At 44.4% G+C, this 71203-nt stretch overlaps 2 protein-coding genes and 1 long non-coding RNA gene across 3 annotated transcripts; 1 reads left to right on the top strand and 2 right to left on the bottom strand.

The window, feature by feature from the left end:
* Nucleotides 1-15908: 15908 nt before the first annotated feature.
* LOC103826126 (homeobox protein HMX1-like) lies at nucleotides 15909-18279 on the bottom strand. Its single transcript, XM_050973717.1, has 2 exons — nucleotides 18075-18279; nucleotides 15909-17426 (listed from the first exon to the last, which is right to left on the bottom strand). Exons 1-2 carry the CDS (start codon nucleotides 18277-18279, stop codon nucleotides 16843-16845), a joined length of 789 nt encoding a protein of 262 aa, XP_050829674.1. The 3' UTR covers nucleotides 15909-16842.
* Nucleotides 18280-27542: 9263 nt separating this feature from the next.
* Nucleotides 27543-30296, bottom strand: LOC115485325 (homeobox protein HMX1). The gene is made up of 2 exons (XM_030239284.2): nucleotides 29864-30296; nucleotides 27543-28228 (listed from the first exon to the last, which is right to left on the bottom strand). The coding sequence occupies exons 1-2, from the start codon at nucleotides 30123-30125 to the stop codon at nucleotides 27654-27656; spliced, it is 837 nt and encodes a 278-aa protein (XP_030095144.2). The 5' UTR covers nucleotides 30126-30296; the 3' UTR covers nucleotides 27543-27653.
* A 1157-nt stretch (nucleotides 30297-31453) lies between these two features.
* On the top strand, nucleotides 31454-58769 carry LOC127059535 (uncharacterized). The gene is made up of 3 exons (XR_007777463.1): nucleotides 31454-31618; nucleotides 33854-34029; nucleotides 58008-58769. It is a non-coding gene; the product is annotated as an uncharacterized LOC127059535 (long non-coding RNA).
* Nucleotides 58770-71203: the final 12434 nt, after the last annotated feature.

Below are 71203 nucleotides of genomic sequence, written 5' to 3' on the forward strand. Positions count from 1 at the left end.
CAGCTTGGCACATGGTTCATGGGCCCTCACAGCCTCTCAGCTTTCTGGTGAATAATAAATCACAGAAAAAGGGCAGTAAGTCCAGATGGGAATCCAAATTAAGAGCCTATTCCTGCAGTCATGAAAAGTGAAAAGTTTCCTCCAAGCGACAATCATAAGGATGAGGGTGGGCTGGGGATTAAGACACAACTTTTTATTCACTGGGCTTATTTTAGCTCTTAGTTTTGGCAGAAATTTTCTTTGTTTCCCATCCCTTTACAGATTAGGGAAAACACACTCTTTTTCTCACTTGTTTAAATCAACAGTGATGAACAGTAAAATCTGTTTTAGACTGCCACCAAGCTATCACTTCATTGATATCGTCACAGATGACAAATTAGCCAAACAAAACACACTTGATTGTGGCAGGTTGAGTTTTGAATCAATTTTCCAGTTGAAACACTTGCATGGAAGCAACTACTGGCCTGTCTCAGAGCTCACAGTCCGGTTCACACAGAGGGAGAGTGAGCTCACGACAGGGCTAACAAGGCTGCAGTGAATAGTCTGAGAGCAAAATCAGGGAATCCTGCAAACTGCTCTGCTCACTGTTCTATTGTATTCCCAGCAGAGGAATACAATAGAACTGCTTCTAGAAAACTTGATTGATTGAGAGCATCCAATGGGTTAAGACTTAAGAATGAGTAGAACAATACTAAACCAAAGACTTGGTGGATAAATGTGTGAAGCAGATCAGATAGAAAGAAAAAGAAGGGGAAATAAATATTTAAGTCACAGAAAGATCTCTAGGGAGTCTGCACAACCTCTGGACCATCATGGGTTTTCTAGACTGCATACAGACTGAGATTTTCAGGATTTGTCTAATTAACTATCACCAAGTTATGACCATTAAAATAAGGCCAGAAATTATTCCAAGACTGATTATGGAGGAGTATGGCAAAATGGCACAAAAGGGTCTCGATGCCAGGCAAAGATAAAAATTATCTGAATGGAAGCTTTTTAGTATTTTGTCCCAACCTTTATGTTTTAATATAGAAAGGAAAACTTTTGCATACAGTATTGCTGATATCTGTTATGAGGCAACAGGGCTTTAAGTCCTGAATGGACAACACTGATGTGGCATCACGTTTCTTATTCAGCTTTAACCTAAGACACATGGAAGTTATTTTTGTTTGTATTAGGCTGGCAGATGCATCCTTTTGAAAAAACCTGCAATGGGAAGCTTGCTAGACAGTGATGCAACACAGTGTGCAGTGCCAAAGCAAATTTTGTGTCTGTTTCTTTTCACAATGACATTAAATGAATTGGAAATAAATCCACTGAAGTGACTGGAATTATGCTCATCTAGAAACCAAGCTCAAGTGAGACTCCCACATTGTTTCCTTGCATAAGCAAGGGAGCCAAGATGTCCTTGGTCTGCAGATCTCCTTTTCCCCTGCTCCATTAGGGTGTTTGGGCAGTGCTGTGACACTAAGAACAGCCAAAGCTTCAAATGGAATTTCATCCCTTCTCCTGCCTTTAAACACTCTGAATTTCATTGGAAGGAAAGGATAGGATTCATTATTGTCTCAGAGTGATTTTACTCAAAGCCATGTACAATAAAACAATATAGAACACAATCTGCAAATTTTCCAAGTTGTATGCAAAAACCCAAGGAATTAAAGCACATTTAGACCCCTTGATTTCAAACTTTCTCTCTTTAGCTATTCCCATGTAGCAACTACCAATATCAACCTCCAGCTGAAAGATGGGAAGACCTCGTACTGTAAGGGACCCTAAGAAAGAATCTCCATCAGCAACCTCCCCATCATCCAGGACTTTGTGTGCTTACCTTCAAACACAAGGAGGCTGAGCAGTCCTGTGCTTCCAACCTAGGAAGTTTCTCTACAGATATGCCCTTGTCAGCAAATGCTGTTATATGTTCTTAAAAAGCACACAACAGCCTTTTCCTCTCCCTAAATCTTGTAACAGGTGTTTTTATCTGTGCCTGACACAAAGAAAACTCAGTTCCTGCACAGGTACTTCATGTAAGTGGATAACCCAGCTGAGGAGCTTTGCCTTTCTAGCTGGCATTCAGTCATTATGGGTGCTGCTCCTTTTGGGCAGCATGCCTACAAACCCATATGGAGCTTTACCTTGTCCAGTTTGGGCTTTTTTTGCTCAAAAAAATTTGTCAGTCAGAACACTGATCCAGAGCTAGAGAAACATGGTGAGAGCTGAGCTTTTTCATAGGGCAGTGGTTGGATCTATTCATGCACTCTATGAATCTCTTGGATGAATTTTGTTTATAAAATATGTAAAAATGTTCTTGTAGACTTTTCCGAGCCAATTTCAGGCTTTAAATCTAAACCCACTTATTCATATATTGAACTTGTTACACATGACCAGTTCTATTGATTTCTCTTTATATTGAGTTCAGTGGAGCTACTCACGTGTGTCAGGGTAAGCAAAAGCGTAAGTGTTTGTGGGACAGTGATTTAATTGCTCTCATCTCCTTTTTTTTTAGTTATTCTCCATGAAGGATTGACTGTTAGAGGGAAACACCAAAGGGGACAGTAAAGGTTCAGTCTCTGGTATTTTCAACTTAAGTTTGCAAACATCTCCTGGAAATATGCATCACCAGTCCAAGGCAACTTAAATGGGAGTTCACTGGGTGAAATTTAACAGCCTGAAACAGGCAGAAAATCAGGATTAAGTTTACTTTTTCATCTTAAATGTAGTGATCCTCTGCAAAAGTCTTCAACACTAAATATTTGACTCTAGCATCTTTTTTAATCTTTCTAATATTTTCATGTTTTTATATTTACATGTGTACACATATGCAGTATATTGTGAAACATATGATGTGAACATATTTCTACATATTTAAATTGAATTCATGCATACAACATATTTCTATGTTGCATACCTACTAAATTTATTTTGTTTGGACTCAAGGCAGGAGACAGAATATTATGCATACTATAGAATAACCTGGCAAATACTCATTCCTTTGATTTTATTTCCTGTTTCAAAGCAATCACATATTTGTTGTCCCAAAATACTGATAATCCTGCACAAAGTCCTACCTTGTTCTCATTCCTTTTCAAAGCTTAAGACCACTGTTGGCTTTTCCTGCCCCATCAGTAGCTGGAAGATTAAGAGAAAAGACTGCACACTGAACCTATTTCTCAGTGCACACCAGCCTACCCTCGTGCTGACCATGTTCAAGAAACTGCACTAGGAATTTTCTTTTTCCTGCTGAGGAGAGGATGAAGGACGAAAGAATGACCAATTATAAACTCTGTTGTCTTTAGATGAAAGAACCTTTTTGTGGTGTTCTTCAATCTCTTGTTTGGGCTGTCAACAGCAATTTGATAAAGAATGTTCCTATGTCTGACCTGTTTTTTCAAGATAGTAACCTATATTGTGTATCATCTAAAGCCAGGGGATAAGCATCCATTATACTCTGTACCACTGTTCCTGCAAGCTGAGCACAGCCTTTAAAACCCAGAGAAGTTGATTGATAGTTGTGTTGAGAAAGCTGCTACTAACGATATTTTAGTTAAAGGGGGAAAAATTAAAGTTTCTTTAATCTGATTCACCCCCACCCCCAACACCACACTTCAGAGGCCAAAGCTCATGATAACTGTTTTGTGGTGAATGGTCAATTGTTACAAAATTCTAATTGGTTCTGGGTCAGTCCCTTTGAAATGGCTGCTGTGCTCTAGTAATTTTTTCAATTAATTCTTAACAACTGACAAAACTTTGGATCTTGTCAAAAATCGTTCAGATTTTTATAGTAGGCAAGAACATGGAACAAGATTAGCCTGGATTAAGAAAGATTCCTACATACATTATCATCAAGGTTATAATTATAGTTTAGCTCTCCCTTTTTCTTTGCTCTCAAAATAATGATTAACTAGCTCAGCAGGGTTTTCTTCCCTGCAAGTACTTACTGAATACTTTTATAAGGATAGATTGTAAAAACACATATGTGGATTCTTTGGTTGACTTATGAATAAATTGGGCAGTTGCTATGTTCAGCCAGGAATCTTATTAGATATATTTTCACAGAACTAGATTTTTGGACATGTCCAGTACAGAACAGAACCTGTGTTAGTCAATCTTATGTCCTCACTAAGTCAAGATGTGACCAAGCACCAATTCTCCAGCACTGTTACTTAGAGAAACCTCAGGATTGTTTTTTCTATTGAGTTCAGACTTCAAACAGGTAGAGCATGTTGAAGGGCAAAGCCAGACCACATCTTCTTTCACCAGAAACTCTTCAGACAGATAATGAAAGTACCTTTAATGTCTCTTCTCCACAGAAAAAAAATCTGAGTCTAGTGGCTGATTATATTAATTGTTTGTCTGTAAAATAAGCACATAAGTATGAACAACAGTGTGAATTTTTATTGGTCCCTCCTTCAGCAGAATTCTTTTAAATACTCAGCCAGGCGTGTCAGATAACAAGAGATGTTAAATCAAGAGTTCATTAGTAAATCAGATTAGATTATAGACACTAAATTATCTATAACTAATCTCACAAATGTTCTAATCACTTAATTATTTACATAGGATCTAGTTCATAGCTCTGCCATTTGCTCATGAAGCCTGAAGAAATGAAGTTTGAATCCTCTGCAACTCCAGACTGTGGTATGAATCCTCCTGTCATACATAACTCAGGAACAGAAACATTGCTAACCTAAAGTTACCACAGCTTTAAATCCTGGCACCTGATCAGAAGAGGCCATCCACTACACTGAGATCAACTTTAATCCACATCACACATTTTCAGTTTGACCTTTCTACATTTGCTACACAAACATCTATTTTGATGGTGGTTTAAGGAACTCAGTTTGATCATATTAATTTGAAACCAGAATATCACCATTGCTAATACCTAACATAGAAGTTGTAATATAAATTAAACACATTTTAATCTAACAGGAAAGAAATGTCACTAGTGCTTATACAGACTGGTATTTTTCACTGAATATTTCTCCAAATGTTGTAAAAATGTGCTGTTCCCTTCCCTCCTTTTGAGCTCTCTTTCCATCCAAACAAAGCCAATTAAAACTGTGAATTTCTGACTTCTCTTTCAGGACTCGTTTATTTGGTTCCTGGCATAGCAACTACTTTGCTAATGGTAGTTGATTTCCGTGCCATTGGTACTTATTTTGCTTTACAGGCAAGTGGGGTCCCAATTCTGGAATATTTTTCTCAGAATTACTCCAACAGGAGTTTTTTCCATCTGGGGAGCTTGCAGAATTGAGCCCTTAACTATTAAAGAAACATGATTTCCAATGACAAAATGTTTTCCTCCCAGGATCTACAATTTGAATTTTGATGACACTTAATCTGATATTTATAGATTTTCAAATATTTTGAGACAGGTTTCAGTCTCCTCCCCAGGAATGTGAAAACTTCTGTTTAGCTTCTGCATTCCAAGTTCTCTAGAGTTTACATTATTTCAGCTGTTCATAAATAATGTGAGTGTGTGCTACTACTTCAGCAGGGTTGCCTGAGTCATGGAGAAAGAGCCTGACTCTCACTCCCTTCAGGCAACAATAACCAAAGAATGGTGAAACATGTGCACTCTTAACAGATTTGCAGTCACACTTAAGACCTTTATTTCATGCTCCAGAGAGTGGTGAAGAAGCTCTTTCAAAGTGCACAAAGCTGGGCAAGCAGAGCCATTTCTTGCTGCTTGTGTCAGACTCCATTTCTTACACTTGTACATGTAATGTTGAATTCCCCAATTTATTTCTTGTGAGCTAATCCATGGAGTACTTCCAAAGCATAATTAAAATCAACATGGATTTCACCATACTGCCATTGGAAGTACTGTTTGAACAATCTTCGTGCCTTTACCTGTGCAGTAAAATGTGCCTGTGGGGTCTGGATTTTGTGGGTATTCAGACAACTTGAGAACCCAAAGCATAGCTTTGGGTTGGGTTGGCCCCTAACCTGACAAGAAGACAGCCTTAAATACAAGAACCAAACACAGTTTTGAATGGTGAAATTAGAGATAAATGCTTAGAAGGATCTGAATTTTGCTCCTCTTTAATCCTTGTTGATTTTTTAAAATCTGTTAATGAAATCCTTTTACATGTCCATATTTTTTAAATTTTTCTTCCAAATAAGTCTGTCAGAAATGGAAAAATAATCACAAATATTTGAAAATTAGTTTCTCTAATTGGTCAACATTTTGTTTTGACTTCAAACATTTGAAATTTCATTCAGTTGACCTGTAATTCTCTCTCCTCTTTCAGAAAACAAGCATTGTTTCAAATCCCAAAGTTAATACTTGTCATTTTGAAAACCTTGCATCTAAAAACTTTGATCATTTTGTCTTGTTTCCAGAATGACAAAGAGCCAATAATTTTAGCCAAATACTTCCTTTCCCATGACAGATTTAAGATGAATCAGCATTTACATTTAAAGAAATATTTTGGTGAAAGAATTCTCACCAGATCTTAGCCAATATTCCTTGTCTGAGGGGAAATAATAATAAAAAGGAAACATGAACTTTGATATTCTAGACATTAAGATTGTCTTCCACCTGTCAGGATATGAAATTTCTGTAAGCCTGGGATCTCATCTTCACCCTGTCACAGATTTCCCAAAGAACCCTGAGCAGCTTGGTAAGTTATCCCTCTTTAATTCTCCCCTCCATTTTTTCATCCCTGGTTATATATTGCCTACTAAATGCATGACAAGGCAATATGTATTATATAAGGCCAAATTAACCCCTGAAGTGCCCTGACATCCTGACAGAATGAGATCACCTGGTCAGAAGCAGTGGGAGGGCACCAGCACCAGCCCTGAGTGGTGAACACGTTGTGCACTTCACATTTAACAGCCCTGTTCTCCCACAGCAGGGATAGAAGGAAACTGGCCCAATTCTGAGCCCAGAGTGCCCCTCTCCTAGAGATCAGCCAGCCCTTCTGGTGTGTGCCCTCCCCTGACACCTCTCTTCCACCTTCTGCCCTAAGGAATCATGCTGCTCTTCACACATTCCCATCTGTCCCCAGGTATCCACAGCAAATCACTCAGGAGCGTTTTACATGCAGATGGCATAGAGACTATTGCATGTATGTAACCATGGAAATCTTGGAAATCTTCAGGGATAGAAGGTTCTGGTTTGCATATCTGTCTGTGGTGACATCCAGGCCTCCCTAACTGGGCTTTGTTCTCCAGCACACATGGTGAGAAATCTGCAGTAGATTCCAAGTTACTTGTTGCTTTCTCAGAAGAGGATCCCTCACACCATCAGCATCCTTGCTGATGTGTGATACATTTGTGTTTGTCAGCATTAAATCATAGCCAAGATGGGTCCCATTTTGTTATGCTAAATACATAACAAACCATATTTCTTCTCTAGCATTTTCCCTTGGACATAATATTTGGGGCAGTGGCGTCACTGGCAGATGCTCTTGAGAGAAGTGCTGCTCACTTGAAACTGAGGGTAGGAGCCATAGATCTGCTTCTGTGAGCAAAATCTGTGGTGATGTTGATACACTGTGGAGGGATTGCACAGCAGGAGTGAGAGTGAGATAGATATATTGATAGCCAGACAAGAGGTGGGTAGGTGTACAGGTAGCTGAATAGGTGGCTTGATAAAAATAAATCTCTACAAATAAATCTAACCAACATATTAAAACACAGACCTTGAACAAAAACAATGGAATTTTCATCGTGTTGCAGCATATTGTGTCACTGAAATATGAAGAAAAGGGGATATAGGAATTTTTTTAAACTAGTACATCACCAACTTAGGTACTACTTCCCTGCAGTATGAGCATTTCTCTCTGTGCATTTGGGAAGACAATAAGGCAGAACACATAGAGTAAATACTTCAGGAAAGGTAAAGAAAATCCACATCAATGGTAGAAGGATTGGCTTGAGGGTGGAAGAAACTACACAAGTCCTGATGACACTGTAAACCTTTTCAAAGGGGAGGTTCTAAGAATGTGAAAGCAATCAAACCAAGAAATAGAGCCTAAAACCACACGTGACACAATGGGAGCCATTCAGTGTGGGGCAGGAGGGAATCGTGTCAGACAGAGCGTCAAGCCTGGGGAGAGAGGTAATGGAGGTAATTGAGGCACCAGCACCAGAACTACTCAATAATAGATTAGATAAGTAGTAGAAATAATGCAGGGGAATATCCTGCATGGCACAGGGAGTTGAGCTAAATCACCCAGGAGGAGAATAATTGCAATTATAGATCTGTTCCACCGCCACTAGAAAAGAGTGGTACCAGGTGCAAGTATTAATTTTATTAAAAACTAAGCTGGAATGTACACATTCACAAATATAGCCAAAACCCATATATACTCTATTTAGGAATGAAACTCAACCCTGTTTCACAGATCTGTATATTATTGTGTTAATTTTAATTTTTTGCAAAGCTGATGCTGCATGACACTGGAAAAGGATTTGATCTGCAAAGTCTGTTGAAGATAATCTCTGCTCCTTCATTTCATTCATGTTGGAAGTTTGTGGTGTTTGATTTGTGAATGTGACATTTTGTTGTAGTTTTTTTTGTTCATAAAAGATGGTTTGGAATAGTTTGAATATATAAAACCATCCGAAAATACAAACTGTGTATACCTCTGATCCTTGTAGCAGAAAGCAGGAACAGCCCTGGAAAATTAGCACACACAACCTTTCACATGATGCAATAGCTTCTCCTTTAACCATTTCTAAGAGCCTGGTGTATCACACATCTCAGGTCCTGCACCCAGCAAATTAAACCATGCATTTCTCAGCATTTTTATTGAGAGAAGGACTCATTTTATTTTTAGGGAAAAAAAAAATCAAAAGAAGCTCATTCCAAGCCACTTGACTTACTTTGGTATCAATACCCCAGTGAGTTTGCTAGATCTGTTACTCAGCCTCCAAGCAGATCTGTGAGGATCAGAATAATCTAGCCCAGCCTGACAATAGCACTTCTTCAAAATGCAGCTGTGGAGTGAAAAGCCACATGTTTTCATATGCATTCCTTTCAGAAGCTGCCAGAGTCTCTCCCCAAATTGCTTTCACTTCCATGTTTCTGGGTTTGCTTACAGCAATCTCCAGCCAGTTCTACTGTGCAAGGTGCTTTCAGTTCAAGTGCTGTCCCCTGCCACTGCTGTCACCACCCTAAGTAACCCCTTCCACACTCAACTCAGAGAATTCAACAGAAAACATGAGGATTTATTGATCCTGGCATCTGACCCAGGGCAAAAGGGTTTTTTTTAAAGGGACAAGTAGGCATATGAGGGGACATTTCCCCATTGATTTGGATCAGAGTCCAGTGACATGACAAAGGGCACTGATGTCTTACCTGGATCAGTCATCTGCTGTTTCTGATTGCAATGCTTATGGACTCTGTCTCCCTTGAGACATACAAGTGACTGAGAGACTGAGTTCAGTAAAGGTGGCATTTGTCTTAATAAGTGAGCTGCTAGTTTTAATACCTATTTGCAAAATATTTTGCATTTTTAAATCATATTTTTTAAAAATCATTATTTTGTTACAATATTCTACTAACAAAATAGCATCATGTAAATGCTAAGAAACAGTCTGAAAACAGCCTGTTGCTTGCTACGTTTTCAATCCTGTGAGCTTCTTATATGAAAATATAAGTGAATTTTCCAGGTATTTTTTTTCACAGGTTTTATGATGCAATCTATAAGATTACAATGCTAAGCATACTTATTTTTTAATTGAGCTGTTATGTTTTCGGCTATTTTGCCTGCATCCCAATTTTACAACTTTACCACATGGTCATTAAAAGCTTGTTAACACAAGGATATATAAACCAGTGCCACTCTCCTTACCCACTTAAATGTCAGGTTTGGTAGTCTAGGGAAGCAAGTACATATGTGAAGTAATTATTTAATAATGGAAATTGAATACAGATATTTAGTTACAAATCCACAAATTGCAGTGTGTTTTAAAAACACATGCACATCCTACCACATAACATTTCCTACCAAGTAATTAGGGTTCTTTGCATCTATAATTTCACACTGATGACTCTCTAAACAAACACTGAAATTACACAGTAATATACCATAACAGTTCCAGACTGCTTCCCTTGTGCTGCACAAAAAGGCAGAGTTATGTCACTGTATGAGACACAGAAGTCATCAAACAATCCTACATGTACAAAACATGGGAGACAGCTAAAACCAAAACTTTTTCAACCATGCAGTTTTTTCTGTGCTTTATTATATGCTAAAGTACATATAAGCATACCTGAAAATACAGGAGCACCAGGTATTTACTCAGCTGATAACTGGGAATCAGTGTAAAGATATTATAAATCTGTTTTCATGAAAGAACGTGGGATGTTCAGATCTTTATTCACACAAAGGATTCACTAAAACTCAGTAAGACAGTGAAAGATTCTGTAGACACTGCTACCATTGCAAGGAAAGAGTGAAAGACATTTATCTATGGGTCCCAGATACTTATTTGCAAAACATATCTAAACTTGTCATTTATTTACAAAAAAAATGAGAAAAATGGAATAATTATATTGTCAGAAGTAACTTAAGGAAGTGTATATATCTCACAGTTAGTAGAGTCTATACATGTGTAGGCTGATCTGCATCTCCCAAAGGACTGGAATGCAGACAACATTCTGATTAACTGGCAGACAAATCTCCTTTCTGATTTGAGCATTGGTGTCAATTTTAGAAAGGTAAATAACTGCATACAGGGATTGTTTTTAGTAAAATATTTTTGTTCATGATGTTTAGAAAGAGCTAGGGGTTCACACCAATCTCACAGTCATGTTGGCTCTGTGTGTAACTTTGCTTTTCTCATTAGTGGTCACAAATAAAAGTTTGAGTGTTCCCAGATACAATCTACAGGCAGAACTGAGGTTCTTGTAGCTGCCCCATAGCTGGTTGTTAAAAGAAATGAGGAGCTGGATCTGGCAGATTTGGGGAGAACAGCCAGGATGAAAGCTAATCCAGATTCAATCAAGTGTTGATCTTCATCAATTATTGAATGACATCCCCACTTGATAAGAGCATGCTGGTTCAATAATTTAATTCAAAATAGAAGACAGCCATGAAAAAGAACTTCCCCAGATGATTTTTCATATGATGCATCCTCTATAAAGGTTATACTTCTAATCTCTAGATCTAAGTGTAAAAGTAATGAAAAAATCAAAGCTGTGGGAGAGGATGTGCTGTTTAATAAAGTGTCACTTCTTTCTGTGTAACAATTCACAAACTGATGAAAAACCTTTGAGCAGGCTAGGGTGGTCTCTGCTCCAACCAGAACAGCTCAGAAATCACTTTCCCAAAGGACACAGATGACTGCAGCAGACCAAGGAACCAAAATTCAAAGATGGGTCTGTACAATGAGGTTTTACACAGTGTTCACAATGAGCTTTTGCACAGTGATTTACACAGGCATCACTGCCACTACACTTGTCCTCAGAGTCCCCCATCATTTCTGGTCTGGCACAATACCCAATTGTCCTGGTAGACTCATGATTTGTGACTGGTTTATTGGGTTGCTGACTCCAGCTACACTCCTTGCTACTCTGACCACACAGCTGCTCTTAAAAGCTGCCTCCATTGCCCACCAGGGCCTAAACCTCTCACAGCTGAGCACAACAAAATTTTGCTTGAAAATCTCTTACCTGCTGCTGTGCTTCTGCCCACCTTAGAGCCACCTTCAGGCATGTCCATGCCTTCCTCTCCTTCTTCTTCTAATTAACTGCAGATTTTCAGATCTTGCAGACTTTCTCTGCTTGCATATTCTCAACTGCTTGCTATGCTATATAACTTGATTTTGATGATACAGCTGGGAATGCTGTGCTGTGTTCACAGTGCACAATCCTTTAAGGGTTTTTTTTTTTTTTTTTTTTTCTAGAATGTCTGGTAATGTTTTCTGGTCTCCATAGGATTTTACATAAAGGTCATCACCAATGTAAGTGATGTGTGGAGAGCAGAGAAGAGGCAGATATAATTATTCCTTCTGTGTACTGATTACATTGCAATCACCATTTCCCATTCCAGAACTCACTGTTTTCCTCTAGAGTAAAATTCTCTGAAATAAAAGGCTTTTTGCTTTTAGGAGCAGAGCACTTCCCAGGTACTGCAACACAGAATAGGACAAAAAATAAATATTCCTGAATTTATGCTCCTTGATAGACCCTACTTTTAGTAATAAACACTTCACAGGTTTTTATTTTAAGCTATTTATATGATCTCTGAAGTGACAGATGAGCTGGTTGACAGCCACATCTCAGGATGCAAGAGCATGTTCAACATCAATGTGGAGACAAATGTAAATGCACATTTAGGTTCAGGTTTTTCCAAGCTTCTCCAGTAAATCCATAAATTATTTTTTCAATATGGTTACTATTATACCTTGTAGCTATGAGGATATTATAACTTCAGATTCTTCAAAAAGGAAAAATCTTAAGGACTCAATCTGACAAATTCTGCTCTGAGTCAGACATATTCTAGAGGTCTCATCCTTGCCTTCTCACCATGTGTCTGTAAGGGAAAGCAGAACCAGCCCAAGCCCAAGTTTAACCTGAAAAAGGAGCCCACTACATATCTTCACATGAATAGGAAAGGGAAATAAGGTCATTTTTACTGTGTGCCTCTCCAAAATGATTTCTTCCTGTTCATAATGATTTTGGATCATCCATGTTGTTCTTCTTCTGGGATTCTGCAATGAATTTTTATCTTCCTAAAGTTTTATTAATCTGCCTAGATTCAAGTTAATCTCCCCTGGGAGATAAAGCTATGACTCCTGTTTCTTTGTCTAATCCTTCTATTGTCAATCGTTGGTGGCTTTCTTGTAGAACATGAAACATTACTACTTTGTGGGGTAACACTGCAAGCCTTCCTCTAGGCAGATGAAACTCTTCTTTAGCATACAAACATATAAAATGTGTAGTAAATTCAATTCTTTCCTTAAAAATGGAAGAAAAGTCAACTTAAGTTAGCAAAACAAAACAAAACAAACCACAAAACCAACAAATAAACCAAAAAAAAAAAAAAAAGCCCCAAATCCATGAAAAGGGGAGAAGAAACAGGAATGTTTTCATAGTCTAGATCAACACTTAGTAAAGCCACAGAGCTGTGCTGGGTAACTCTTCTCTCTCTGGTCTGTAGCACACCTTCCCCCACCTGGTGCAGGTGAGCCCCAGCCTGATCAGGAGCAGAAATCTGAGCAGCACAGGGAGGACAAGGCTGGCACAGTGTCCTTGTGCTGGCCCATCCAGGTGTTGGTGTATGTGATGATTAGAGCACAACAGAGCAAAACAAACCAAAATGATAACAAGTGTCTGGTCCAGCCTCCTGATCACGAGACTCCAGTGGGAAACCAGTCCCAGGGGAGCTTGCTAAAACCTTCCAACAGAGCAGAGAAGGGAGAAGGTTTGCTCTCCAGCAGAAAAAATTGAATTTTCTAATTCTCAGCATGATTTCATACAAGAAAAGTAATGTGATTGATCATCCTAAGCTTTGGGAATTTTACAGCATAACAGGTTTCCAGAAAACTTAGAATGAGCCCTGTGAGGCTTTTATGAATAGGTGGAGGAGAGAGAGATTGAGCAGATTTTTTCAGCCCTTTTATTGAGCTCTTTCAATGAGCAGTGCATTTGTGTATGTATCCAACACCTTTGTGTATGTATCCAACTGATTTTTAAATATATTTTCTTGTTGATAAATGTGGTTTGTTTTTTTTTTTTTGGAAGATTCAGATGCCTGGTCTTACCCATATCTCTCTTTCCTATTCAGTTTATAGAGAATTCCAAGTGAGCCTGCTGGTACATATGTGCCATGCCTAACACAGGGGATCTCCCAGCATAGGCAGGGCTTCTTGTTATTCTAATAATCATTTTAAAAAAATCAATTTATATGAGCTTTTGATAGATTATACCAAAAAAACACACTTCTCAAGCACTTGCACCACCTCTCTTCATTGCATCAAACCTTCTTTAAATCTCAGTTCCAGCAACTAATCAGCTCTAGCACTGTTTGGAGTTGGGATTGGTGGTTTGGTTTGGTTTGGTTTGGTTTGGTGGTTGTATTTTTTCTTTTTTTGCTCAAACTCCTTGCTAGTTCTGTTAGAGTTTTGGGGGGATTTGAGGGTTTAGAGTTTTGTTTTGGGTTTTGTTTGTTTGTTTGTTTGTTTGTTTTTAATGAGGTTTGGAGTTTTTTTGTTGATTGGCTGGTCTGGGAGTTGTTTGGGATTTGTTTGCCTGTTTTCTTGTTTAGTTCTGCTATGGTCTGTTTCATTCCTCGAAGTCTCTCATCAACAGGTTAGCCATACAGTGGCTTGTAGCAATCTCCTGTTGTAGTAAGGAGCAATTAATAATTGCAAACACAATTGTTTCGAGCTGTAAAAGAAATGTCAGCAATATTCAGTGTGATCAGCATTGACTGCTCGGCTGGGAATCCCGATGCATCCTGGACTTGGTTTTCTTCAGAGAAAGCCCCCTTGCCTCTGGCCGTGTTACCCTGAGTAGCAACAGTTTGGGTAATGCTTCTGGCCAGAACTCTCAGAACCAGCAATTTTACCTTGATGGAAAACGAATATTTTGGGGGAATTATTTACTTCCCCTGGCTCCACGGCTGTTTGGGGCGTTCGTTGCTCATTAACTCCTGACGAGCGGGTCCGAGAGCGACAAGCTGCGAAACCTGACCCGTGCTAACTCCTCTTGCCTGCAGAATTACCCTGCCAGTTGTTTCTGTTGAAAAAAACTCAAACCTCCCCCCCTTTCTGTGGGTTCGTATTTTCCTTCATTTTGCTTCTGTAACTCCAGCAACAATTTGAAAGGGAAAATGACGAAGCAGGGAGAAGACTGAAAATGGTTCGATAAATGTAGTGAAAAGTAGATTAATTACAGAATAACGATTTCTTATATGGTTATTTTTCACCACTGAGAGGTAGGAGGCTGCAGTCATGTGGAAGGACAGTGTCTTTAAATGAAGTTTAGTTTCATGTTAAAGAACTAAAGGAAGGGACCCTAGTGTATAGCTGTTGCATCTGATTAAATTTCCATTGGCAGGGATTTAGAAATAGGTGGATTTGCTTCATTTAGTGTTAATTAATCTGGTAACAGTAGTCAAGTAATGAGGTATAGACATGGAAAACACTAGAACAACCAACCAAAGGAAAGTTCCGAAACAGATCACCAGTTATGAAATATAGACAAACAGGAACCATAGATCATCACTCTGGGAAATGTGTTATTTAGCCACGGAGCAACTCGCAGACTCAGACGATTTGAATTTCTTTGACTATCACTATAAATTCAGACGAGAAGAGAAGCGTGAGTCCTGCGGTCCAGACCGTCAGTTCGTCGCCTGCACCTTCCCAGGAGCCGCAGTTTGGGGAAACCTGAGCTACGAAGTGCCCCCGGCAGGTCCCCTTAAGCTTCTCCACTTGCTGACACCACCCTCACCACAGCCTCGACCTTTTTATTCTTTTTTTTCTTCCCAGAGCAAGGGGACCCTGTGAGACACCTCTTGCTGCTTGACACTGATTCAAAACGGATTTAAAAACGAGAGGAGAGGTCAAACAACACTTCTAGATCACCGCAGCGGCCAGAAAACTTCAGAGAGCGGAGGAAAGCGTTTCCCCGAGCTCGGCTGGAGCCAGGCTTGGCTCCGGCTGCGGCACCTCCCCGGCTGGGAGCGGACCCCGGCAGCCGCCCCGAGCCGCGGGGATTCGCCTGCGCCGGGGTCCCCTCTCGGGGCTGCGGCATCCTTGTGCATCTGCATCAATTGCCCACTGAAAGACAAACGGAAGAGTGCGAAAATGAAAGAAAACCCCTTCTTATCTAGCCGAAGCAACTATCGTGCTTTTTTCCCCACTAGGAAAAATCGCCATTCGCGCATGCAAGGGTGAATTTCGTAATGTCACGATTGTGTTTTTATTTTTAAATTATGCTCTTTATTTGTAGAATAAAAACCATCTATGCACTCTAGGAAATATCTTTCATTTGATACTACCTAGTAGTGACTATTGAAAAGGCAGAAGTTTCAACTTTCTGAAAAGGTTTATTTCCAACCTTGGGATATAAAGCGCGTTAACTTAGAAACCAAAGGACGACAAAAGCGTTTGCAAATTTATATGTAGATAGATATAAAAAACTTCAAAAGCCCACTTCTTTACCCTAGGATAGCAGGTAAAACCGTCCCACGAGATTTCGGGGCGGGATTAGCACAAGAGACAGCTTGTTTTGCTCTGTAAAAACATCACACGACTCCCAGTCTGAGAACCAGTTAGCTCAAAACATGTGAGAGAGATCTTGGGGTGTTTCTTCCGAAGGGGAAAAAAAGCAGGAAAGTCACAGTTTAAGAACCAAATCTGAGGAAAGGTGTCTACATTTTGATAATGTAAAAGATGGGGAGAAGCTACTCGGAGGGATATTAGAGGAGAAGAGTTTGAGAGATAGAGAAGGACAGAGCGGCCCTCGCCATTACCAATCTGTATGAAACGTGACTCGGTTCACGGTAAAGCGACCGCCACGGCGCTTGGGACAGACACGGGGACACGGTCCCCACGGACTGAGGCAGAGCACGGGCCCTGCTGCAATACCAGAACGGGATAATTTGGAAGGGAGGCAGGCAGAGCACGTCCCCGTTTCTTTGGTGGTTCCGTGTTATCTCCTCCTTCCTGACCTCCGAAAAAGCGCTGCAGGAGGGAGAGCGGCTTGGCAGTGCCCTTCCGAGCTTTGGCAGCGTCGGACACGCGCGGGGGCAGCCCGGGCGGCCCCTCCGTGGGCCGGGTGGTGGCTGCGGCGAAGAAGGACTCTCCACCTGCACAGCGGGGTCATAAATAAAATCGGGGCAGCCTCCGGCAAGGGAAGGTCGGAGGCCAGGGCTATACATCCCCATCCACCAGGCTGAAGTGTTTGCCCGGCCCGGGGAGGCAGAGGTAGGGGATGGCGCTGCCCGGGCAGAGCAGAGGGAAAGGCAGCGGCAGCAGGCAGCGACTGAGCAGGGGGCTGTCCTTGTAGAGGGCCGGGAAGGAGAGAGCCGAGGCGGCAGTGGGGGGCTGCAGCTCCCCGAGGGGCTCGGCCGGCCCCGGCCCCTGGCCCTCGGGCTCGGATGACATTTGTCTCTTGAGCTTGTTGCGGCGGTTCTGGAACCAGATCTTCACCTGGGTCTCGGTGAGGTGCAGCGCGGCGGCCAGTCCGGCCCTCTCGGAGCTACTCAGATAGCGTTTCACATCGAAGGTGGACTCCAACTGGAACACCTGGCTCTTGGAGAAGATGGTCCGTGTCTTCTTCCTGCCGCCCGCCGCCGGTGATCTGCCATTCTCCGCGCCGCAGACCCCGGCCTCTCGCGGCGGCGGCTGCCGGGGACCGCGTAGCTCCTCCGTGGGGAGCGGGGACCCCGCATCGCCGCCCTCGGGGCGGAGGCCGCGGCTCGTCCCTTCTGACCGGAGCCGGCGGGGCTCGCTGCCTGCAAGGGCAAAGCACAGCATCAGTCCCGGCCGCAGCCCGCGCCCCCGCCCAGCATGCGCGCACGGCCCGGCGGAGCGCAGGGAGAGGCTGGGGGACAGGATGCGGAGAGGGCTGCCGAGGGCTGGCCGCGGTCCCACACCCTCCAGAAGGGAGAAGAAGGGTGAGGCTCTTCCAGAAGGATCCAAGGAAATCCCTCTGCCTGCTGTATGATAGGAAAGTGAGGGGCTCCTGGACACGGGAGAGACAGCCGCAGGAGGCCGGGAGGGGGGCCCAAGACCCTGGAAGCAGGTGGGTGCGTGTACGGCATCTCCCCGCGTCTGCCAGTGGAGCCTCCCCTCCTCCTGCGTGTGCGTGTCTGTCGGTGTCTGCGTGTGCGTGTCCGCGTCTGTATCTGTGTGTGTGACTGGGTTCGTGTGTGTCGGTGTCTGTGTCTGTGTCTGTGTCTGTGTCTGTGTCTGTGGCTGTGGCTGTGGCTGTGGCTGTGTCGGTGTCTGTGTCGGTGTCGGTGTCTGTGTCTGTGTGTGCGTGTGCGCTGGCCCGGCCCGGCCCGGCCCGGCGGCACTGGGGGTGCCCAGGTACCGCCTGGGTGGGGGCCGGACTGTGACCCGACGTGCGGGTCATCATGAGGCGGCTGCGAGCTCCGTACCCGAGTCGCTGGAGCCTTTATTGGGGTCTTGCTCAGGCCCCTCTCCCTCCTCTTCCTCCTCCTCTTCCTCCGGCAGCGCGCAGTGGGCTCTGCCCTGCTCCCTGGCCGGGCGGCGGGGGCCGCGCTGCAGGATGCTGTCGATGCTGAAGGCCGGCGGCGCGGCCGGGGCCGGAGGAGCTCGGCGGTCGCCCCCGAGCTGCACCATGGCGCGGCGAGCCGGGGGGGTCCGGGCCGAGGGTGTCCGGGCCGGGCGTGTTCGGGCCGAGCGTCTTCGGGCCGAGGGTGTCCGAGCCGGGCGTGTCCGGGCCGAACCGCGCGGAGCCGAGCCCAGCCGAGCCGCGGCACTGGCGGCGGCGGCGGGAGAGCGGCAGCGGCAACGGGGGCGGAGGGAAGGATGGGTCCGCAGGAGGAGGGGTCGGGGTGACGGAGGGAGGGGATGGAGCTAGAGGGAGCCAAAGGACTGAGGACGGGGGGAGCGGTGCAGGGGAGGGAAGACTGCAGAGAGGAGAGGGAGAAGGAAAAGGAGCAGGGACTAGAGGGAAGAGGGGAGGAAGGGAGGGGCGGGGAGCAAGCCGAGGTGTCCGAAAGGTGCCCTGGGCAGCCGAGCTGGGCAGAGCTGCCTGCCCTCCCGCCTAGGCCTTTCACTGTAAGGGGGCGGAGGGAAGGCAGAGTCAGAGCCCACGGCAAAGGCGAAGAGGAGATGGGATGGCAGAAGGGAGATCTCTGGATTGAAGCAGAAAAATGGAGGGAGAAAACTGGGAAGAGGGAAATGACGAGGAGTCCGGCGAGGCACAATTACGTTGATAAGAAAATAACGAGGAGGGAAGGAAGGGAAGGAAGGAAGGAAGGAAAGGAAGGACGGAGGAATGGAAGGAAGGACAGGAAGGAAGGAAGGAAGGAAGCAAGGAAGGAAAAGGAAGGAAGGAAGGACAGGAAGGAAGGGAAGGAAGGAAGGAAGGACAGGCAAAGGAAGTGAAAGGAGAACGGAAGGAAGGAAGCGAAGGAAGGAACGGAAGGAAGGAGAGGAAGGGAAGGAAGGAGGAAGGGAGGCAAGGAAGGGAAGGAAGGAAAGGACAGGAAGGAAGGAAGGAAGGAAGGAAGAGGAAGGAAGGGAAGGACGGAAGGACGAAGGAAGGAAGGAGAAGGAAGGAAGGAAGGAAGGACAAGGAAGGAAGAAGGAAGGGAAGGGAAGGAAGGAAAGGACAGCCACGGAGGAAAAGGAAGGAAGGAAGGAAGGAAGGACGGAAGGAAGGAAGGCAAGGAAGCGATGAAGGAAAAGGAAGGAAGGAAGGAAGGAAGGAAGGAAGGAAGGAAGGAAGGAAGGAAGGAAGGAAGGAGGAAGGAAGGAAGGAAGGAAGGAAGGAAGGAAGACGGGACAGGAAGGAAGGAAGGAAGGAAGGGAAGGAAGGAAGGAAGGAAGGAAGGAAGGAAGGAAGGAAGGAAGGAAGGAAGGAAGGAAAGGAAGGAAGAAGGAAGGAGGAAGGAGAAGGAAGGAAGGAAGGAAGGAAGGAAGGAAGGGAAGGAAGGAAGGAAGGAAGGAAGGAAGGAAGGGGAAGGAAGGAAGGAAGGAAGGAAGGAAGGAAGGAAGGAAGGAAGGAAGGAAGGAAGGAAGGAAGGAAGGAAGGAAGGAAGGAAGGAGGGACCTGACACGACCCCAAGCAGTGTGCCGAGGGCATTTGCTGCAGACTGTCCGTGCTGCTGCTCGGCAGTGGTGGAGACTGTGGGAGAATAGTTCATACAGCCAGAGTCTCTTCTCTGTGGTCCTTTCACCTGCAGACTCTCAGACTGAATACACATGGTTACCCTGGGGAAAAAGGGACCCTTTTTTCCTTCCAAGGAGCCTCGTGGTGTCAGGCCACCCCAATATCCACACATAACTTCCACATATTCCCCCCTCACCTCACCATCCCCTCTACATCCCCTGCTCTCCCCACGGGTCAGCAGAGCTTTTCTGTGTCTTTCAAATGAGAAAGTGCCGGCCGGCTGCATGGGTGGGTAAGTTCCCCAGGGTGTGCCTTTGGGAGATGGAGAAGCCTTTCCCTGCACTGTGCAACTTGGGGAAGGAGCGATGTGTTTCTGTACTATCTTGAGAACTTTTGCTTCCCACCCCTCCCTGCAGCACTGCAGGGTTTAAAACCCGTTTGCACTGCTCAAGGCAGGACGTACAGCGATTTTAGAGCCGCCAACCGTTGTGCATCCCAGGGAAACCTCTCCCTCTCTGCTTCCCCCTGTAAAGCCAGAAAAATGCTTCCAACGGCTTTTCGTGCGAGTCTCGAGGTTTCCACCACGAAAACTGCTGAGGGAAAGCGAGAAGTCCTTGAAAAAGAATTGACAATAGAAGTGCTGACAGGCTTTTAGAAATTGTGATGCTAGAGATTCCATGAGCTAAAATCAGGCGCATCTTAAGGCTTTGGACTGCGTTAATCTTTAACGGTACTTGAGAGAGTGGGTTTCAGCTCTTTTTCATGAACTTTTTTTTTTTCACTTTATGAATGCACTCAAATTTTAATGCAGCCTTCTGCTGGAGACCTGCACATTTTTCACCAGCCGAAAAAGAAATGTGTCCATCTTCATCAATACCATTACTGGCCAAGTACCCGAACTTATTGCATTTGTCTTGCAGTCTCCTATACCAACTGGGCGTTTTATCAGAGCAAAATATGCATTTGAGAGAGAGAGAGGGAAGGGCCAAGGGAATGACCCAGGAAAGAGAGTTACAAAATGTGAAGAAGCAGCTAAAAATATAATTTAAGAAATTTGGTCTGAGATGGTAAAACTAGGAGCATGGGAGCCTTGGATGCCAGGTCGGGTCGCTCTTTTCGTTCCTGTCTCGGCCTCCCTTCGTGCTGTCTGTGGGTGAGGCGCGTCCGAGGTGCTCAGATCTGTTCTTGCTGCAAATCATTTCTCTTCTAGTTCCAAAAAGAAAAAAAAAAAAAAAATCCGTCCTAAAAAAGCGAATGCCTTGACTCAGTGTATTTTCCTAGAAGACATTTTCTTGGAAGAAAAAAGAAAAGTTGAAAAAGACAGAAATAAGAAGGAAAGTGATGAAGGAGACATAAGTTTTACTACCCTATCTTTTTTTCACCTCAGCACCCTCAACTCCCCGCGCAGTCCAAGCCCAGCCCTGGGGGATGCAGTCCGATAACACCCTGCTGGGAAAGTTTGTTGTCAGTTCCCAGCTCCACTTTTCAAGCCCGGGGTTTTGTTTTTTGCATTTTTAGTTTCGTTTGGGTTCTTTTTGTGGTTTGTCTATTTTTCTGTTTGTTTGTTAATTGGTTTGGGGGTGGTTTTGGTTTGGGTTGGGTTTGGATTTGGTTTTGGTATTGTTTGATTTTTACCGGCAAACTTCGTGCAGAGGGAGAACGCTACAGAGCTGGATGTCTTCAGCCCCTGGGACAAATTGGAATCAATTCACTGGACACAAGAGGATGCGAGGGGGGGTCCAGGGTCCCTGGCAGCGAATTCTACAACCGACATCCATACCGGCCTCCTCATGTCCTCTGCAAGGTTCCTCTTACACTAGGGGGAAGCTAAAGACCAGCAGGTAGAGCGTATCCTGCACAACCCAAACAACCACCTGCGGAGAGTCCTCCCACGGAGGGAGAGGGGATGGGAAGGCTGCAGAAAACCCCGACGGGCCCACTGCGGACCGGGAGTCCGAGCCTCCCCCCTCGCACTTGACCCAGAATTAATGCGGGGACAGCGTCCGACCGGGCGGAGGGGAGAGAGTCTTTCCCAAAATTCAGGAGTTTTTTTCCAGTGAATGGTGTCAGGGACGCGTGGAGCAGCCGCGGGAAGAGATTCGTGTGGGCAGGAGCAACTTTGGCCGCACCTTCTCGTTCTGCGGGGATCCGAGCGAGCAAAGAGGGTCTGGGCTCAGAGAGGCCAGAGAGCGGATCCCTCACCGCCATCCCCCGCAGCACCGCTCCCCAGCCGTTCCCTCCCGGGCTCCGAAGGGCTGTCGGTCACAAGCAACAGCTTTTCCTGCAGTAGGTGGAGGTTTTCCGACGCTTTTACTCTTTCAGCCCACGTTTCATTTGCATTTTGTTTGTGAAGAACCTCGTTGTCTGGAAAGTGTGAGGACCCGGAGGCCGGTACCGCACAGCGGCAGGGCAGGAAGAGCCAACCTTTTCCTTTTAGTAATATATTCCTGTAGTAGAAGGACTTTCTAACATCGCACAGAGTGGAAACCTTTCACCTGGGAAAGCTTTTTACCAGAAAACACTCGTCATACATGTCTATATTTCCATTTTAGCTCAGAGCACAAAAAGTCTCTTGCTCTGAACCTGATGGAAATGAAATCTGATTAGACGGTACAGAAACGCCAAAGAGTCTGGTTTTGCTTGGTTTACAGATCGAGTTTGGTTTATCCCCCGAGGTACTCGAGGGTAAAAGTCCCTCCCTGGATTTCACATCCCCTTGCAAGTAAGACCCTGGCGATTGCGGACACAGCGGCACCTCGCAGCGCTCTTTAAACCATCTCCGATACTCTCCGGGGACACAGCCCGGGCGAACACGTCTTGAGCAGAAGCGCTGTCCGAAAAGCTCATTAAAAGCACTAGGCGGGTTCGGGCACTTTGGCTCTGCTGGTTCCTGAATAAAACTCTCTTTAGCGGTTCAGCAGTGTCTGGAATTGCGGGTTGCTCTTGTGGTCTCCCATCACCCCTGGAGCAGGCAGAGGTTCAGGCAGCGGAACATCCCATGCCTGCGCCGGGCATCCTGGGGAGGAAGCGGGGAAGGGAGGGCAGAAAACGGCATAAGCAGAGGAAAAGCAACTCTCCCAGGAGCTTCCCAGGAAGGCAGCTACAGGCGTTACACAGCCACAGGCTTTTCTGGGGAGCTGGGCTGGCTCAGAGGATGCTCCGGCCCAGGAGGTGTCGGGCACGGGCAGATCGAGCCATGTTGTGCCCCGGGACAGAGCATCCCTTTTGAAAATTTTGTTTCCCTCTGAGGTCAATTCAGAATCCTCTGCTAAATCGCCTTCCTCCAAGCACTGTGTTTGATACCTGCTGAAAAATCAGGAGGGGGATTCCGAATAAAACCACTAATATCCAACTGTTTAGGAGGCTGGAATTGCGCTTCAAGGACCGGGCCACCCGCGGCACAGGGGAAAACAGGGAGGACAGGGACAGGGACGAAACGGGACCACGGGGCAAGGAACAAAACCAACGGCCAGGGACCGCAAGGAACACCCCAACGGACATATGTGTATAGAAGCGAAAGGAATAAGTCAAATCCAGGACGAAGGAAGGAAGGAACACAGGAACAAGGAAACAGGAAACGGAAAGGGAAGGGGACAGGAAAGGAAAAAAGTGAAAGGAGGAAGGGATACAGGAAGAAAAAGGACCGGAAAAAAACAGTGCACGGCTAAGGATCGGCACGGCGGCAGGCACAGGCCCGGAAAGGCCGGAAACCAGGAAACCCGGGGCACGGGCAACGGCCCGGCCCCGGCCCGGCCCGGGGCCCGGCAAGGCCCGGCCCGAAAGAAACGCCTAAGAACCCTAGACCCCGGCCCCAGCCCGCACCAGCCCCTGCCCGACCCCGCCCCGAAACCGCTGCCCCGAAACCGAGAACGAGAAACAGAAAGCAACGGGGAAAAGAAAGAAAAGAAAAGAACAGCGAACGAAAAAGAACACGTCTAAAATTTAGGTGGGGCACCTAAATTTTCCTTCTATCTTTTTGAATATGCCTTCGTATATCTCACTACGTAGAAATTAAATGGTAAGCAGAGTTGAAAAACTCAGGATAGTTAAAGGAAGCATTAAAACATCCACCATAAAGTTACATCAATCTGGAATGGGAAGGGAAATGTAGGAATCATGCCTGGATCTAATTTGAGGCTGACAGCACTGGGCACTGCGGGTCTGCCGGAGTCTGGAGACTATTCCAAGATAATAGAGTGGAAAAGGGGAAAAAATAAAAAAGAATCGATCCAAATATATTGTTGAACAGTGGAGCCAGCATGCACCTATGAGATTTATCATGTATTGATTTGCATGAATATTTTAGACTCGTGCCTACGAGAAAAGTTATGGGCCATCTTAAAGCGGTGAGCAATGTACCATTTGCAAAGTAGCCATTTAACAAGGTGCTTTCCAGCATATTCATCATTTTCATTTGAAGTGTAATTAATAATAACATCTTACTGCAGCTAAGCTAGGAATTTATTTCAAAAGGGCAGTTCAGACTCTATTTTTATTGTCCTTTGCTTAGCTCAAAAAAAAAACCTTCTCACTGATTATTTTTATTAGTGTCCAATAAACACAAGTTGTCTTTGTGAGTAATCTGGCAAGGTTCTCCTTTGCCTCGCCTCTGGAGTGCCATCTAGCTAAGCTGTTGTAGCAACATTCATTAAATAAATGTCAACAGACAAGGATTTATGCTGCATAATAATATTAGAGCTGTAGTATAACTGGATTTATTTTAAAGCTATTCTGAGGTTGCTTTGATCTATAAAGCAGCAACGTATGTCTCTATATGTCATAAACAGCCTTTGCAAAGTACTTTGAGCTTTACAGTCCATCAACATTTTTCTTAGGGATTTCTGTTTGCAGGAACAGCACAAAGAGCATGACTCTTACCTTTTTATTTGTTTAATAAAAAAATACACATAAGGAAGAACACTGTGAGGAATTTGCTGTCCTGATTTAAGGGATGGGCTTGGGTGTTCGGGTGTGGGGGTTTTACCTATTTTGAAATAGTCAATGCACATACCTCAGAGACTGCATCTGGTGCGAGGTGTTTCTCTGCATCCAGCAGAAATTTCTTGCCATTACATACAGGAAAAAGTATGGTTACAAAAGCTACGAGGTAAAGAAACCTGAGGTGTAGATGTTCCTACTTTCAGCACATACTTTTAATAAGCCACTATAAGTCATTTTCTGCATGTACAGAATAAGGCATAAGTAATCACTTTTCCTTAGATGACTTCACGTCTTGCACCGTTTAATATTTTACCATGATCATAAGTTACAAATACAGTGTATGAAAAAAATCTGTTTATTGATATAATCAGCACATTTTTAAAAAACAAACATACTAATGTCAAAACACATTTTAAAAATCCGATTGATCATTTAGCCCTGCCAGTTCCTCAACTTCAAGGAAAGAATACTTAGTAGAATCAGAAGTATAATAATCTCATATGTTACTCCAAAGAAAAGGCATGTGGAGAGTGGCAGGCATGTTAAATTTCTCGTTGGATTACAATCTACTCTGATATGACTGTAGTGAGTCAGGATTTTACTCCAGTAGGTAACACTGGGAGATCTGGGGAGCTGGATATGATGGGGAAAAATGTTTAGCCGCTCTCTTCCAGGGGCAGCCAGGCTTTGAACGGCATCAAAATCAAGTGCTTGCGCCCTGAGGAAGAAACATCGTCCCAAGTCACTTCCTCTGGCACGAAAAGGCTGAAGTCCTGCCCAGCCGCCTTCCCCGCGGCCGGGGCACCGACGTCCCCAACTTCGCCTCTTCCCGGTCCTTCTTACACCGCTCGGCGACCAGGCTTTAGAAGTTTCCATCTCAAATTCGGGTGTTTGACGGATATGCCAAGAAAACGGCTGGCGAACATGTCCGGAGATTTCTGGGTGAGATCAGCATCAATTGAAAAAAAAAAAAAAAAAAAGAGATAAAAAAGATAAAAAATTAAAAAAAAAAAAAAGAAGAAGAAAAGAAAACTGGGGAGAAAAAAAAAAAACACTTCAAAAGAAAAGAGCTTCCAGAAACGGGGCTTATATCGAAACCATTATCCCAGCAATTTAGTACTTTTCGCAGGAACCTATAAATATATATATGTATGGATAAATGTATATGCAATTCTCGAGTGGTTTGGAGGCTTGCAACATCCTGACTTCAACTGCGCAGGCTGGTGCTCAGAGCTATATTTCAGGCCAAAGTAGAGGGGAAAAAAAAAAGGAAAATAAAAGAATAAAAAAGAAAGAAAAACAAAAAAGAGAAAAAAAAAAAAGGCGGGGAAAGGTCCAAAATTGTGTCGAGGTTATAATCCACCCCTGACCCTTCTTCTAGGTTATTGTATCAAAGCTGAAGCTCCACCACATCTTGTTGATCGATTTCATAACCAGAAAAAGATTGCTCCAATTAAAATGAAAAGCGTAGGAAAGAGTAAGAATTAAATCGCCCTTCCTCACAGGAGACAGGTCCACATGCACATTTCCCTGCAGATCCAGGACCTGGCCTTGCCTGCAGGGACACCGAGTGCTCCGAGCTGGTTGGTTCAATTGCAGCTGATTATGCCCTGGAACCTACGATCAAAGCTTGACTTTCCACCAAGGCCGAGTTTTATAAGGTCATTTCCCCCTCAATATTTGAAAAAAGAAATTCAAGCTTTTAGAAATAATGATAGTCTAGAAAATCATTTTAAAAGTAGGTAGGAGGGGGAAAAAAAAACAGTTATGAAAGAAAACAATAACTTGGCATGCATAATACTTCATATAATATCACGTTACAGGTTCGCTTGCATAATCAGAAATACGGCTCCCCAGTCTGTTCCCATCTAATTATTTTTCTTTCCTTCCTTCTTTTTTAATTGCCAGTGAATTATTAATCGATTACACAAACCAATCCTGCAAGAGACAGACAAGTCGAGGTGCGTTTTCCTCAACCTCTCTAGGAGACTAAAAAAAAGTGGCAAATCCACTTGTAAAATACAGTATGCAGAATTACATATATACGTATACATAAAACCTTGTATTTTAGCCGATAATTTGCCAGGGAAATAAAACGAAAACAAAGAAACCAAATCCTCACAGCTCGGATTTCAGCAGGGCGAATTCTTTCCAACACTTTGTCTTCAAGTTGTTTCAAATCAAAACTTCTGCATGGAGAAGGACCGGGGGCACCAACACACGCTTGGGTGTCGGAAGTATGGAAATGAGAATAACGACGGGTGGGGATATGTACGGATTAAGTGGATAAAACAAAGGGCCCTGGAGAAGCTGCTGGAGGCCGGGATCAGCAGGGTCCCCCGTTCTGCACGGAAAGCTGCTGGGGCAGCGGGGAGGCTTAAAGGTTTCCCCGGTAGGAGCGCTGGCCCGGGCCCCCGAGGTCCCGGGGAGGGTCTCTTGGCCGCGGCGGGGCCCCGAGGCTCGGCCGCCCGTGGGGCGGGGGCGGCGCGGCCGGAGAGCGCCGGTTGTTCCGTACATTCGTGTCACGCTCGGCAGCTCTGAGGGTTGCAGGAGGAAGGGTCGGGGGAGTCTGTTCCCCCCCGGAAAACGCCGGTCTGCGCCAGCCCAGGGCCGGGGCAGCCGTGAGGGTTTTGCCGCTGACGCAGGGCTGGGTTTTCTTTGGATGCGCGGCGGTGAGAGCCCCGCCGACCTGATCCCTGTGCATGGCTGGGGTCTGTCAAGTCCTTTCGGCTCCCTCCGGGCTGCCGCACGACGCTCCGAGTAAACCCCAAGAGTAAGTTTATTGCACGTTAAAAAAACAAAGAAAAAAAAAAGTCAAAAAGCAGAAAATCAAGAAACGTGTAAATTGAAAATAAAAAGTCCGTGGAGGAAGGGGGGTGGAGCTGGAAGCCGAGGGAGGGGGCGAGGGGGCCGCTGTCCCGGCAGAGGTGGGCGCTCAGACGAGTCCTGTCATCTGCGACCGTAGGAAAGGGAGGGAGGCGGCGGGGAAGGTGCCCAGGGGGTAGCTGACGCCGCTGGAGAAGCCCACCAAGGGGGGCGACATGTGCGGCAGGGTGAAGCCCAAGGCGCTCGCCGGCGAGTTCTCGTGGTACAAAATGGGGACCCGCACTATCCTTTGGGCGGCGTGGGACAGGTTGGCCGCTTCCAGGTCTGCGGCCAGCTGCCGCTTCCACTTGTTGCGGCGGTTCTGGAACCAGATCTTCACCTGGGTCTCGGTGAGGTGCAGCGAGGCGGCCAGCCCGGCCCGCTCGGAGCTGCTCAGGTAGCGCTTCACGTCGAAGGTGGACTCCAGCTGGAACACCTGGCTGCGGCTGAACACCGTGCGCGTCTTCTTCTTGCGGCCGGCGGCGCGCTGCTCCGGCTCTCCCGGCTCCTCGCCGCGCTCCTCCTCCTCCTCGCGGCCGCCCGGCCCCGGCCGCCCGCCCGCCGGGGCTCTCGCCGCCGCCCGCCCGCCGCCGCCCGCCCGCTCCGCCGGCTCCTCGGGCAGCTCGGGCGAGTCCCGGTCGCTGGCTGCAAAGAGAGGCAGAGGGCTGCTGCAGGGATCGAGGGGCATCGCACAGCCCGCCCGCCCCGCTCACCGGGAGGGGAAACCAGCGCGGCTAGGAGGAGAGCAAGGCCGGGCAGCGAGGGGCCCGAGCAAAGGCTCCTACCGCTTCTCTGCCTCCTCCGATAAACTCCCAAATATTTCCGAGTGCATATGCACACATGCACGCATGCTTATATGGAAACATAAGCCCTGTATTTTACGTATATAAATATACTGATTTACGGACATGCTCCTGGTTCTGCATATGCGTGCACACACATAAACGCACTCCTGTGTATGCACATAACACGCACATGGGCTGTTTTCAAATCATAAAACGCATTCGTGTGTGTAAACACACACGTGGATATGCACAGAAGTACGTATGTAATTTTTATATACGTATGTACATACCAAAATACGCGTGACCTCTTATTTATATGCACACGTCTGTATTTACACACGCATGCACGTATACACACTTAAAAGTACATTGTGAATAAGCATATTGTGTCAGAGGGGTAAGCATAATCGTGCGTCCGTGTGTATATAGAGAGGAGCAAAAAGAAATAATTCACATTATTCTGGACTTCAAAAAGCTAATGGATGGGGACAACTATTCTAGTATCGGGACATACCTCTATGGAGTCTCCAACGATGTGCATTTCAATTACAATTTTAAAGGGGAAAATATTCCCTACTCTTTATAAAACAGAGGGAACACAGAATTTAAAAAAAAAAAAAAAGGGAAAAAAAGCGCAATTGTTTCTGGTGTACTTTGCTGTCTCTATATGTACTTCTGAGACAAATTTAAAATATTAATAAGTCCATTAATCTAAAAAGAAACTATTTGGATTTACAAATCAAGCCTCTTTTCCTTATTGAGCAATCATGAGATTTCTGAAGGCTCGTATAGGGTCACAGAGATGCTCCGAGGCGCAATGTTTTTTCTATCAGAAGATAGAAAATAACCACTAATAGCAGCCCATTCACACTGTCGTATGTTAATTTATGCCCCGAACCCCGGCTTCTGCTCCAACACCGTCTCCATTGGGATGTCTGCAGCTAGAGGCCGCGCTGCAGGCGGAGGGCAGCGGGGCTCGCTCTGCAGGAAGGGGCAGCCGGGGCAGCCGGGACTGATCCCAGCTGCTCCGCCGGCTTCTCAAAGTCTCCATTGCGCTGCTGGGGAATGATGTTCCCAGTTTTCCGGTTTGATGGGGAGTCAAAAAAAAATTAAAAAAAAAAAAAAAAAGGTAAAAAAAAAAAAACCAAAAACAGACATGCCTCTTAATTTTTTTTTTTTAAAAAGAGATAGGGGGAGGGAAAGAGAAAGAACAAAAAAAAAAAAAAATCCCCAAGCAAGCCAAGAATCCCTGTTTACACTTTGGGCTGCGGGGCGGAGGCTCCAGGTGCCTGACACATAGGGAGCATTTCCGGAGATTTGCCCCGAGCGGCCGAAAACGGGGAGGCAGGGCGGGGGCTGCGGGGGCGCTCCGTGCATCCCCCTCCGGCCTGCTCCGGGACCCGGACCCCCCACCCCGGGGGGAGCAGAAACACCCCCAGCCCCATCCCCAGCCCCGGCCGGGCCCGGCAGTGAAGGGTGGGGAAAGGCGACTTACTGTCGGGGCTGGCGCAGCCCAGGAAGGCGGCGTGCGCCCGGCGGTACCAGCCCACGGCGGCGTCGCGGAGCGGGCAGCCCGGGGCGCCGATGCGCAGCGGGGAGTGCGGCCCGCAGCGCGGCCCCCCGCGCCCGCCGCCCGCCGCCGCCGCCCGCCGCGCCCCGCCGCCCGCCGTGCCCTCGGTGCCCAGCAGGTCCTCGATGAAGAAGGACGAGACGCGGGCGGAGGTGGAGCCGGCGTTTTCCGTGGCTTCGTCCGGCATCGTCGGAGAGAACTGCGGGAGGGGGTCCCGGCTCCGCCAGCGGCTGGCTCCTCGGCTCCCCGCTGCCCCGCGGCCGCCTCTCGCCTCTGCCTAGCCCCGTGGATGCTCTCCTGGTATAAAAGCGTTTTTTTCCGGAGTAATCATTTCAGATCGCGGTTTGCCATCATTTCCTGCAAGCTAGGAGGGGAGGGGGGAGGGGGAGGAGGGGAAGGGAACGGGGAAGGAAAAAAAAAAAAAGGCAGCCCGACAACCCATCGGAGGCGCCAGATTCTGCGCGAAAACGCTAATAACGAAATAAAAATGTCATGCGAGTTAAACGGCGGGCAGGAGCTGGGGATCCTGTGGTGGGCGGAGCGCCGCGCCGAATGGGATCTGCGCGGGGAAAGCGGCGGGCGCCGGGCGCTGCCGGGCGTGTGCGTGTGTCTGTGTGTGTGTCTGTGTGTCCGTCTGTGTGTCTGTGTGTCCCTGTGTGTGCGCGCCGCCCCGGGGCCGCCGTTCACGAGCTCCTTATTTAGGTCAATTAGGGAGCAAATCCCGGTGCGGGGGGGCGGCGGCCGCGGCGGCGGCCCCGGCACACGGGCCGCAGCCGGGGGGGCTTGGCGGCTCCACATCCCGGGCCTTCCATTGGCTGCAGCGGGCTCAGCGGGCAGCCCCGGCAGCCAATCGGCGCCGCCGACATCGCGCTTATATTAATATCATTAATATCATTAATAATAATAACACCCCGCCCACCCCCCGCCGAGCGCTTTCATGTGGCGGCGGCGGCGATGGACGGAGGAGATGCGCCCTCCGCCGCCCGGAGAGCCGGCTCCGGCCCCGCGGGCCCGGCCGCCGCCGCCGCGGGCTGTCGCCGGAGCGGTGAGGTTGTTCTCAGCCCGGAGCCCCCTGGATGAGGCGTTTGAATCGGTTTTGGGAGAGTTGGCGGAGGGGCGACTGCTCCCGTGAGCAGGCAGTGAGTGTCCTGCCGGTGGAGGGGACGGTGCGTGCTAGGGAGGGGAGAGGACTCTCCTCTAAGGGGTCTCCCGAGGTCCGTTTTGCTTACCTTATATATGTGTATATACCTACACAGATCTATTTTATGGATGTCCATACTGTGTCTGTGTAGTTTATTTAGAAAGACACCCAGCCCCGCTCATGGGAGAAGAGGCCGTCCGGGACTTCCTGGCGGGGAGGTAGAGGCGATGCGCTGCCCCCTCCAGGACCCGGCCCGGGGCTCCTGGAGTTACCCCTCCTCAGCCCGACTTTTTTATCATTATCTTACTGTAATACCATTTCGTGGGAAGCTCTAAAGTCGTCCTCCCCCCGCCTCTTTTTCCCAGCCTCTGGAGACAGCCTTGGGACATGGACCCCGGCAACCCCACCAAAGTCCCCTTGGCTGCGGGGAGTCGCAGCAGGAGGGTTACCCTCTGCCTTTTCCCTTGGGACCGGGCGAGCCAGATTAGTGGAGGGGCAGCTCGGTCCAGAGCGCACGTCGGAGATCCGTGGAGGTTTGGGTGAGTACAGAGACGCCCCTGCGATGCGCATCTGCTGGTCAAGCTTCTCCTCCTCTGCCGGAGGATCCCTCCTTGTTCCCCTCTGCGGTACTCCTGGACAAGTTCCCCTTCCCCAGGCCCCGCCTCCCCCTCCCGCTGCGGAACGGGGGCACCGGTGGCTGCCCAGCGGGAGTGTCCGGCGGGGCAGGGGCGCAGCCGGGAGCCGAGCGGGCCTCCCCTCCACGGAGCGGTCTCGCTCCCTTTCCCGGAGTGACAGTGGGGACCTTTGAGATTAGGGCCTATTTTTGAAAGAACACGTAAAAAAAAAAAAAAAAACCCAAACCAAAAAAAAAAAAACCCAAAATTAAGATAAGGGAATAATTCCCTTTCCAACGGCTCCAGAAAGATGCAAACAGTCCGAGCTCTAAAATGGACTCTGGAAAAGTGGGAATGCTCTCTTACTTGGGCAGAGACCAAGGGCAGTCTAGTGAATTGTAAGCCGGGCGACAGAGCATTTGTCACTTGTTGCACAGAAGGGACGTTAATAAATATTATGACTTTGATGCTTTGCACATTTTGCTTGTTCCTGCGTAGGAAATACAGGTTTGGCCGATCGTTCTTATGCATTCATAAACCGTGAAATCTATTTGACTGCCAGACTCAGAAAATGTGTGCTTTCTGGAATAAAGAAAAAATGTGGCCGGTGATTGCTTCTGCGCATAACATATGCAATCTGCATATTGATAAAAGATATGCTTGTGTCCCATACCCATATTTTATGAAGTGTCTCTACAGTGTGATCATGCAACTTGTGTAATATTTTCTGCTTTCTACTTATAAATAGTTTAATAAAATCACCATGATCAAATTTGCTCTTGCTTTCCCCACCCTCCATCCATATTTCTTTAGCATAATGTATAACTCTTTGGTGTGCAATAATGCTGAACTGTGCTTGTGAAAATCGTGTCTACTGACATGTATTCATGAAAGACCAAATCAGGATGAGTATAATTCTATACCTGCAAATGCAACACTTGTACATGCATGTCCGTGTTTATTGGGGATTTTTTTAAGCTTGTAATTATGTTTACACACTTTTAAAATTGCTACAGTGACATCACTAACATTTCAGGCTTCCTATCCTTGCTGCTTAATATGATGATGAGAATAAAAAGGGCGCGTGTCTCCTTCAGCCATCCATCAGGGTAGGAAGCAAAAGAAGCACGCAATGACGGCATTTTCTTAATTTAACGCTAGAAAGGCATCCTTGGCCTTAGAAAGGCATCCTTACGTCTCTCGGAGGCACCTACTGGGAGGTAGCGGTGGCGGAGAGGTCCCCTTGTGCCGAGGGCTTTGCCATCCCGGGCTGTCCCCGCTCCGGGCAGGGGCCGTGCCGCAGCTCCCGGGCCGTCCCCGCCGGGGTTCAGCGTGGCCACGCCGAAGCGAAACCTCTCCTTCCTTCCCCCGCTGCCTTCTCTTCCTCTGCCATCTCTTTGCGGCACAGTAAATATTTTTTGCAGGCGGGAGAATGGAGAGACTTTGCCTGGGCAGGTCCTGATACCTTCCGTGGGTCAGGAGGGAGTTAAAACCACGTGTTTTCTACAGAGTTGGCTTTGAGACCAGGTTTAGACTAGAGCTGTTGGGGTGTGTTATTTTTTCCCACCCTTGGCTCTGTTTCTTTCCCAGGTACGTGTTTTTCTCCGAGGCGTCGGAGACTTCCAGCTCCAGAGCAGCTCCGCTCCATGCGGGGCGGCCGCGGGCTGGGGCCCCCACCCCACTGCCGGTGGGGTCTCTTCGGCTGAACAATTCTGGATTCCAGTTCGTGCCCACCACTGGCCGGGGATGGCCCCATGGCGTGGGGTGCCCGTGGGGTGTCCCCGTCACCATCTCCGACGGCTCCTGAGCTCGACAGCGGCTGCCGCGCAGAGGGCGGACAGAAATGGGGATTTAGGGCCGGGTTCCGTGGAGAATTAGCAGACTGGCTATATTTGGGGCCGAAATCGCGTATGTGAGTGTGACAAGAGCCTCCAGTGAGTCACGGTGCTGGCGGGCCGGCCGCTGCCGCCGCTGCCCCGCAGCCTCCCGCGCGGAGCGGAGAGGAGCGGCTTCCTGCAATGTGAATGCAATTACCCTGCCGGTGTTTGATGTCTCCCCTCGCTCTCCCTTCGCTGCCTCGATGTGTCGTAAAATAGAAGCGAAATGAAAGGCAGGCTCTATCGCTCGCACCCCTAACCTCTGCTCCTCTTTGCTTTTAAGGGCGGCGGTTTTTGGAGCCCGGATCTTTGCAGGGCACTGTTGACCCCCAGCGCTGCGGGCAGAGGTGGCTTTGGGCAGGGGCATCGTGCTCCTTTCTACGCGTCAAAAAAAAGCCGTGCTGAACAGATCGCTCAGATCTTGACACCTTCCTGAGAGATCAGACGGCATCGCTGGGGGTAAGGGAAATCTTGGCCAATATCTGCTTTTGGTTTATATATATAGTATTACACATATTTATAACTATATACATAGACCCTCGTATACATATATACACATATATATACATATATGTGTGTGTGTACTTAAAAATAGTGTTTCAGCCGTATTCTGTTCAGGTATTTACGTATAAAAATAAAACAAATCAAAGCTATATTATCATCTTCAGTAACTAGTCGTGAGCCACCAAAAAGCAAAAACAGTTCCTAGAAAGCAGTGTTGCTTTTTTGTGTCCAAAACTCCTTCAGGGGAGGGATGGTTGGAGCTACTTAGAAGCAATAATAAAACAAGAAAACAACAAAATAACAAACAAACAAACACCCCCCAGAAAATAAAGGGAAGATGATTAGGCCCCCCTAAACCTCTGTGTATCACCTTCCTCTCCTGCTCCTTTTTAGGAGAGGTGGGGGCCCGCTCTCCTTCCTGAGCCACCCAAAGTCTCCCTCTCTGATACCTCTCGTCCCTCTAGAGTTTGCCGGGTCTCTGCACAGGCTCTGCCTCCCCCAAAAAGTGGCAGGTACGTGGCAGGATCCAGGAGTGGTGGGTTGTGTCCCGCTGAGGCTCTCAGGGAAAAGCAGAGGGGACTCTTCAGAGTGGTGTCCCTGCTAGCCCCCATGCCTGGGTGGAGGTCCCATGCACATCTCACGGGGATAACCTTTTTATGGGAGGCCTCTGTGGCAGGGAACACGAAAAGGACAAGGACACGGCAGTGAGAAAGTTTTCCTTGCATGTAGAAAACCCTAAAGCCCCTCAAATGTGAGTTAAATAGCACTTGAGTGCAGCAACACTTTGTGGAGTCCTTCCTGAACCTGCAGTAAATTTTAACGGGTCCCTGAAGATGGGGAAACAGAGCAAATTATTTTTCTATCCAGCGTATTATCTTTATAAACCCAGTCCATCTGAATTCTTCACCATCAGTGAGACTGGAAAAGAACTTTTCCCCTCTCAAGGGCACTATATAAGCCATGCTGCATCCCATGAATGTGTTCATTATTCACAGATAGTCACTAAGTGCTTTGGATGGAAACTTCCAGCCTGTGGCATGTCCTGACTGCCCGTGATGTCTGTGTATTGCTCGTTAGAGATGCCATACAACTCGCAGCATGAATAGCACCGCTTAAAAGCTGGCTTCTTGCTAAGTGAGAGCTATTTTAACCCATGATAAATTATCGAACTGGAGAATGTCCTTGGGTATCTGAATATATTAACTAAGAAAACAGTTCGAGAATGATTTTGGGGAATATCTGTTCCCTTGCGTTAAAATCTCAGGGCCCTTTCAGAAATATTTAATTGTTTGACTGTAGATGAGGAGAGAGGGAGAAAATAAACCATCATCAAATTATATGAGATCTTAAAATAAAAGAGAGTAGTCCCTGTAGAAAATTAGATAGCAATTATAAAACAATCCAGTTTTAAAGTGACTTTTCTAGAAAGGTCTTTGGCATTGATTTCCTTATACAATTTTAACTTTTTTTTTTTTTTTTTTTTTTTTTTTTTTTTTAATGTACAGTGAGAAAATGCATGGTTTTATTGGTACTGGTTAGGGTCAGCCACAGGAGAATTATGGAGATCATGTGAAATAGGTGCCAATAAAGCTTTTATTATTGTTATACAGACAAAAGAGCATTATGGAAAGAGATCCTTACCAGACCTAACCATGGATATTTTGTTCTGTTAACAATCACACTGAAAATACAGAGACACTGTAAAAAAGAAAAAGCCCTGACTTTTCAAAGCTTTTCAGAACATTAACCTATTATCATGTAAGATTGTTGGAACCATTTTTCCCCAGAAAATTAAGGTGTCCTGAAATGAAGCACTGCACACAACTCATTATTTTACCTAAATCAAAAGAGCTAAGGAGCAAAAAACCAAAAATCTTGCACTGTCACAAGAGAATATGACTCTCAATTTTGAAATAACATTTAACATTTGATTTTTGTGTAATGCAACACTAAAAAAAAATCCAAATTATTATTTGAATAACAAGGTACTCTTTAGTTTGTTTGTATGTATCCACTGTTTGAATCTGACGATTTTCTTCCAAAACTTGAAGTTGAGGATTCTGAAGTAAAAATTAAAATGCTGTTCCCCTTCCTTTACTCAGTCTTGAATTATTTTAGCAGAGCACTACACTTTGTCAAGGACTGTAGTGAATGTCCACATGTGTTGATAGATTGGATTCTCAGATCAAACTTCAAAAACTGTTGGAGCTTAGTGAATTTCGTAAAAACTCATACCTTCTTAAATCTGATTGACTCAGGAGTTTTAGATTAATTCCAGGACAGAGCCAATTTCAATCAAAGAAAGTATTAAGAAGAACAGTACAAAACATTCTTTGTACTTTTACAGTTGTGTAAAAGAAAAATGGATTCACGGATCAAAGTTAGCCCCCAAATATTGTTAACACTGGACTAAAAATCATACTAGCTTTTACTTTGACAGGAAAATATTTCAAACCATGTATATACTATGGAGATAGTCTAATGTTCAAGAAAACTTCTGAAAATTACATTAAACTGCATGATCTTAAAAATCACATATAAATATGATTTATATTAATAAGAAGCAAGTGTGCTCTGCATAGATAGAAAACAGAAAGCATCTCCTTTCCACTGACTTTTGAGTCGTTCATCATAAAGGAGGACAACTATTCAACCCTTAAAACTGTCATTAGATCAAGGGAAATGTTTTCCCTTGTCATGTGAAAATTATGCTTCTCTAAATCATATTTGAGTAAAGCATACTTATTCCACCTCCAAACAAAAACTCTTTCACCAGTGATATGTATGCAAATGTAGAACCATAAGTTTTTGAGTAAGTCCAGAAATAAGCTTTTTAGAAATCCATAGTAGTTAGAGTTTATGTGAGTCATTAAATCTGGGGATGAATGTAGTTTTCAAATGGTTCTGCAATAGATTATAAATGGTTTTGCAATGCTCCAGCATGTGTGGAGATACATATCTGGAGATATATACAGTTACACACATATGAATATGTTTATTATGGTATACAAAAAACTACATTTTCATGCAGCATGAAAATAGTGTTGAAATGCTTTTAGAAAGGCTTGAACCAAGTCAAAATTAATATTGTAATGAAGTCAAATCCTAATGTAAATCCACAGAAACCCCAAATGCATTCACTTTCTTGTTCTGAATTATTTTGTTATCAATTCTGATTAGTCCTAGAAAACCCTGAAGCAGTAGGAAGGCCGGGTCAAGCACTGAGTGAACTTGGTGGTAAAGCTCTGTTTGCTTTCTCTCCTGGAGCAGCACTGGGAAGTGCTATCTTCCCCAGGATCTCAGTGGGGCTCAGCAGGAAACTCAACCATATCTGCTCCTTCTCATAAGATTCCCCTTTGACTGCCCAAGCTCCTTGAGTTGTGGTAGGATGGCCGAGCCAGTTCCCACAGCAATTCATTATGAAACCTGAGCACCTCAGCTCACATTCTGCCCTTGCCAGGACATGAGAAGTCAACCCAGAAATTTACACAAGCCTCTGGCTATGAATAATAAAATCTACACTGCAGTTAACTGAAATTGGAGCAATAAGTGGCCTTGCTGCAGGAAAATTTCCATATTAGGCTTTGTAAATGCATGTCTTGCCCAAAGGAAGCTGAAGTTCTATTTAAATGAAGACAGTACTGGAGAAGTGAGTGAGGAGAGCTGAAGGTGCAGCTTAGCTGTCTGCCACACTAAGTGGGAAGAGGTGCCACTGCTTCTTTTATGTTCTTCTCTCCTGCAAAATTCTCCCCCCACATCTGCTGGAGGGGTCTAATCAATCTAAGTGGAGGCTTCTATGTTTAACCTTTTCATCCTGTGCTCTTAAATACAGAGCATATCTAGCCAACATTTTCCACATGTTTAGGGGGCAAACATCATGCAGAAAAAGTCAGGTGAGTTGCTTTGTGGCCCCTTCCAGCTGTCTGTCTTGGGGAAGATTTCTTGGTGCTCCATGGCAATACATACCACAGTGCAGAGGTGTGAAGGCAGTTCTGCAAAGATGCAGTCAACTGCATTTAGTGAGGGGAAGAACTCAGCTGGAGGTGGCACTGCTTTCTTTAGCCATCAGTATGTGATAGTGTGGCCTCTCCACTCCAGGGCACAGATGACTTGGTTTTTGCCCTGCTCCAATGCTCCATATGGCTTGGCTTTCTTGTCTGAGTGTGCATGGGCAAGTTAAAAAGGATCATGGCACAGATTTGGGCATATGTTTGTTCACAGTCTTCACTGTAAGCTTATTCCCTGGAGGTTTTTGGCCCCTTCAGTCTGTGTCAGGGCATTTGGAGGAGGATAAAGCCCATAGACTGCTCCTAGTGGCTATCAGACCCCCCTGTTTTGGTGGGAAGAATCAAACCATGTCACACCATTTGCACTTAGGACTAGAGGATGGAACCAGCAAGGGTCCAACCTGAAGCCCACGACCCCTGTGGTGCATGTGGCAAGGGAGCCCAGTTTCCTTAGTGGGAAGAAGAAGTGCCCTTCTATCATGGTGTGCAGTTGTGGCAGGTGATAAGTTTGTGTAGGTGATAAGTACTTTGCAAAGAGAGTACTCCTTGCCTACACTTCCTCATCTCCCCTGCCAGCACCCTTGCAAAAGTCTGGCAAACACCAGCCCTTTTAGCAGTATTTATAGCTATATCTCTATCTGATGAGCTACTCTAAAAGTAGGTTAACTCAAAACATACTGCTTTGCTGCCTGGAAATACAGATGTGAAGGGATATCTGGTTCTAATATACAGATCACCTTATGGTGTGGCAGGTTTCAGTTTCCACAATAGAGAGTGCATTTGTGCTAGGAGTGATTTAAGCCATTTGGGACCTTCAAAAGCAGAAACCCTTCATGAACCTTATTGGAAATGACTACACTTGGTGAAAAAAAAAGGAAGGGAAACTAGAGGGGTGATCCAAGATCACACACATCTAAAGAGTGGAAAGGAAACCTTTTCAAATGTTGCTTTCTCACTGAAAATGCCTAAGATAAGAGTTTGAGAAGTATGTCCATTCCTCTGTAGAGCTATGAATTCCTGTTAATGCTAATGGAACTATAATTTCATTGCACAAAGCCACCAGATTTAGTAAAGACTAGTCAGTTTATTAAATATTAGCACTCTCAATCATTATACTTTCTACTACATTTTCCATTTTGCATTTCCCCTTTTGCCAAGGGAAGCAATGAGGAGGACAACTAAGCAGGTTTTTCCTTTCAGATACACCTGGTGGATTTCAGCTCTGATATTTCTCTTTCCCTCAATACACGGAAATCCCCTAGGAAGAGCAAAATATCAGCATAAAGATCATCTGTACAGATTGGAAAGAAGGATTTTGCCCTTGGGTCCACAAGTTGGAATGTTTTCTGCAGATCATAGACTCCATAAAACATATGTACTTAATAAATAAGCAAACAAGCTTGTGGTAAAGTGAGGCTTCCACGCAGTAAAGGAGAACAACATTTGACAAGTTGGGGTTGAAGGGTTGACATTTACACCCCTTGTATCCCAGAGCCACTTTTTTCAAATATCCAGTTTTCAGGTTCACAGCAACTGTGCTTAGGAGGTGCACAAGAGGAACTTTTCAGAAGCTTATACCAGGTGATCTGAAATGCTGCTTCTTCATAGGTCTGAGTGACCCCATGCAGAAAGTGCGTGGACTACCTTGCCAAATGGGGAACCTGCCTTGCCAAAGGGGGAACCAAATGAGCTGAGAAGCCTTTCCCTCATCCCATCTACCTTCTCACTGCCTGCACAGGTCAGCAGGGAAAAGAGCAGAGAGGAAGCAGTTAGAACAATGCCAGCACTTGGGGCTTTTGGCAGCCCTCTGCAGCGAGAGCTTGGGGTCTTTTTGCATCCATCTTCTGCAGAGCTGTCAGCAGGTAAAGCATTCTGCTGTGTCTTTCAGAGCTGCTGAAACATGATGTGCTCTGTCTCCACCTTTGGCAGAGCTTGCCTGACCCTGCCTTGCTCCTTGCTTAGGGTGAGGCAGATTCAATCCCCGTGGCAGCCCCGACAGGTCACCCAGGCTTGGTCAGGCCCGAGGAGCTGTCCTCTTACATTTAGCAAGAGGGAAAAAAGACACCAGCTGCTTGCAATTGCTGAGACTCTTAAGCACAGATTTTGCTTTCACAACTGAACGCTTGACAGTCATGATAGCCAGACTTAGCAAGATCTTATCAGTACCTTTGGCTGTCAGGCCAAGGGCCTGAGCACCTCCAGGTCTCCACACCAAGTCTCCACAGGGCTGGCTGGGATGGAGGATGTGTGTGTTAAACAAGGTGGCTCTCCTCAGCAGCAAGGACACCATTCCAGAGCCTTGCGGTCCCCACTCAGGGCAGGAGCCAGACAGAAGTCAGGTGTCAAGCCTGATAGATTATCTTGACTTTTACTGTGCAGAGAGGCAAGAGGGACACCTGTAGAGGGTCATCTATTTCCCTCTCTGTGCACCCCTACTTGGCAGGGATGATGGCTCCTGCAAGTGCTGCCAATATCGCTTTACAGGGCATTGACATTAAACCAAACACTGAACTTGATGCAGATAGAAAAAAAGCCCACCTTTATTTCTTTATTTTCTAGTTGTTTTTATCTTGTTTGGCCAGAATAACCCTTTCCCCTTCCTCCATTTGTGCCTCTTGGTGTAAAGAAAAGCAGAAGCAGACCAGGGACCTGACTCATCACTCCATCTTTAGCTTATCCTTCAAAATGTATGCCCATAGCCTCAAAACTATGTCAGTACAAAGCTGAATGGCAGCCATTCCCTTTCATGAAAGGCAAGTTCTGTGTAATTCTGACCAAATTATTACATGATACTGTGAAGTCAAAGTAAAGTTCAGTTGAGGATAAGAAACACAGTAGATTATATTTGCTTAGATTTGTTGTTCTTTTAGTCCACAGGGATAAAAAACAATGATTCATCTGGAACTCTTCATTTCCACCATAATTTAAATTCTTTTATTAAGTGCAGCAACCATATTATTCCAAGTCAACTACATTTGGCTATGTGTTCAATTCAGGAAAAAAAAATGGTGTGACAATGAAATATTTCCTTGGACTTTTTTTGTGGTAATCCAGGAAGTCTCGTGGGCACCCATCTCTGAGATCAACAGAGAATTAAAAAGAGACTATGACTCAGAGTCAAAAAGCGCCAGCATCTTTTTGCCTGATGCTGGGTTTTCCCTCTATCTTGTGCTGAAATTTCCAGTGTTTTTACATACAGGCTTTCCCTTTTCATATACCTACTAATGCTAGTTTAAAAACAAAACAAAACAAAACAAAACAAAACAAAACAAAACAAAACAAAACAAAACAAAACAAAACAAAACCCCCAAATCCACTGTGATCTGACTCAAAGAAGAGATACCTTAGCCTTATGAGGTGTAAATTCAAGTGCAGATTATCCATGAGAAATATGAGTCTGAGGAATCTGAACTACTTTTTTTCCATAAGGACCAAATCTAATGGTGGGTAGGAAAAATTAATGAGGATTTTAACAGTATTTGCATCTTGCTGATTCTAAGTAACACTCAGTATTTAGAGAGCTTTTGGAACCTTTCTGACACCTAACAAGGACTTGTAGATCCCTTAGATTAAATTTAAATTCAGATTAATGTTCTAGATTAGTTTGCTACTACCAATTTTGCAAACAAATTCCAGTTATTGTATCTGTACCTAATCAGATATTAATCAGGATGCAGATTATTTAAAATTCTACTACAATCAGAAGGATTAAGAAAAGAATCATAAAAATCTCAAGTCTGTCTTTCACAGAGTCTGAATCTGGGGAAATCTTTGACTGGTATGTAAGTTTATATGGCTTCCATTTAACAAGAGTAGTTTGGATCTGAATGAAATCTGAGGAAATAAATTATAAAACTGTGCCTCTCCTTGAGCTGAAATCTTCTACGTCTGACCTATTTCAAGGTAGTGATTTTGACCATAGGCCACATGTTCTTTGTTTTGAACTTATATCTGTTCTGCAGTCTTGTCTCATGTTTCTCCCATGTGCACATTTAGCCAGCCTTCCTTGGTATGAAACACTACACTTGCAAGGCAATTCATAGGAAAGAATTTTTGTGAGCAGGAATCAGCATTTTGCATCTTTTCCTTGTGTAAATTAAGTCAATAAGAAAATTGTCTGGTCATTCTGCACTAATTTTAAAAGCATATAAAATACTTCCCTCCCCACTGCTTTCGTTTCCTCTTCTAATCTTTCAAAATGTGTGCCTGTATTTACTTGAAGCTGCTATTAATGTAAGCAAAATGTAGGTGAAAATAAGGTGATGCAGAGGAACTTCTTTGCTAATCCTTGACTGGGGACATGATGTGTAGATACCTTTTAATCTTGCTTAAACACCAGGGCAGGGTTTGGTCTAACTGAAGACCAAATGGACCTTTTCACAGTGCACCTCAAGGCTACATCCCTCCCCTGACCAAGCACAGACCTCTGCAAAGTGCTCCCAGCCTGACAGGTGTGTTTTCCTCATTTCTCACTAAAAATTTATCCAAAGTGAAGCACAGGTGAGATCTGTGGTGTAAAACAACTCCAAAAGGGTTCTGGTGCTGCAGAACCCCTTGGGATGCTCCAGGTGTTGTGAGAGCACAGTGCAGGTAACTCATCTCAGACAAAAGGCACTGCTGAGGTCCAGGTGGATTAAGAGTTCCTTCTAGCAGTTCTGTATTGCACAATCCAAATGTACACTAAACTCAGAGCTGTACTTCTGCCAAGTAGCAATTTATAAATAAAAGGCTTCAGAGCAAGCCAATTTTCCTACTTAGTTTTAATAGCTGATACTCTGAAAACCTCAAGGCTAATTAAACTGTTCATTGTCCTGCTGCATTTAATTATTCAGATATTGATCTGACATCTTAATACACAAGACAAAATAGTGACACATTTTATATTTGGAAATGGAAAAAATAGGAAGCAGACCTGCTTTGAAAATCATTTAGCAGTTAAGAACTGAGCTCAAAAGTATTTCCAAGTGTTGATTTTTTTTCACAAACCACATAGACTTTTTGTCTACATTAAAAAAAAAAAAAGAAAAAAGAAGAAAAAGAAGTTAAAAAAGACAGAAGGATCCCTAACAACAAGAGTCCCAAACAAACAAGCAAAACCCTACAGAATTACCCATAAAGCAATTTCACACCTCAAATTTCACATCTAGGTGAAAAAATACCCTACACAGTAAATTACCAAATCCACGTGTCTCTACAAAGATGGAGACAAGTCATTTGTAAAATCAGAACAGCACAGAGTAATCCTGTGTTCAGTTCTGACCCTACATAAGACAGCCTCTGACCTTGGACTAATAAATATTTAGCTTGCCTTGTTCCTCCACAGCCTGAAAACTGAACCTCATGTTTCCTTCTTTTACTGTTGTCTTAATTTAGGTCCCTGTCTTTCTGATATGGGACTTGGTCTTGCTGGGTACTTAGCCTTGGGACTAAAATAGAACCCCATACAATACAGAAAAAGCTGCTCTATAAAGACAAACTTGTCAAGGTTCTTTTTTAGAAAGAATGAGTTTGTGCTCCTTCTCATTTTTTTTTTGCTTGTCTCTTGTTTTGTTGGCCTTTTTTTTTTTTTTTTTTTTTGTCCCCCATTTTAATATCTTGGAAATATCATCTTGTTCCTAGGAAGCTTTCTCATGACTTTTTTGGAAAAGCTATTTTCTCCTTCCCAACCACAATATGTGAAGCTTTTGGAGAATGAGAAACACAGATGTTCTGGGTCCACCAGCGTCACTTCGACTTTTATAGTAACATAAAACAGAAAAAGAGAACCTGGGTAATTCATAGTGGAAATAATCTATAATTTAACCATTTACAGCTGACCTGGACACCCTAATGTGCACAGAAACTCATGAATGTAGCACACAGTCTGTCTCATCCACAGGACTCTCTCTCAGCAGAGGCTCTGTGCCCTGACAGTGCCTAATAAACTCCACTGACTGTGAGGACAGCTCATGCTGACATGTCCTGAACATCATTAGGTTGTTTCAAGGCAGCTACTTAGTGTGTTTTGATATTCCCAAAGTCATCCAAGATATTTACATAGGACTTCAATTATGACCCAGGACTTCTGGGAGACTCTCATGGTGCTGGAGCAGGACCATTTAATGCTACATGGCTGGAGTGATACCAAACACATCACTGATTCCCACCATAGGCAACAATTCCCACTGGATTTGATTTGGCCTGCTGGATGCAAGCCCTATGGTCAGAAGACCCCTTGGAGGAGCGCTGAATCTCCTGCTATGGAGCAAGAAAAAGACAACAATCATGGAGCAATTCAGTTGCATTAGCTGTCCCTCCAGTGACACTTAGGCTGCCTTTAATTTGCTTCTGAGTAAATGAAAAAAGATAATGAAATTAGCAGAAGACAATGGGGTGCTCTTGACACCTCTGAAATGGAGATTTGCAAGAGAAATGCAGAGGGCTGACCCAGCTCTGGGGACCTCTTCATGCAAGGCAGCACAGACCAGACACTGTGATGGGAAGGGCAGAGACAAAGGGCTACAGTGAGGGAGCACAGGAGAGAGCACCAGGCTGCAGGAAAGGCTTCCTTCCTGTGCCATCATCCATGCCAAGGTTGTGCTTCCACTCAAGACTTTGATCTTGCAAACTGTTAAGGTCCTATGGCTGGTCATTAGATAGTTCTGGAACCATGTTTTTGTTGGAAATAAATTAATTTAATTTTTTTAAAAGCATCATGTATTTCAGTACAATGGCTCAGCAGGGGATTGACTTAAAGCTTGACAAATGGGAGATGTTTCATGCAAAAATGCAGCCTGCTCTGCCTTGCATCAGGAGGAAACATGGACTTTCCCTTAATTGGATCTAACATCAGTTATAGGTAAAATATCCATACAGGAATAGCATATGGCATCTGGTCATTATTGCACAATTCACTGGCTGGTAACTCCTATGCTGTGTCTCCAACTCAGAGTAACTGACACCAGATAATGCAATTGGGATTAATCCAGGCCTTATGAAGTGTTCCAAAAACTCGGAGCTAATTACTAGGCTTGAGATTCCCAGATTGGCATATGGTGTTAAAAAATGTTGTGCAATTGAAGGGAAAGCATAAATTTTGCAAGAACTGTATTTTGCCAGAAAACTTGTTTTCCCCTCTGATTATTTATTGCTAATTGCAGGGAAGTGTCGTACATGTGTCAGTGAGTTTCTTTTTGAATCTGCTAGTCCAGATCTTGCTGTCCTTTAAAAAAATTACCTTATACAAACCTTCACAAAAAAAAAAAAGGAATCTAGTTTCCAGTCTGGCAAGGACAGCAGAACTGACTGTCATAAACTATAGCAGATCACTTTGCAGTCACATTAAAATCAAGTTTAATAACGTTAAAGCTTGTACATGATGGGAAATTCCCCTTTAAATTCCTTCACCATGTGCTGCTTAAAAGTCAGCCATGAGTATTTCCCTTTAATTTCTCCTTTTCTCAGAATGGTTAATGCACAGACACAAGTTTTTAAAGGCTGTACTCAGGGTGGGGTGTTGGAAAGGGAGCACAAGGACCTTGTCTGTGCTGGAGTGAGAGAGTGGCATCTGCTGATAGATAGGAGGGACTGAAATTTCACTCACCAGAAACTGTTTTATCACAGTGATATTGTTCAAGAACTAAGTTGGTTGCTAAGCTTTTTCTCAATTAATCTTCCCTGCTTAGATTTTGGAATTACTGCTGGAATAACCTACTGGAGAGTTACAGAAATTTAGGTGAACCATTTATAATTTATTTATTTTTTTCACGGTATATCTCTTGACTGCAGCTGTCCGAGCCTTTCCCTCTGCCATCTAAACAGCACCATCTTCAGGCACATTTAAAACCTATCCATTACTCAGCGGTGAGCTAGCTGTTCCTGAACTGGGAATGCTCTTTTTCTGGTGCTGAAATTGCACATCTCCTCCTCCTCTTGTTTTTTCCCTGGGCATCGTCTTTAAGTCTTGACAGTTGACAAAATTACTCTATCATCCCAAGATGTGAGCACCAAACTCCTTCCAGTTGCACCCATTCTGTCTGTAGGATTGAATCTTTTATCAGCTGGACACTTAAATTTTCTTTAAAGAGTTTCACCATTATATCTGCTTCATACTGTTTATTTCTATCATTCACTGTGATTTTTTTTCCTGATCTCCTCTGTGGAAAGACCAAAACTATTTTCATTGGTATGTTCCAACAATACATTTCCACTTTCTGTTTTCACCCTTTAAAGAGACAAAGAGATTTCTAGATCCACTCCATTTTGTTATCTCCTTGTCTTGAACATGTTTTTAACACAAGTAAAATCCAGTTAAGTCAAAAGAAACACATAAGTTATTAGGCTCTAGCAATTATGTTTGTTTCATATATAAACAAAACAAGTCTCAGCTTGGTGAGTATTAAAACCACAGGAGCACGCAACGAGAGCTAATTCAATACCTTTATAATGCCATCATAACCACCTACTGTTATTTCTGCTCAGTAAAATGTCATTTGCATGGTTTGTTTCTTCCTCTCCTTTTTTTTAATAGTCCAAAGACAAACAAACAGAAAAAAAATCTACACAGCAGGTCTGTGTTCAGTCACTATGCAGTTTTCTGGAGTTGTTGGAACAGAAAGCAGACAGGCAGAGTCTCATCACCTTCATCCCAGTACCCACCCATGGTCACTGTGCAAGGTGGAGTGCAAAGCGTCTCACTCAGTTACTCTAAGAAAGACAGTAACTGCTTCTGCCCTTCGCTTGACAGCTAGTAAAAGACAGGGAGACGCAGTCCCTCCTTGCTGCCCTCTCCTTGCGAAGAGGAGGACAGTGCTTAACTTCAAGGAGGGTGTTCACATCCAGCGTTGCCTCCACTGAGTTTCCCCCGACTCCGTGGGATCTCTCCAGCTGTGGCTAATGCGTCTTGCAGCGCTGATAGAGAAACCACAAGTTCTCCTGCCTTTGCTTCATTAGACAGACCAACCACGTGGTGACGCTTGAGGTTTTCGTTAGTCTTTATCTGGGAAAGAAAAATTCCTCAGTACTAAACCCGGTGGATTTGCCCATTTTCAGTTTTACTGCGAGAGATAATTTTGTCGAAGTTTCACGTGGGAAACTACAGTTAGCGTCTGCAGGAAATGCTGCAGCAGGCAGCGCTCGCCACCTTCCAGCCGTGATCCCAAAGGAAAGGAGGGCACAGATGCGCCGGGGCCTGTCCCGGCGTCCCGGTGTCTCTGTGTCCCGATGTCCCAGTGTCCCGGGGTCCCGATGTCCCGGTGTCACGGCGTTCCGGTGTCCCGGTGTCCCGGCGGGGGCCCCGGGGCCCGTAAGCGGCGGTGGGTGTGTGATCCAGACGTGCAGCTCCTGGGACACTGCATTTCCCTCGAGAAACAGCGGTTGTTGCTCGGCCCTGCTCTGGCCAGGCCGGGCCACACGGGGCTCGGGCGGGGCACGGCGTTTCCCCGGGAAGCGGGAGGGAGATGGGGAAGGAGCCCCGGCCCTCGGGAGCCGCAGGCCGTGCGGAGGTCCGAGGCTGGGTGAAGCATGCCCTGAAGGCCGGGTCCCGCCGTATCTCATCCCGGCGGCCCCGGGGCCGAGGCTGAGGGAAGGAGCCGTGCGGAGGGATGAAACTCGGCGCTGAAGAGGATAGGAACTAAGCTGGTCGTAATCAAGGGGCTTTGAGATGCCTTACAGCCAAATTCTTGTGTCCTACTGTTGGGGGAGAGATCGCCCTTGTGTATTAATTTAAGGAGACGAAAGAAGCAGCGGTACCGGCCGGGAGAGAAGGGGAAGGGTGGGAAAGCACCGAGGCCAGGCTGGAGGAGCCCGCCGAGGGCAGAGGCACAACGCAGAGCCCCCCTCAGGCCCGGGCTGATGCTCAGCCCCTCTCCAGGGCCACCCGGCTCTGTCTCCGTCCCGCGGGTCCGGCCCGGTTCGGCAGCCGCAGGTTCCGCTGCTCCCGCAGTCCCGGCCCCGGGCCCGGGCCCAGCTTTGAGGTGAGAGCAGGGATCCATCCCCACGGCGGCGTCCCGACAGGCCGTGTCCTTCCCCACGAGGGCAGCTACCTTCCCCAGGGAGGGCAGGGCACATCCCCAAGGTCCCCCTGACAGAGTGGTCCCCGAACAGGCCCCGGAGCGCCTGCCGCTCCCCCTCACTGCTCCAGTGGCACCGGGGCTCGGGGAGCTGCGCCTGGGGCCCTTTCCGCTCCTGATAATAAACATGGGTTGAGGAAAAGCTGCTTCTTTTCTTTTCTTTTCTTTTCTTTTCTTTTCTTTTCTTTTCTTTTCTTTTCTTTTCTTTTCTTTTCTTTTCTTTTCTTTTCTTTTCTTTTCTTTTCTTTTCTTTTCTTTTCTTTTCTTTTCTTTTTTTTTTCTTTTTTCTTCATCCTCTCCTCTCCTCTCCTCTCCTCTCCCTTTTTTCTTTTTCTTTTTCTTTTTCTTTTTCTTTTTCTTTTTCTTTTCTTTTTCTTTCTTTAACCTCCTTTTTTGGTCTGGTTTTGTCCCTTTTTAACTCTGATTCTTTTACTTTCTGAGATAAACGCGTTTTTCAAGTTCATTTCGTTTTGCCAGACGGTCTCGGCCCGGGAGCCGAGGTTCCCGGCCTCCCTTCGGCAGAAGCAGGGAGGGGCTCGCACCTTTCCCGACGCCTTTGCGGAGCCGAGCCCGGCCCGCCCCGCTGGACGAACGGGACCACCGCGGCCGCGTCCTCAGCGGAGAGGCGAGCAGGGATGGAAGACAGGAGACTAAATTTCTGTCTGCACAAAGCAGCTTCTCTTCACAGCTGGGAGGTGAATTCGATCCGTCCCCAGCCAGCCGGGCTACCCCCCCGCCCAAGGGACCCCAGAGCCCCGCTGGAGTGAGGAGCGCCCGAGTCCTGACCCGCCGGGGGCTCTTCATTCGATGGCTTTCCCTCGCCCCTCGATAACTTGATATTCGTCTTTACAGGAGAACCCAGATGCCGAGTGAGGGTATCCTCACAGAGCCTTCCTAAAGGAAGGAATAATTTTTCTTCAGGCATCTGTCTCTTTCCTTCCTTTAGCTTCATCCCAAAGCAGAGGGGTATGTTTTGTTTTGTTTTGGTTTTTGTTGTTGTTTGCTTGTTTGTTTGTTTGCTCACCTATTTTTTCTTTAAAGTTATTTTTAGACGTGTCTCTGTCTTTATTGGCTGTTCAGAAAAATTCCACAGTATTCAGTTTTGTTCAAATAAAAATCCTTTTTTTTTTTTTTTAACACTCCCAGGGATGGGACCAAACACAGATTTGTCTTCAATTAAGTCACAAAAAGTAGGTTGCCATCCAAGATTAAATTCCCAGCTACACAGGTGTCATGTAGGAAGACCTTGCATCCAGGTGTTCCCTACTCTTTTCCAGGTTTGACCTTACAAAGGTGAAGGTATTTTAAAGTAAGTTTTGATCCTTCTCTAGTATGCACATCCTCTGTCATTTTTCTGTTCTAGAGCCTTGCATAGATCCAAGAAACTTCTACCTGCTTTTGTTGTTGTTGTTGCTGTGTCAAAAATCAATACCAGAACAAGTATATTTCTCAGAGAAAAGCCACACAGAGGAGTGCCCTGCTCCCTGTGAGCCATGACACAGCATCTGAGCCTGGGCACTGAACTCTCCAAGAAATGCCAATCACAGCTGAAGTGCTGCACTCAGTTTGCAGCAGGTTTTCTCCTCTCACTTCTGCACTAACACCTTTTTTTCTCTTTCCCTCATCAACGGGACTCTGCAGAGCCCTTCTCCAGTTAAGCATGTTTGTTACTACGCCACATTTTGCGTTTACCTGATTTTACTCTGCTTTCACTTCCCTTCATATCACTCCTCTGAAATTTTGTTTTCTTCAAACCCAGAAGTGGTGGTGTCTGTACTCTGTTCTTTCACATAATATTGTCAACAGAAACAATATTTTTAAAAAGAGACAGGTTTAAATAAAATGTATAAAGGATAACCAGAACAAAACATGCACCAGATCCTTCCATTCTTCAAGGATCTCTTTTGCCCTTTTTGGGGTCTTCTGAAATTTTCAAGATGTTATTTTTGTCTTTTGCCCTTTTTGGGGTCTTCTGAAGTTTTCAAGATGTTATTCTGAGTTAGCTTTTATCAGGAATCTCAGATGTTATATCAGTATATATTTGACAGAATTTCCTGCTTCATAGAAAACAAGCCCTTAACTAAAATCTCTGCAGCAACAGAGAAGCTAATCTGACTCTTCTGTGCCAAATCTAGAATATAATTTTTTCCAAAGATTAACATTGTTTGTGCTTGTGCAGCTTTGTGGGATACATACTCTTCAGGTAGCCTGTAACCTCTGGCTGTTTCCTGGCAATGGGATAGGTTGTTAATGGACCCTAATATTGGAGAGATGCAAATCTGTTCATACACTGAATATCTTGGAGTTTTGCCTTTCAGAGCTTTTCCAGTTCTGTAAGATATTTAAGCTTCTGAAATCAATTTTGGTCGCTTGGGAACTCATTCATATAATGTGAAATCTTACCTACAAAGTTCTCCAGCATGAGGAAATGCTGGAACTAACTTTGCAAATTTGTTCTCTATGATCATGTTTTGGGAAAGTCAGACCTACAAGCAATTAGTATTAAGAACACATGAAAAAATTAAAGAATACTGAAAGTCATTGCCCAGACTTTGGTTCTCCAAAACACGAACCACATGTCTTCAGGGTCTAGGTTTGAACATCAAGCTGAGTTAATTCAGATCTAATCCTACATGCAATTATGGATAATTTACAGGACCAGTTCCATGCCCCACTAGTAGAACTGTAAGTTTGCGGTGTCTGCATCTTTTGGTGAGGAAAAGAAAATTAAGCGTAATGCAAAAACATTTGTATCTCTCATCTGGATGAAAGTATGATGTGTGTGGCAACATTATTTCTGTCATGAAATAATTTCTCTGTCTTTTAAGAGACTTTCTCACTGTTTTAAGAGATTTGGTATGCAGATGCTAAGCAGGATTGGCCACACACTTACTCTCAAACAGTCCAAGTGCCTCTCTCCTACCTTGGCCATATCACATCAGCCTTTGCTTGCCCGGGGGCTGCTGAATAATCCAAATTCCCCATATAGAGAAAACAAGGTGTCTTGTGCTGTGGTGTGATCACACTCACTGAGTCACTCTGGGGAATAGCTGCCCCAGATTTTCAGATTTTTGTAGGGATTCCATTTTTTCTTCATATCCATTGTTCACAGGAGCCACATCCTTTAGTGCTGCAATTCATTTCCAGAGCACTGGTTCCCTCCCTGCTCATCTTTCCAAGGTACGTGCCTCACAGCTCCCAGCCTAATGGCATTTTGACATGCTGCTTGCAGAGTTGGGAAGCTTGGCTGCCCTCATAATGATCAACAGGAAAGAGTCTACAGGATAACGGAAATCTGGAAAACATGAGGGGTGAATGATGTGCCTTTGTTTAAACTGGAGAAAGAAGAGAAAAAAAAAGGAGTAGAAAGACAGGGGACAACAATGTTCTATATGTAAAATATGGCTACAAAGTTGTTGGTAACTTATGAGCAGCTGAAGAAGAATGAGAAAACATACATTTGCAGCAAAGAAATCTAGGATAAATATTAGAAACAGAGTCTGTTACTTAAAAGGGTATCCAAGAAAAGGATTTGATAAAAATCTCAGGATTTACAATACAGAAATGCAGATCAGAAGAAATATCCACCAGGGATTATCTAAAGTGATTTACTTAACTTTGATGCAGAGGGTGGAATGGTGGGAGAGTGGCCTGGATGATTGGATGACTTCTCTTTCAGAGCTTCACTGCTACCAAGCTATCTCACCCCCTGAGGCAAGGCAACTCTTCAGCTGGCTGACAGCTGATGCAGGATGGAGATTAAACTCAGCTGAGGATTGACTGTGGTGCTAGAAATATGTTGATTCATGTGGAATTCAGGCTCTTAATTCACACCCAAACCAGCAGAGCCACTGCTGCCTTCAGTACCTTAGCACCGAGTTCTTATCTGGCAGGCACTAACATGTCCTTTTTGTTACATTTTGAAGAAGTATCACAAGATTTGCCTCTTACCAAATCCATTCCATCTCTGTGAAATATTATGGCTATTTCAGTGTGAGCTGTATGGGAGTCAGAGATCAGAGTGGCACAGAAGATGATTAGGCTATTAAGTTCACTCGGTTATTAAATAAAACTATTAAGCTTTTCATTCTCTCCTTTGTGGTTTCATTTGAACAATTGTTACCCAGGTTTTGGATATTGAAATTACTGCCAAAGAAATGGTCTCAGTGGAGAAGAAACTATGCAAAATGGACCAACTAATACGAGGGAGACCTGCATTTTACTTTTTTCAAACAGAATTACTGGAATAAGAATTCAAAGAGGAAGCACAGTACTGTTTTTCTAAATTCTGGTCACAGAGGTCCTTTTCATGGAAACAGAGAGGAAGGGATCAGCTTCACTTTTTGACTGCATTCATTTTTTTATTATGCTCTGGAATAGATTAGGAGTGCTTATACAGACAATTATGGCACCTCTGATGGGGCATGGCAATAAACTGGAGGGACCTGGTAACTTTTTCTATTTTCATATTTGTCTGCAGTGTAAGGGGGAGAATGAACACAAAGCAGAATGTGGTGGAAGGGTGGATGGTGAGGAAGAGAGCAGAAAAGAAAATTGGTGGATGTAATAAGGAGAGAAGGACAAAACAGTGGCACGAATCAAATGGGCTTGGAGTCTGTGGAAAATCACTACTAAATTCTCTTGTGGTGAGTAGAATGTAGCTGAAGAGGTGAGGGAAGTAAGGATCTAAGTAAGAGAAGAAGCAGGCAGAGACATGGACCTGGCATGGGCATGGCTGGAATTGGCAGAGGAAGGTGGCAGGATTTGCTCATAACAGCCCCTGGGCCTTCCTTCAAATGTTGCTCCAGGAGTCACAGCCCATGTCTGTGTGTGGATTTTGGGCTCTTCACAGCTAAGCCTTGGGGTTGGAGGGTGGGGAAGCAGGATGCTTAATGGGGATAAGCAGGAAGGAGAGACAAGAGCCCAAGTTAACATATGACTCAGCTGAGCAGGGCAGGGGAGCCCTGAGGACAGGGAGAGCAGTATGACAGGACCCTTGCTGCCCCACTCAGCTCTTCCCATGCATCTTCCCACCCTTTCCCTGTAACACATCGGGCCAAGGGGCCTCAGTGCCATCTCCTCCTGCCTCCACCACTCACAAGAGCAGAAACAAAGCCACCCTTGGCAGCTGGCACTCTCCCTGGGAGGGGAGCAGAGCCAGTACTATTATTAATCTGTTCTATGAATAAAGTGTCAGGAGGAACCATCCCTGCCCTAGGGCATCTCCGAGAAGCTGCAGTTCAGATGTGTTCTGCACTGGGTATGCACCTCAAAATGGGTCAGGAGAAGCTGAACTAAAGCCTGCCTGTCTGCAGGGATTTACCCACTAGGGATCCTCTCCCAGCAGAGTGCCAGACCTGCAGCCACAGCAGAGGGAAAGTGAAGGCTGCTATTACAAGGCTCCTCTGAAGACTGGGGTGCTTTTAATTTTAGTCTGGGAACTTCCCCTCATTACCCTTCTGACAGGATGGGTGCAGACAGCATTAGGGATGCTGGGCTAGACACTGGCCCCAGAGGAGAGGAATGTCCTCCTCCTCCTCCTCCTCCTCCTCCTCCTCCTCTGCGGCAGCACCCCAGCACAGGAGGAGGCACAACAGCACTTCCAGTCAAACACCTTCCCTTGCAGGATTTCAGTTTCCCCAACCAAAGGTGGCTGCAGGAGGGTAGGAAGCCTCCACCCCATGCTCACCCCGGCTCCCCACAGCCCTGTGAATGAGTCTGGCTGGTGCCTTTTCCCAGGGCTAAAGGGGATCGCTGATTAAAGGGGCCTTCTGACCAGCTTTCCCCTAAAAGGAGCTTACAAAGCCCGTTTGTTTAACCTTTTCACAGCAGCTTGACCCTGTCATGAAGAACAAATCACTCCCAAACAATGTTGAAGTGTGGGACCGACGGAGTTGCTCCCAGCCTCTTCCTCCTCTGCCATTGCAGTTGGGATGAGTCCAGCCCTGGCTAGGAACAAGGAGCCTTTTCTGCCTCCCACCAGCCCCACAGCTCCCAGCAGCAGCTGGGAAATGAGCGCTGGCTGTGGGTGCCTGTGCTGAGGGCACAGATGTGGCACTGCCAGGCCAGCCTGCTTCTCACCTCCCTGAGAACAGCACAGGTTCTTGTCTCCGTTTGGATTTTTGTGTGTGGTTTTTTTTTTTTTTTTTCTGAATATCGGATGTACTTAGGGGATTTTTCGTTTTTTTCCTGGTTTTAAATCCTCTGTACAGCTTTTGGGTTTTTATTGCCTGTTTTACACATTTTGTGTACACCTTTTGTGTACTTTTCAGCAGTGAAATCTGAGGATAAATAGACTCACTGGTTAAGTTTAGAAGAAGATCTTTAAATTTTGTTACATTGCTTGTTTTATGGATAGGGAAGGAACTGTTCAGTTAGAAATAACAATTATATGCTTATTGAGATTCTCAGATTTTAAACAATAGTTCTCTTCTCCCTTAAAACAAATTATCAAAGCAAGAATGCATAAATTGGACAAAAGTTATTATATTCCAGTGTTTTCATGAAGTGATTTTCTACATGAACAGGAAAATGAATCTTAATTGCTTACCACAAAAATATCCTCAGGCGCTGGTAGTACAATTAAGAGTTTTTCTTTAAATAGCATGCAAGAAAATGCAGTACATATGGTGCCATTAGCAACTTCAAACAGTATTTGGATATTCATTTAATTTAAAACAGCATGTGCTAACACAAAACTTAGCAGTAATAATAAATGTAAACTTGGGTAAGAAAGTAAACAATGCAATCTCTGTTGAGTGTGTAAGCCATTAATCAAAACCAACAGAACCAGATTTTGATAGCAAGTATAAGAACAAAATATTTTGTAATAGCTATTTTTAAAGTCTTGTTTTGTTTGGCTTTGATTAAAAAAAATGTACAGAATTGTGTTTTATTGTGATCAGTAACTTTGCCTTTGTGAATACTGAAAAATGGACAGTACCAGAACAAACTAAATGTATGAAATGAGGAACTAGATAAAAGTTGGATAACTTTGTATTTCTGTTGCAACTGTCTATGTAAATTTAAACACCACACTGGTTCTTTGTGTTTTTACCTGATGTTCTGTGAAGAACACAACAGATACAACCCAGGGTGCTGAGGGAGACATACTCAATTTAAAGGTCCCATGGAAATCTAGCTGTGTTAGTGGCCAGGTGCTTAAATAAAGATCCTTCCTGTAAAGCAGACTAACCTATTTAATCTCTGCCTTAATCCTGATACTTTTAAAGAGTGAGATGCTACTGAAAGGAAGATTGTTTGTTTGTCGAGGATAACACAACATAGGCCATTCCCACTTGCCCTTGGAGGGGAAAATATTCGTTTTCCATCTCAGTGAATTTTATAAAACATTGCCAGCTGGGAGAAAAAATAACTGTAGTGGCACTGACCTAGGAGGTGTAATATATCCACATTGAAACACTTCAGGAGATGCAAACAGGATGGGAGTATTTTACAGGTTTCCTTCTTGTAGAGGAAGTTCCTTATTTTCACTGTCTCCTCACCACAGCAGCTCCTGTGAGTCCTGGAAAACCCTGCAGAAATTCATGTTCCCTGCTCCCTTTCGGAGCCTGGCCCTTGCTGCAGCTCCTGGGCTTTCCTTCTCAGATGGGGGAGATAGTCGATGTTCCAGGGAGTGAGGCACAGCAAAAGATAATTCTTGACCTGATGACAAATGAGTCACTGGTGGGCAGGGGGCTGTGCCTCCCTCGGCCAGGAGCCCAGAATGTGAGTCCTGCCATGGAGCACGGTGCCCAAGCCCAGCTTTGGGGAGCAGGGTCAATAAATTAGCAAATTACAGTGCAAACAGGAAACATTTTCTTGGCAAGGAGAAAGCATGCATCAAGCCACCCCACCGTTAAAAGGGAAGAGGTTTTGTGCAGCGCAGGAGAGAGCCATCAGTCTTGCTGGCATGTACGTCCTTCTTGCTGGAGCTCTTCCACTTTGTATGAATAATTAAATCATCTTTGGAGCAAGGACTTGACCCTGCATCTCTCACATCCCAGGTGAGCACCCGAACAACTGGGCAATAGACTCAATCTCTTGCTCTTCTCTCCCTGGCCCAATGAATATTTAATTGCCTATACAAAGTGAAGCAGCTCCAGTGGGAGGGAGTGAAAGCCAGGCACCTCACAAAAACTCTGTAGCTCCGTGGCCCATCGTTTTTTCCACCAGTTTGAGTCCCACAGTCAAAAGCCCTCAGTATGTTGGAGTGGGGGCAGTGTTGACTGGATGCTCCCCTCTAGCAGAGTCAGAGATGGTGGGAAGGAGGTTCTGTCTTCTCACCTTTCCACCCATAACACGTACCCACCTACATAACTTATTTTACAGCTGATGATCTTGATGGCCACCCTTGATGTATTTGCCCAGCAATTTAAAGCAGTCACCTAGGCAGAAGAGTCTGGCAGAACCTGCACATCCCAGCAGATCTGCCAGGGCACACACTCCTGCTTCTGCTCAGGTTGGTGACAAAGACAAACAGATGAAGTGTGATGGTGGCACAGACCACGTGCCCACTGGTGGGATCTTAAGTCCTGAAAGGTTTAGTGTCTCACATGGCTACTGCTTTCACACTCAGTGCCTTACTTTATCCACTGAGGGATGTAGAGCGCAATCCAACACATCCCAGCAGTAAAAAGCATAAGGAAGAGCTGCAGGGAATAAGAATGCAAAGAATGAGGTCATTCTGCCCAAGGCGCAATTTTGGTTTTTTTATAATTCCACAGGAAACTAGGCCATCCAGTAAGGTTTTTAAAGCTAATGCAGATTTTCAAAAGAAAGCACAGCTGATGTTTTTTTAAAAAATGTGCTGAGCCAGAAAAGATGCTACTCAGGTATTTCTGTAGCCTATCAAGGTCAGAGTGGAATGAGAAGTGCCCTCTTATGAAGAATCACTCCTAGTCTCACATGGTCCTGAATTGCCTCAGCAAACATTTTGATAGAATTTTTTTTGCTTTTAACAGGAATAAGAATTTAGAGAAAAACTTATTTGCAACTGCACCAGAAATTCAACATTGGAATTGTGTAGGAAAAAGTGAGGAAGGTATTTACTTGTTTAAAAAAGATAATTGCTTATAAATTGCTATAAAATTGCTGCATTTTGTCAGGATATTGCATCATTTTTCCCAACAGATGTTCTTTTGGGAACATTTGGGTATCTATCATCATCTCAAAGCATTACAAATCAAAACACTGTGTATTTAAAAAAATAAATTAGATTTTTTTTTGTTTTATTTTCCTGTTAAAAATTATTAAAACCACTCAAATCTAAGGGTAATAAAGAGGGGTATTCATGCTATGTCTGGGCTTTTTAAGGAGGTCTTTGTGTTGGAAGTGAGTCTCCCCACGGGTAGACAACAAGATTTAAGACCCTTGAGGCAGTGGTACTCCAGTTATCCTCTGGAAATGCCTGATTCTACAGCCTACAAGATGTATCCCCTTGACATCATGCCTCAGGTGAGCTGTGAGCATTTGGCTCTCTACTCTCCCAATTTCCCTGTCCTGGCCACAGGCTGCAGACATGGAGCTGAGACACCTCTGATTCCCCACTCCTCCATTCCCAATTCGGATATTAGAAATTACTTTCTGTTTTTAAAGTGTCTTTCCCAATTGCAAAATTAACTCCTGCCTGCTGCAGAAGGGAGATTAAATCTGGGGACTCATTGGGAAAGCACTATCACAGCAGGAATATCACCTCTCCATCAGCAGTACTGGCAGGTGGAAGAGAAAGCACAGGCACAAGGAGTTTTCTGACTTTGGGAACGGGCAATTTGCTAAGCACAGACTTGCATCACTTGCAATGAATTAAATTATCACTTGATTTTACCATTCCAGACCAAACTTGCTTAGCCATGGTTTTTTGCCTATTTTTCTGCAGTGAGACTCAGTCCTGTCTCCCAGAGCTTGTCGAGAGAGATGATGGCAGAAAGCGATGAGTCAAGAGCAATCAGATCAAGAGGGTCATTTCACAGACACACCAACATGGCTGGGAGCATTTTCTGATCCTTTCCCTCTTCAAACTGCAGGATGAGTTATCTTTGCTGAGTGTGTTCAAACTAACCTTGGAAAAGGGCTGTGAAAGGGCCTGGAAATGGTGTTTTAGCTTCTGCAGGGGATGAGAGACATACAGACAAAGCATCACTGCAGCCACAACCTCTTGTCACAGCCCCACAGCACAGCACCATGCAAATACTCATCTTTGTGAGACCTACCTGGCTGGCCAAGGACTCAGCTTTTCCCTGCCATCCCTGATTCCCACTGCCCAATATTCCTCAGCCACACTCAGGACATGGATCTGGCATGCTGTATCTATGAAAACTGTGTTTATTTTATGTATTTGCCTGTGTGCTGTTTGTCTACTAAATTAGGAATAAGGCTCTTTGAAATTGCCAAGTTTCACTCTCTGAGCACATCTTCTGTTTCTGCACTCATGGCTGCTGTCTGCCAGCTAAGGATTCCCTGCAAACAATTCCTTATTCTCCTGTTGCACTGATCTATTGCTTGTGAAGGATTCCCAGAGCAAACCTTCCTAATGCTGATGTTCAGCCAAGGACAAGGGCTAGTTTTAACACTATGTAACCTAATTTACAGTGTGTTTCTTTGCCTTCAAAAGGAGCTTTAAGCTCCTTTGCCAGTGTCACCATCTCAGTTTTGTCAGGTCTGTGGGCAATGCAACCTTATTCTCCCTGTGCTCCAAAGCACCCTTCAAAAGGAGCATTTATGATGAGTTATCACAGACAACATCCTTCCAAAATGTAGTGCATTGCAAGTAGAACAGAGAGAGGATAACTGCCTTGAAAAATCAACAGTCAAACCACGCTTGTGCCCAGTGAGAGCTGGCCTTCACAGGTGAAGATGAAGATGCACTCTGATGCTTGGAGGCAGGAGGGTGGTGAGCAGAGCATGAAGGGTAGGTTGCACTCATGCTTCCAGATCCTTTTCAAGGCAGGAGTACTGGGAACCTTAAGATCTGTGAGGGCATCAAGTAGCCTAACAGAGCTGGACAGGAGACTGAGAGGCAAACACAGCCAGGAAACAGTGCTAAATTAAATTTTCTCCTTATTAGCTCATTAATATTTCTCTGTCCTCTAGGTCTGTGACCTACCCTGCTTTGGCTTTTTTCTTTACTTTTTCCTTTTGTTCTATATCCAGCTTTCCCTAATAAGAGTCACAGCCTAAACCTCTCTCCTTATGCTTCCTCTTCTCAGGGATGATACAAAACAATGTCAACAGATGGTGGTTTGTGTGTTTTCATGTGTTTTTCATACATGCACAAATTGATTCAAAGAGATACATTGTGCACCCTTCGCTCTTCCCTCCTACCAGGGAAACACAGACTGAAAGCAAAGCTCCTGAGGAGTCTCCATTCCTGCTGTTCTCCATAAAAATCACACATAGCAAAACCTTCTATAACTCACTGGATTGGGGCCATATGCCTGGTGTTAGGAAATATATGGAGGAAATACGTGCTTCTCAGTAGTGTGAGGAAAAGCCACTCAGCAGTTCCCATATTTTATGTTTCTGTATATTACTTTGAGCAATGCAAATATATGTCTGTGTTCAGAAAAAAATCAGCCTTATTTCAGCTGCCAGTGCCAGGAGAGTACAGAACTGGGGAAGGGCTGCCCGTGTAAAAATGTGACTGGAAAGAAATTTTAATTTGTGATGCTGCTCTGGCACATAGGAATGGGATCTTGGTGTGTAAATGGGTGGTATAACCTCTGGGTGGGGGGAATCACAGATAACACAGTTAGAGCTTGCCTTGTGCCGTGTTTCAGATGAAGAGAAGGGAAGGACTAACACTCTCTCTGGCTGAGATGTCGATACATCACATCTCTGCTAAGATAATTTGGACAATTTTGTTATTACATAGCTCTTTTGATCAGGGAAACCAAATGAAATTTGTGAAGCCTTTTTGTGTTGCCGTCAGGGACAAAAACCCAGCTGAGTCAGCACGGGGGGCGTTGGGCATTGAGGCTTTGCCTGAGAGACAATTCACACAACAGGCTGGTTAAGCCCCAGCTCCAACACGCCCTCTGCATGCAAAAAATAACACTTGAAGTGAGCTGAGTTCTAGAAAATGAAAACTAATTGCAGGGGTTAGAAGAATTCAGCCAGTCTCAAGCCATTAGGATCACGGCCGAGCAGGGAATGTCATGGAGCCAATTGGAGCAAAGCTGTCAGGGCTTTACCGTGTTTAAGACCTAACCTTGGGTTGCTTTGGGATCACACGACCATGGCTCCGATATTTGCAGGAGAATATTCTCCCCGTGCCCCAGCAGCCCTTCCCTTCCCTCCACAGATGCAGCAATGAGTGTGAGGAATGCCAATTCCACAATACTCCTCATCACCAGCAGGATAGGGACAGACAGGCCTGGTGGTTTAATTTGCCTTTTTTTCTTTTTTTTTTTTTCTCCTAGAGGAATAAAAACAACAAAAAGACAACCTAGTCTGTCGTGAGATTTCTGACTGATTGTGGAGTAATTCGGGCAGAATGGAATAGAGCCTGCTCAGTGGTTCATGAACAGCACTTATCCGTACTCCATTATTTCCCCTTTAGTTTGCTTTACAAATTAGAAAAGGGCACCAGTGTCAAATTCTTGATGCAAGCCTCTGTGTGAAATGATAAGCTAAATCCTAAATTGAGGTCAAAGCTGTTCATGTGGTTCCTGCTGCTAATAAAAACGCTTTTCTTTGTTCTTGACTGCTAAGAATGCCTGCCCCATTTATAAACAAGATCTTATCCCAAAAGAGACACCTCTACACAGATGTTAGGGGAAAGAACCTTGCTTCAACAATAATCTCTCCTTAAAAATACATTATGTTTTGTCAAGAAAAAAAGTAGCCTGGTGTCATTGAGACAAATTCATTCATTCTTGCTAAAATTCTGGTTTTGTCTGCATGCAGCATCTCATCATCATTTTTCTGAGTGATTTGCAATGTGAACAACTAATTGGCAACATCATAGAATTGTCTTCTAAAGATTTCACATAAACTTCAGCTTAATTTACATTCAGAGAGAGAGGCTGAGTTTCCTCCCACAATTTCCTTTTTCACACTCCTTTCTGAGTCCAAAATGAAACAAACAAAAAACCAAAAAAGATAAATTAACCCTGTTGTGATTTTGAGCCTTGCTACCTGGAGAGCTCTGACTAACAGGGTATAAATCTGACCTCACATCCTGCTGGGGGATGATGCAGCACCTGGGAGTGTTGTCCTACTTAGGCAGGAGTTTTCATGGTTCCAAAGCTGGGTAGAAATGACTCGGGAGAGATTTGCTGTCCCTTCCATGAGGAAAAACAGCACCTACCAGAGGGATAGGGGACAATTGTTACCATTACAATTTTATCCTTAAAATCATGACTGTAAAGTCACTCAATTTTAACATCTCCATACATCTTTCAAAGCCTTAATGTCTGAACCTGGCTTTTTCAGTGAGCTACCAACTTTGTTCTGTGCAGCTGTGTCAGTGTCAGGAGACAGCTGATCCCACCATCATCAAACTTGGCCACCAGAAACCACTGTGCCTTTGCCTTCCTTGGTGCAGTCCCCTCTGCTGTCACTGTAAATGGACTGCAGTTGGTTACTACAATCAAATAAATTCTCAAATACTGCAGAAAATGAATCTCCAGGTTTTTTGTTTTACCTTTCATGGGAGAAAGGAAATCAATTTACCCAGAAATACAAGAAATGCCACGGTGGGGTTACATAGCTCAAAGCAGTCACAGGAGACAGATAATTTGGAGACTGCAGAATCCATTCCACTTCCTTTTTTCTTTTCTCTGTGCTGAGCCCTTGGTAACTACAGTGAGATGAATTAAAACTGTCAGTTTGAAATGGTTGGAAACGGGTATAAATTGGAACTGTCTTTGCTGAGAAGCAGAATGAGATGGGATCAGGGCTAGAGGCAAGGGAGGTTTTGGAAGGGCATCACAATGTGCATACTTTACTACCAAGAAAGCAGAAGCACAAGCAGAGATGTGAAACCAAAGCAGGGAAGATTGTTTCCTGTTGTTCTGTTTCTATAAAATCATTTTCTAGTTAGATTTACAGGAATTCTAATCAAACAATGCAAATGTTATATGTAATTATAATGAATATGCAGATGCATTGATATGAAGCAGTGCTCTCCTGCGCTGCTTAGAGAAGATAATCCTCATCAGCTTTACTTTGAAATAGCCTAAGCATTTGTCCAAATATCCATACAAGGAGGGGCAGAGTAAGGGCAAAGCAGAAAGGTGTTTGTATATCTGCTCCAGGAGCAGCTGAAGGGCTTGAAGAATGAGAAAAAGCAGAGTAAGGCCTGCTTGAGGGGGTTAAAATAAAAAAAGAAAGGGAAAAAAAGGCAGGGGGGACACACAACAGAAACAGGGACTGGAGTCCTTGGCACACATTGTGCTTCAAAGGCAATGGTATTCCAAAGAAAGTCACTGAATTTACCCAATCCAGGCTTGTGAAACATTTGCCTGGTAAAATAATCTAGCAGCACAAACAGCTCAAAGTCTGGGCATTTCTGCCAGAAAGACAGCTAACACTTGTCCCCAGCTTTGACACGTCAGGAGCTCACAGGGCTGGAGGTGACAGGCATCTCAGAAAGGTCTGTTTTACCCAACTTTTCTCCAAGGAAGTCCCAGATTGATTCCCTGGAGAGAATTTTCCACAGCATTTGCAAGCGTTGCTGTCAAAACCAGCCACGAAATGGCATTGTTGGGTAAGCAGCCCATTTCCTCTGCTGTCGCACGCCGTCCCTCCGCAGAGCTCCCGCCTGAGCAAGCCCGGGGAAGCCAGGGGAGCTCGGCAGAGCCCACACAGCCAGCTCGCCTCCAACAGCTGGAGTTTCTTCACGAGTGGAGCTGCCCTGGGCTCCCGGGATCACGGATGCCCTGCGGCAGCGCTGCTGCTGCGCTGCGGCGCCCGCGGGAGCGGAGCCAGCCGTGCCGCGGCCGCGTCTGCGGGAGCAGCGCTTCCCACGGGCTGCATCTCCCAAAGCTCCTTCCAAAACCATCCCAGGGTTCTGCCGTGTCTGCCCTCCCCTCTCCGCTGAGGCTTGGGCTAGGTGTAATTTGTTTCAAAGCCCTGGTTTAATGCTTTTTAGTACTTAACTAAGCGAGCGGGTTGAGATGCTAGTGTCGAAATGTCTTGAGGAGGGAAAGAATTTTGGGTTTCCTGTTATTTGTCTTGCTTCACAGAATCCCATTTTTTAGTGAACAGATGGAATATTTTTGGTTTGTTGAACATTTTGTCATCACTACTCAGCACCAGCTAACCTGCCAAATGCTCTTGAAAAATACAGTTATTGCAGTCTCTGGTCCTCTGTTTTACAAGAGCAACTTTGCTTCTTGTTTTCCATGAATAAAAAGAACTGTTTATTTTTCTTTTTTCTTTTTTTTTTTTTTTTCTTCCCTGCCTCAAGATCCACAGAGTATTCTCTATTGATCTAAGTGGCAAAAACTCATTCAAAGTAAGATAGATGTTATTCTGCCAGAACAGGAAAACTCTTGGATGAAACCAGCAGAGACTGGAATTTCTGAACAGGGGAATCTAGCCCATTTGCCAACAGTGACCAACAGCCAAGGAAAACTGTGATTAATTTTTTTTCCAGTTGAAGGTGGGTGGTGGTTTCTATTAACTTTTAAATGCAGAAATACAAGGAGATTTGGGTCAGGAGCTCTGCTGGGTCTAACGTACCTCTGCAAATGCACTTGTTTGCTTTCTGTCCTGCTGAACCAGTTAACTTGTGCTGGGCTGAGAAACCATTTTTGTGGGACAGAATTGCCTCCTGTAGAAAAGCAGGCTGTGTTCCATCAGGCCGTAAAAGATGGACCTCACATGGCTGCCTTTGGTAGGACATTCCTCTGCTGAATAACCATGGTGGTTAAAACCTGTTTTCTTTGCAATTTGGGTTTGTCAGCCTTAATTTTCTGTTGCTTTTTTTTTTTCTTCTTTTTTTTGTAATTTTTTCACAGTTTTTCCCAATTCCTCTGTTTTCTACGGTCTCTTTTTCAGAAGTCTTTAAACTGTAAAATCCAACTGTGAACACAGATTTCAGATACAAAACAGAGACTGATTTTCATTCCCTGCTCCTTAGTGAAAAAGGATAATAGCTCTCTTACACGTTTGAGTAGGATTTAAATTGTAATAGACCCACCATTGTTTTTTAGAAAATCTGGCTACAGTTTGCTACCAGCCTCTAACTCATCTCTCAGACTGAAATGACAGCAACAGAGAAGCCCATATCACATTTTTTACTGCATTGTGACCCCTACATGTGTTTGTTACCTCTACCTCTGTACTGAATCTGCCCAAATTCAGACTGTGAAGCCAGCAGAGAGCTGCAGAGCAGTTGTCAGTTTGTTTGCATCTGTCATCTCTGGCATCCCTATAAAAGAAAAGAACATGAGCATGGCTATGCAACAAAACTAAGACAAACAATCTTTTCATGAATTACGTGCATGTTTCCACTGGAGAAGTTTTGGTCTTTTTAAAAGCAGAGGAAGTCAGTGAAAATTTTATTTCTGTGCCTGGCAGTGTGTGGGGTCAGGAATTCTTTGCAGTTCTACAGCACTTTATGAGCAGAATTTCCTAACAATATGCCCACCTCCTTTTCCTGATTTCCAGTTAAAACACTCTAATGGTTCTTAGGCTGTAAATGAAAGAAAACCTCAAGAGACACATTGGAGAGAGTGGGATTCTGCCCTGTTTTTTTAGGACTACAAGGGGAAGCTAGATGAGGAAGGAATATTATATTTACCCTCCCCTACCATCATGGTAGTACATAATGTCTGACATTGGATGTTACAAGTCTTCTCTAAGACTTCCCCATGCCTCAGGAGAGACAAAGGGAAGAATTTTCTTTGAGGGATTTTGATTCAATGACGATGAGTTGCAGGAAAAGAAGTTATAGAACACCAGATTTAAAAGGACATCCTGGACCATCTGGTACAAAATCAGAACTTTTAAGCTCATAAATTCCTTTAAATTTTTTCCATTTTTCTCAACGAGTAGGTTTCAAGACAAACACTTTGGCAACCTCCTATGTACTGCTCCTCAAGGAAAAAACGATGACACTACAATTCAAGTACTCACTGTCTGATTTGTGAATTCCGATTCAGTGAATTTCTGAATCTGCTTTATTACGAGTGCTCATAACATTCCTGCATAACTGAGATCCAGCAGATGTTGGCAGACTCTTCCTGCATGTGTCTGTGACCATGAGCAGCAGAAGACTGCTAAACACTCACACAAGGAGGAGCATTTGGGGATCGTGGTGTTCCTCCCTAGCAAAAGGCAAGTTTGTCAGTGAGGACTGGAATTTCAAGGTCACAAAAGCCAAGGGGAAAAAAACACCAAATGCCAAGAGGAAAGACATACAGGGAAAGAGAATTTCAGGAAAGAAAATGGAAAAAGAGGATCTGCTTTTGTGGAAGAGACGACTTGTGGCTGTTGAACCAGCTGAGGTGAATGTAAAACTGCTTAGATATGTTTAAATTCCAGAATGTGGAAAAAAATATTTATATGGGCAGTGTTAATATATGCCCCAAAACTGACATAACCTTCAAAATCTACAGATTATGAGAAAACTGAGGAAGATAAATGCTGTCTCCTCTTTTGTTGCTGAACATTACGTATTTCTTCTCTTTTCTACCCAGATACAGGGACTGCAACATTTAAAATCTCAGAAAATGCAGGTGTGTGCCTCAACTAGCACATGAAAGAGAAGGACACGAGCATTGAGATGATCAAAAATGAGAAGCTTTGGGAAAGAATAATAGAGAAAAAGCCTGAGAGGAAGCTGAGGAAAAACAGCAAAGTGATGCTGCAGGAGTACAGGGAAAATTTACTTTAGACAAGTGGACTTAGGTGGGTGTGAGCCCAGCACATCAGGGCACCCACTATGTGCCTGGGAGCTGAGCTACCCCTGGGTGTTTCCTTGTGGATGAAATCTGAATATCTGCAGTATCAGATTTGTTCCAATGCATTCAGCTTCTTTCATCAATTTTCTGAACTTTCTTAGAAATCCTGATTGCTCAGTGCTCCCTCTGTGAATAAATAAAAACCTTCTGAGCACTTTCAAGTATTTATTCAAGTATTTGATTTGGAGTTGGAGTCTCCTATCTATTGCAATTCAACACAGAAAATATGAACAACTTTATTTGAAGTGCTGTGGTCAATAAATTTTAAAGTCAGAAGGGCCGTTACTGCAACCCTACCTACTGCAGAGCACAGACACAAAGAATTCATCCAGTAACTCAGAATTCAAAGTACATCTGAATATATCTTAGTCTCAGTCTCATAAATCAAGAACTTTAATTTTAAGCATGTATTAATCTGATTAATGCTCAGCCAAAAGCTGTTACTTAATGAAAAGCTTAATCAGTCGAAAACATGAATTCAATAAAATATGTTTTTTTTCATGCAGGATAATTTCCAGTTTTCTCTGCACAAGATATAAAAATGTTTGGGGTTTTCTTATGGATGAATTATTTTTATATTTTAATGAATTATTTTTATATTCCAGTTAATATTAGCTTTTTATTTTAAGTAGTAAAGGTAAATAATTATATTACTCTAAACCACTGTAAAAATATTTTCTTCAATTTAGACCGGTTTGGGAAGATTTCTATTAAAAAATCCAAAAATTTATATATTCTAATTTAGGTCAAACTCGTTTTTCAGAGACTTTAAAAGTCCTCAAAAAAAGGACTACTACCAATAATTTTTGAACTAGATACAGTTGGAATGAGATTTGTGCTTTTAAATTCTTATTTCTCCCTCTGAAAATCTATTTGAAATAAACACTTGTTCAGTATTTTTAGTGTAAAAACACTATGTGTTTTGTGTGTTTCTTATTACTGCCATTGCTATGGTGTTGATTGCTGTTGCATTAATGAAATATTTTCTGAGCCCAAATTTAATCTCACTTTTATCGCTGTAAATACTGCAACAAGAGATAAGAATTAATGTATCAGTGTGCTCATAGGCACTGATTGTGAGAGACACTACTCTTGGCCTCAGACAAAAAGAATTACTGTGTGTTTTGTTACCAAGATCATTTTCCACAGATCCATGAATGCCTTGCTCAAAGATCAGTCTGGCCATGGGACACAGCAGTCCCAAGGACCAAATGGATTCTCCTGCTTCTTTGGTAGAGCCATGGGGCAGAAACTTCCTGAAAACAAGAAGCAAATCAGTAGAGAAAGTTGAGATATTGTGATGCTGTTACCAACCATTGCTTTGGAAAAAACTGTCAGAAACAACAACATGTCCCAGCTGCAGCCCAGAGGACAGGAAAGCCAGAAGCCTGCTTGAATTCCCATTCTGACTCACAGTCACAGAAGTTCAGAAAAGTAAGGTTTCTATGGTTATTTTTAAATTATTTTAATGTAACAATTAATTTTTATAATCACGAATGTAAATTATTGGGCAGAATATGTGAGGGGAAATAAACTCTATTTTCTATTTTTCTTAATTAATTATAAATGTCTTTTGCCTGAATTTCTTTATATGTGTTAATTTCTATATCTGGGGAATAGTTATGGTGTAGCTATAAATGTAGTATTGTACAACAAGAAACTTACAAATACATTACAATTGATGGAATTTTTGAACAGCTGAGGGAATAAATTGTCTTTTTATTCTGTGTTTGGAGAGATGTTAAAGTATTTTGAAAAATACCAATGCAATTGTATTTAACTGGCTGTTCAAAACTGTTGTTTTCTTGGAGCAGGAGGAAAGATAAAACTGTGTCAATTTCACTGTGACAAATAAGGCAGTGTAAGATGATCTTTTTCAGGAAGTACAAATAAAAAACAGGGAAAAAGTCACTTAAAATTTAAGTGACATTTATGTTAATCTTATCCTCTTTGGTCCAGTTTGACAGATTGTTGCTGTCCTGTTGGATCAACATTAGCTCCCATTTATGGGCAGGAAGAAGAAAACTCTGCCTGAGACCTTATGTTGCTACTGAAACCAGATTTCTGTTTCTTGTAAGACAAGAAAATGCAAGTACCAAGATGGAGGAAACTGAATAAAATTTCAGCTTCTGCCTCTCGTTGCATCTCTTCCTCATCAGCCTCTGCTGGGAAAACCCAAAAACCTGAGTGGACAGTCCAATGCTGCCACGTGTGTGCCAGTTTAGCTCTTGTGGCTGCTCTGCATCAGCAGTGCCGCTGACAGACACAAGCCAGTGACAGCTGACTGAACAGGAAGGATGGAAGGTAACAACACTCAAAAACACCCCAACAAAAACCAAACCAAAAACCCCAAAACATATAACACCTGGGAATTAAACCAACAAATCAATGAACCCTAAAAAACCCAACCAAAAACCAGTACCAACAACAAAAAAAACCACCAAAAAGAACCAACCCTAGAGGAGAAAAGCAAAGACCATGGCTGTTATCAGGAGGCAGCCAAAGCCAAGAAGGGAAATCACTCCTTTCAGCTTCCCTCTCTGTGCCATTCCTGATTTCAGGGTAAATTGGCAGCCAGAAAGCAAAGGGAGAGCAGCAGGGGTGGTGTGAGGGTCTGCTTCTAGGTCCCCCCATTGTTTCACTTATTCATATGCTTAAAGTTAAGTGGTTAATGAATCATAGAATGGTTTGGGCTGGAAGGGACCTTAAAGATCATCTTGTTCCAAGCCCCTGCTGTGGACAGGGACACCAACTAGAACAGGTTGTTTAGGTTGTATCCAACTCAGCCTTAAATCAGGCCTGGAAAACATCTTAAAACACAAATGGTGTTTGGCTCTATGGAAAATTATCCATGGCAGTTTTCTCTGCTCTACTACTTTATAAAGCTTTTGAAAATCTAAAGCCATCCAAAAGGTGGAAGAGCACCATTTCTCTTGACTTTCAGGATTTACTCAAGGGCATCCTCCAGTCCCCATGGCAATCAAGAAAATAGCTTTTCAGCGATAGATATGGGCTGATTGTTGCTCTACATTCTTTTTCCCAGGGGAAGATGCTTTGAGCCTGTTCTCCTGCTAAGTCAGTGTCTATAACACTGCATGATGTGCTAACCATGGTCTTAAGGTTGTGGCTGTCAAGAGGACAGCCAACTTTGAAAGGAACCAAACAGCCAATTAAACACGCTAAATAAGCACTGTGTGATCATTAGCAATCATACAGTCTTTTGGACTCCTGTGGGACAATACCTGGTGAAGGGCTGGCAGATAAAGATCCCCAGACCAGTTAATTCTTGTTCTGCTCGTTCTATTTCAGAGAAGGAACACTTTCTCCTGACATAGGTTGTCTCAGGGCAGCATGCCATGCCCCAGAGAGCTACCTCCAGCACTGTCCCCAGACGTCCCCAGCTCCTCAGGGCCAACTGGAAACACCAGCCTGTGAGCAGCCAGCAGCACAAGGGGTTTTTCATTCTCATGGGACCCCAGTGCCAGCCCAAAGAGCCAAGGTCCTGCACATGGCCCCTGTAATGGTAACGAAGCTTCCTAGTGCCAGCACCAAGAGCCTTTTGGTCTGCTGGGGAGACATTTCTGGGGTGAAATGAAGGGAGTTCTGCTCCCATGCCTATTTTTGAATTCTCCACAAAAAGTGCAGGCAAGGATGCCAATTAACACTAATTGGGTTTCTTTTTTTTTTTATATGTGGACACGTGTCCATTAGGAACTTGTTTGATAGACTGAGACAAGTGATTCATTTTGGTTTTGCCATAAAGTAACCATTGTGCCATTTGGGGATCATTGTACAATTTGGGGTCCTTCAAAAGGAAAATACAGTGAGTCTCACCTGCTTCCATTAAAAACAAAGAATTTTGCTACCAATTTAAGAGAGAATTTTGTCTTTGGATTCTGAACACTTTACCTAGAGGTGAGTATTGCATTCTCTTGCAGTGCTTTTATCCAGAACACCTCTCTGTAAAAATAATATAGTCAGGTATATTGTTACTGATCTTAACAACACCTTGTGCTTTCCCTGTAAACACTCTTCATTTTTTTTTTCTTGATGCACAATTTAAAAATACCAACTTTGAGCTTTATGGCAGTACTGAAGCTGGGTTTCAATTCTTTGAAAAAAACCACCTATCATTGATTCATCATGAGCTGAAGACTACAGGAGTATATGAGCTTCTCTGGTGAGAAACCACTTGCTTTGGTCACAGGAGGAAGCTGACAGCTCCATTATGAGCCTGTCAGAAACCAGCTGCATTTTAAAGAGGACACCAGCCCCTGGGTCTCCTGCTCAGCACGAGGCAGTGAAGGAACAAATGCAGAACAAAGGTGGGGACCCCAAATGCAATTTTCAGCTGCTCACCCAAAGAAGTAGGTAGCCTGCCTAGGGCATCATTCTTACACAACCCTCTTGGCAGGGAAACTGGTTCAGAAAAATGTTGCTCATTTGGCTTTTCTTTCCCTGACCCATGGTCCTAATGTGTGGATCATATGCAAAGGCAAGATCAGAGATGACAGATCAGTTTTGCTCTCAGATATAGTCAGGTAGATGGATAAATTCAACTCAGTGAGTTCTGGCATTTAGGAGCAACAGCTGGAAAATTCCTTTTAGCACTTCCTTGACATAAGTCAGTTGATAAACAGGAGTTTTCTTTCAGGGCTGCACGAGGGTCCCTGATCAAGCCCCAGCTCTCCCCAGTTTGGAGAACAGAGCCTAGCCTGCTTGAGAAAACTGTGGGCACAAATCTGGCCCTTGAGGGTTCTTGTACATTTTGGTCAGTAAAAGTGAGGCAGGGCTTTGGGAAAAAAACAAATTTTCTGCTTCTACAACTCCCTTTTTGTCAACAACTTGATTTTAACTGAAGTAAAATATAATGCACAGAAATCTAAAAAGCATTATTTGAATCTTGCTTAATACCATGAGATGAAGGAAGACTGAAATCTCATAAGAAAAGCTACAGAGTTTGGTGGACACAACACAAAGCCAAGAATGCTATTAACAACATCCTCTGGAATCCAGAAAAATCTCAGAATTCAGGGCTAGTTTTTTCTTCCTGCCTTGGTACCTTTCTTCAACAGAGAGGTTACTAGTAGAAAAAAAACTATCTGCTAAATTCCCATAGTCATCCTGGCATGGGATGGTATAGCAGCCTTTCTCCACACTT

This window comes from Serinus canaria, chromosome 4 (genome assembly GCF_022539315.1).
Source record: "Serinus canaria isolate serCan28SL12 chromosome 4, serCan2020, whole genome shotgun sequence".
NCBI classification, from domain to species: domain Eukaryota; kingdom Metazoa; phylum Chordata; class Aves; order Passeriformes; family Fringillidae; genus Serinus; species Serinus canaria.

What these genes read in the sequence shown, in the direction of transcription:
- LOC115485325 (XM_030239284.2), bottom strand. Translation starts at nt 30,125, where the DNA reads ATGCCGGACGAAGCCACGGAAAACGCCGGCTCCACCTCCGCCCGCGTC. An exon ending in GGGCTGCGCCAGCCCCGACA is followed by an intron (nt 28,229 to 29,863) that starts GTAAGTCGCCTT and finishes CTCTCTTTGCAG; the next exon opens with CCAGCGACCGGGACTCGCCC.
- LOC103826126 (XM_050973717.1), bottom strand. Translation starts at nt 18,279, where the DNA reads ATGGTGCAGCTCGGGGGCGACCGCCGAGCTCCTCCGGCCCCGGCCGCG. An exon ending in TAAAGGCTCCAGCGACTCGG is followed by an intron (nt 17,427 to 18,074) that starts GTACGGAGCTCG and finishes TTGCCCTTGCAG; the next exon opens with GCAGCGAGCCCCGCCGGCTC.